This window comes from Sinohyriopsis cumingii, chromosome 11, assembly GCF_028554795.1.
Source record: "Sinohyriopsis cumingii isolate HCF-2022 chromosome 11, ASM2855479v2, whole genome shotgun sequence".
NCBI classification, from domain to species: Eukaryota; Metazoa; Mollusca; class Bivalvia; order Unionida; family Unionidae; genus Sinohyriopsis; species Sinohyriopsis cumingii.
Window position 1 is genome coordinate 90,860,617 of NC_142971.1, and position 60,737 is coordinate 90,921,353.

General features: G+C 34.2%; 1 protein-coding gene across 2 annotated transcripts; it reads right to left on the reverse strand.

The window, feature by feature from the left end:
* Positions 1 to 16,358: 16,358 nt before the first annotated feature.
* Positions 16,359 to 53,815, reverse strand: LOC149788977 (uncharacterized). 2 transcript variants are annotated; one of them, XR_016424282.1, is made up of 8 exons: positions 53,623 to 53,815; positions 50,824 to 50,928; positions 45,141 to 45,382; positions 38,508 to 38,646; positions 30,660 to 30,813; positions 25,813 to 27,647; positions 20,548 to 23,664; positions 16,359 to 20,515 (listed from the first exon to the last, which is right to left on the reverse strand). XR_016424282.1 is itself a non-coding variant. In XM_089975132.1 (7 exons), exons 2-7 carry the CDS (start codon positions 50,912 to 50,914, stop codon positions 23,384 to 23,386), a joined length of 2,742 nt encoding a protein of 913 aa, XP_089831258.1. In that variant the 5' UTR covers positions 50,915 to 50,928; positions 53,623 to 53,815; the 3' UTR covers positions 16,359 to 23,383. The 2 variants fall into 2 exon arrangements, 1 of the variants encoding a protein (XP_089831258.1); XM_089975132.1 differs by having other exon boundaries at positions 16,359 to 23,664.
* Between the last annotated feature and the right edge of the window lie 6,922 nt (positions 53,816 to 60,737).

Sequence of the window (60,737 nt, forward strand, 5' to 3'; positions counted from 1 at the left end):
CAGTTTTGTCCAGTACTTGAAGTGCTTAATACATTTTATATACTTATCATTATGATATATACAGTTACCTTGCTGTAACACAATGGTCAAGGTCCACAGAACCCAACCATGTTATAACAAACCATTTACCAAGTCAGCTGACCCAAAAAAGTGATTCATTTACCTAAAATGTGGTGAGATTGTGTGTGTGTGTTAATAAAATCGGGCAAAAAAAATATATGCTTTTGATTAAATGAAGACAAACTAGTTTGAAAAACACCTGAATATTGACAATTTACATCTGAATAGTACAATCCATAACCTGTTAAGTAATGTACATGCATATCCATGAATTTTAGTATTGATCACGTTATAAACTTCATGAATAACTCACATCCCATTAGAAAACACAAATAACACATATATATATAAAAAACTGATAATCCTCATTTTGATATGTATCTAATTGTCAATAAACAATTCACTACAGTTGATGAAAGTATCATGTGGCTATAGTTACTACATGCTAAATGTACATATACTTATATCAACCTAGATTTAGGTCAGCTGAGACATCAATCAACTTGTCGATTCTACCAAAGGGATGAGACTATTCATAAGGAAATAAAAACGTGAACAAATTAACAACTTTAACAAACATCTTTACAAGAAAACCCATCTTCAATTAACTTGACAGCCAGATATCTATTGTTTCAAAAGATTGGAAATGTAATCTGCATTTCATACTACCAGTGGTAATGAACGGAGGCATAATCTTTTTCCTGAATAAACGAAACTTTCAAGAGAAATTAAATGTGTTCCATTCACTTTGGAATCAATCAGATTTCATTATTTTTATTTAAGTTTGGTGTTGACTTTCTTTGATATTTTTGTTGTTGTTGAAAACTGTAGTTGGCTTTCTTTGAAGGGTACATGTGTTATTGTTATTCAAAAGTGTTCTCCATGGTATAGCAGTGTTAGGGACCAGCTTCGCGCTGATAAAAGAGACCGCCGTAAAGCTGAGAGGCTCTGGCTTTCCACCAGACTCACTATTCATAAGCAAATCTATATAGTCGCTAAGAAGAACATCACATATATAGTCCATGCAGCGAAATCAGCCCACTACACTACTAAGATCATGGAAAGTTCCAGCTGCAAAGAGCTTTTCGAGATTATTAACAAGCTAATGTCAAGGAACATATCAACACCACTTCCAACTACCTTCTCTCCAGTCAACCTTCCGGACATGTTTGCAAATTTCTTCCATGACAAAGTACAAACCATTAGAGATAAGCTTGACACCACAATTTCAATTGACTCGTCATCACCATACAGTTGGGATACAGAATTTCAGCGGCAACCATTAGCAGCATTTGAACCTGTCTCTGGATTTCGTACACACAATCTTGACGAAGAGTGCACCAAAGTCATGTGAACTTGATCCAATTCCAACATCACTGATGCCTGAGTGCTTAGATCCAGTATTGCCTTCACTAACTGATGTTATTAATACCTCTCTCTCATCTGGGGAATTCCCATCATTTTTCAAAACTGCCATTGTAAAGCCTCTCCTGAAGAAACCAACACTAGACCGTAACGATTTAAAGAACTACCGCCCAGTTTCTAATCTCCCATTCATTTCAAAAATCTTAGAAACAGTTGTTCTATCCCAGCTTGTATCTCATCTAAATTCAAATAGTCTTTTTAGCAATGTACAATCTGAATATCGCCCTTGCCACAGTACTGAAACTACTCTTCTAAAAGTAGTTAATGACATTCTCTCTGCATTGGATAGCAGAAAGATTACAGTCCTCACCCTCCTTGATTTGTCTGCAGCATTTGACACAATAGACCATGACATATTACTTCACCATCTCCAGCATGTATTTGGCATTCATGATACAGCCGTACTGTGGTTCAAGTCCTACTTGGTCAACAGGACACAAACTGTATCTGCAAATGGAATACACTCCAGCCCAGTTGATCTATGTTGTGGTGTTCCACAGATGTCTGTTCTTGGACCTGTTCTCAAGTGTCATAGATCATCATCCAGTGTCTCACAAATTGTACGCTGATGACACCCAATTATACAAATCTAGCCACCCAACTGAAGTTGATGCTACCATCCAAGGTGTAGAGAGGTGCATTTCTGATGTGAAATCATGGATGACTTGTAACAAGCTGCAGATGAATGATGATAAAACTGAGGCCATTCTGATCACAACACAAAGGCTTTCTCATTCACATCCTTTACCTCAAACAATAAATAACAGCAACACCAACATTAAATTCACACAATCACTACGAAACCTAGGTGTTACTCTGGACAGTACTCTCACACTGCACCAACATGTCATGAACATATGCAAGGCTGCATATCTTGAGCTGAGACACATCAGCTCAATTCACAAATATCTTTCAGTTGATGCCACTAAAACACTTGTGTGTTCATTAGTACTTTCTCAAGACTGGACTATTGTAACTCAATTCTGTCTGGTTCATCTCAATATCTACTCCAGAAACTTCAAAAAGTTCAAAACACAGCTGCTCAGATCATCCTTAGAGTACCACGCTCAGAGCACACCTCCCCGCTGCTCTGTACCCTACACTGGCTATCCATTTGATCCAGAATCAAACACAAAATTTGTTCTCTGTGCTACATTTCACTGTCGGACTCTAGTCCAACATACCTATCTGACCTCACCCATGTGTACACACCAGCAAGATACTTATGCTCCTCTTCTGACAATCGTATACTCATTATTCCCACTATGAAAACAAAGTCATATGGACAGCATTCTTTTGCATATCAGGGCCCAGCAACGTATAATGAATTGCCCACTGAACTTAGACACAAAGACAGTGATCACATTCAAGAGGGCTCTCAAAACTCACTTATTTCAACTGCAAGAACAAACTTTTGTTTCCTACCTGAAGTATTCTCAGCATGTTTTTTTATTGTTTAATGTTTTTCTAATTTCATGTTGTTTGTTTTTGTAATATTATTATGTTTCTTATCTTATAGGTGTTGTCTAATGTTGTAAAGCGCAAAGAGCTTCTAAAGATTAGGCGCTATACAAAGTCCTTATTATTATTATTGAAGTTACTGCTAAAAGACAGCTTTGGAGGACCAAACAGATGTTCATTTCTTATTGCACTGGTCACATCTAATAACTGTAGATTAATGATCGAGACTGATTTTTTTTTTTCCATTTGCTTATATTTATAAAGAACTATCAGTGCTTCAAAAGTAATCAGATTTCATTGAATTTTCAGGAAAACTTTTCTCTGGGTTTATTTTAAAAACAAAAATGGCCTTTGTAAAAAGAGAAAGCAGTGTAGCTCTTACATACATGGCTTCAAAGGGATGTAAATGCCATAGTTATGGAAATTTATAAAACAAATCAAAGCTTATTGAAAATGATGAACCACATAATCCTCCTTACTAAATAAACAGACTCACTGATGCAAACATGGCAACCATGTTGGTAAAAGACTACTGTTTGGTTTGAAACATAAACATGGTGGTAAAGAATCCCATGTAACAATCTGGTTTGAAATTACAAAACGATCAAGCAACTAACAAAGTTGTATTAATTTTTTTAATATCACTGATGCTTCAATTCATTTTGTTATTAATTTTTTTTTTTGGGGGGGGGGCAGGATACAACAATATCCCAGTATATATCAGAAAAACTGTTTTTTAATTATGTGACTAATGCTGTGTTCATTCCAGAAATAGAAAGTGGGCTAATTCCAAAAATAACCATGTCTAAAATACCCATACTTGTATCTTCTTTATTTAAGAAATTTAAAAAATATTATCTCAGGCACCTATGTTGTGGATTTGCTAATTTCTGCATTAAATATGAATTTTTCCATCATTATATTCTTCATGTAAACTGTTAGTGTCTGACTACTGTATTGTTTGGCATAATGTCCATGTCTGATAAAACAACCATATCCACAATTCAGGCTCACAACACAGTTATTTTAGTGGACAAGGAAATTGTTACCATAGGAAACCATAATTTAGTCTGACCCAACGACAAGTGAATATTTACTGCAGAAATTAGATTCTGGACAAAATAAACTAATATTCATTTTCAATCTCTCCTGTTGTAAGCTTTTCATACTTGAATCTGACTTCTTTATGCCTTAAGAAAGATGACCTCAGTTTGGTCTTAACACTTAAGTCTACATTTTTCCTCGCTGTGCACAACATATTCAAAACATATTCCTGTCAGCCAACATGAATATTCTTATGCTTGTCTGATGAGTGCAACATATTCAGAAAGCCTTGGATCCAAATAAATCAGTCTAAAATCAACCATAACAATGTTTTATCTTTACTTTGTGGGTCTTTCTTAAGTACTATGGAAGGAATTTTGTTGTGCCACTGGACTCGACTATAACAAGCTAATGAAGCAACTCAGGGTTGTAAAGAAGATATAAAGTTGTAACTGCTATCTCAATATGTAATCATGATTTCTTTCATGAAAGTCCTGTATCAAAAAAAAAAGTATCTTCTCACTGCAAATTATTTAAATTCACAACTTATCACACCCACCCCTTCCTTAATTGAAGGCTTAAGTTCCCCTTGTACATTTTTCTGGTTGGGTAAAAATTAAATACTGCGATACGATAGTGCAGTGAACATCACGTGTATTGCCCACCGACGTGGGGAAACTAGCAGATGAAAGATATTCCCGTTATAGTAACACAAAGAATGTATTAGTCCTTGTTAGAGCATCCTGATCAAAGATGATAAAAAAAAAATCCAGACTCCCGGCTGTGTTCTGTGTACGAAATATGTTTGAACAGAACGAAACACTGCCCATATCCATACAGAAGACCTCTCTTTCTACCTGTCCCAAATGTGTTTCTGACAATTAAATACCTCTTTAAACTAGATCGGTAACGTTTCTCCTTTGTGACTGTTAGGCTTTTGGTCCGATGTATTCCTGGACTTGTGATGGCCGACTTTGACGTCAGTATTTATAGTGTACTATTGGATGCTAAATATGGAAATATCCCAACACGCACCTGCTATGTTCCGCGCATGCTCTGCATTATCCTTCCTCTTCCGCCCTTTTCTTCTCTAGTCTATCATCTCACTTTATCCTCTCTTTCTATCCAGTCTATTAAGTTTCTACTACACACCACTTTGATCTTATCTGATCAGTATCGATGATGCTGAAGTGATTACAAAACCTGAGCGAGCACGTTTTGTGCGATGAAGCTCTTACAGGTTGAAGTTTCAAGTTGGAAGTGATGATAAATGAACGGATATTGGAGGACAGGCCGTGGGGTCACTCAGTTCACTGATGTGGCCCGTGCAGTGCCGTTCCCTGACAAGAAATGTTTCTGATCCAACTGCTGTATATAAAGACCTTGTATTTGCCCTCTAAACAGGAAAGTTTACTTGAATAAATGTAATTTCGCCTACAATGGCGATTTTATTGACGTAAATTCGGCAGTTTTCTCCCTTTCTCAAGTTTTCCATTGTTATTGAAAAGAATTCGCACTTACGTAAACTTTTAGTCCATTGTGGCACTTTTACGAACTTTAAACAATAAATGCCCGGAGAACACCAATGCATGTTGGTCATACAATGTAGGATATCGATCCAGATGTTTGACGCATCACCTTTGCCCCCAACCCCCACCAATCGTCCATATCTGGGTACAAACCTGCATGCCAGCCAATTTCATGGCAGGCTGGGGCAAAAGTTCGTGGCCAGTGGGATATTTAGACCTATCTGTTAAATCTAGATTTTTTGTCTATTTTAAGATTATAAAATAAAGACTGAAAAGAAAAAAACGAATTGTTGAATATCAGTCATTAGGCTGGGTGATAATGACTAGTTTAATCTGTAATTACTACGTGTTTGTGACTGAAGACTTGAGCATTTGTAATTTCCAATGGTAATGTGGCGGTATTTGCATGCCTGGAAACCACCAAAGGCTAAGGGGCCCCGAGTGGTCAAAAGCGCTGTCCATTACGGATCACTGCCATCTCGCATCTGTCTGTGTGGGTTCAAGTCTCGGATTCAGCCAATGTGAGAAAGCTTGCCAGTAGCTTCTTGTGGGTCGGTGGTTCTTTCCGGGTTTTTCCTCCACCATTAATACTGGCCGCCATGTATAGCCTATTGTTTGCTGAAAAATGGCATTAAACCCAACAACAACAAAACCAAAGGCAAACTCCTCCTTCCCGCACAAAAAAAAACAAACAAAAAAAATGCCCAAGGAAAAGAGAACTATTCAAAAGGAATATGAGACCAAAAGAAAATGATGAGTTACAGAAATGTAATGTAGAAATAAGAAATAGGATGCATGCTTAGACTGCTGTTTTTAAGCTCAATATTGCAAATGATATCCGAGACTTGAGGATGGTGAATTTTCATGCAAATCTCAAAATGCACCATAAATTCCATAATTCATTTCATGCATGAATAATTTCAGCACCATCTCTATCAATATACACTACTTGTTTAATATATCCTAAAGAAGAGTGGCCTGGTTTGGAGTTGTGGAAGAGTTTTATTCTAGACACTGGTCAAAGCAGTAATGGGAGCGACCATGTGCCAGAGATAAACAGACATGGTCTGTTTATTAGACAGATTGTATCACAAACATTCATTAAGTAAAATATTAAATTAGTTGCAACAAAATCAGATGCAAATGATGTTTGAATTGGGTAAATTTCAAGATGCAGATGTAAACGCTTGCTTAGCTCTAGACAAGGATATCATTCCTGATGCTGAGCTGAAGGAACTTATTCAGCTGCATTTGGATGATGTATGTTATTCAGGTCCAGCAATCCTCTGGTAGAATTCCTCTTTCATGAGCAGCTTTACATTGGATACAACATCGACATTGGATGATTGATGACAAGTCAGTGGATGAGGATCCTGATTCTTTTTCATACTGTAATTCACACTGGTCAATAATGGTTAGATTATGATATCCAGCCTCTACATGGAGCAGGACAATAAGCATCATTGTCAGTAGATGGTGGCCATGTTATGCTGAATTTAATAAAATGTAATAAATTCAACATACAATATAAATATCTTATTTTTTTTTTTTATATTCCATGTTTCATTATATAAACTGTATTAAGTGTGGATATCCATGTGTATTTAATTTGCCATCAAGTTATTGACTATATTTTGTCTTCTTAAAATGTGAAATATGGGACCTGTTGGTTCTGGGCAGGGCCAGTAGCTATTTCAGGTTACTGGTGCAGTGGGTTTGAATGATTTGGGAAGTGTCACAAACTGGTTGCCTTAAATTTTTCTTTCATGCATAAGTCATCCTTTTCAGGCCTTAAATCTGTATACTTATAAAAGATACACACACTTTCCGGGGTGTCCCCTTTTATTGAAAGTTCAAATTGATAACCCAAATACGATATACAGGTATATATGACACATGCAGTTTACAAATCTTATTGGGTGTGGGTTCAGTATTTTCTAAAATATGCAAACTTGGAGTGACTGAGTAGGTACGTGCAGGAGAGGCATTTACCGATCTTGCTGACGGGGTCCTACTGATGGTAGCTAAAGAGTCTAACTTGCCCTTTTGATGGAAACTGGCATGTTAACCCACCACAGCTCTATTTCAAAGCCGCTTAAGATGGAGGGTGCATTATGGACCTATTATACGTGCCCAAGAGTCAATATGGCTGACACGGTGACAATCCTGAAAATCTTGCTATCGCTACTCCTGAATGGATCACTAAAAGACTTGTAATGTCTAGTTGGCCTTAAGTGAAAGTAGTGATGATCTGATGGCAGCCATCTTGAAAATCTTTTAGCTTCAGAACTGGTATCAACATGGGTGTCTTTACCAAAATACTTGCAATGTTTAGTTGGTCCTAAATGAAAAGTGCCAATCCGACATACAGTGTGGTTGAAATGGCAGCCATTTTGAAAATCTTGTCACCTCTGATGAACAGAAAGTCACACTGGCACTGGGTTTTCATCACAAGACTTCTTTGATGTTTAGTTGCTGCTAAATGAAAATGGTGCTGATATCCAAGATATAAACCGGCAGCCATGTTGAAAATCATTGCTACTGCTCTTAAGTGGGAAGTCAGTATCAACATGGGGATTTACAACAGAATAGTTATAGCTACTTGATGCTGATCATACCAAAGACTGATAAAAATGGTACTGACAGCTGCCTTGATTGGCACTCAGTATTAAGAGATGAGTGTTAGGACTGGTCTTTCTGGTATCAGGATAATGTGACAGGGTGGGAGATGATGCTACATGTCTATGGCAAAATGCCTCAGTGCTAGTCTTTCATTATAAACTGCCACACTGTATATACTGTAGCGATATGACTAAAATTGTTAAAGTTACAAATTTATTTTTGTGTGAAAATGTTTGGTCATGAATAAAAATGGTGGCAGTCTGACTTTGAATGTGGCTACCGAGGAAGTGTATCTAGCTTGTCCTACATGAAAATGATGCAGATCTAACATCCAGTATTTTATCTCATTAATTCTTTAGTGATTAGAGAGAAACTGAATTTATTTGTTCCCTTGATCTCATGAATCCCAGTGTGTTTGTTTCATTTTATGTGTCCCATGCCATTTGTACCAGAATTGTCAAAGGCACTATACATAAATTAAATATACATAGCTATTAATTTTTTTAATTATTTAAAGAGAAACCTTTCCATAACATTTTGAAAAAATTTAAATACTTACAGGAAGTTTTAAAAAATATATGTACTCTACAAAATATAACCAAATTTTTCTGAATGCTTTCTGGCATGAGTGCATATAAGTATACAAACTGAATCAAACATGGCTGCTGGCATTAAAAATGGAATAACCTTTAACATTTTGTAAAATACCACTTAACAGGCATTGATCACATTGTGCAGAATATATAATGTCTTGAATGCTTTTCACAGTTGTACAAATAATGCTGTTCCATCACCCAAAATGGCTGCATTAGTAAAATGAGAAAAATGTTTACACAGCTGTATATGAAAAAAAATGCTGAACAGAATTAGATCAACTTGGACATAAAGTACCTTTTCAGTACTGGAAAATGATGTGCCATCAAATTTGGTTAAGTAAGAAAAACTAAAGAAACCTTTAAATATGTTTTCATCACGGACATATTCAACAGCACTGGAAGACATTAAAGCATAATTCTGACCCAGATTTCTTACAGTAAAGCAAGGGATATGACTAATGATAACCATGTAAATTCACATGTCGGGTTCAAATACAGTTCTTCCTTTTGCAGAAAATTGTTTACAGTTCTACTTTAAAGAAAGCTGTAATATGTTGCTAACATCAGAACCAAAAGAAACAGAAACATCCCCTACATTATCGTTTGGGGGGGTATTAAATACAGTACAATGTCGGTGAAATGATCACTTGTTTTTAAGCGTTCTTTCTTATGGCAGATCAGCATCAGTTGAACAAATCTGAAAGGATTGATGCCTTGTTGCTTATGGATTAAATTCTGTTTAGTAGCTTTCAAAAAAGTATTTTAAAGGTTTTTATATTTTTAGTAATGGCTTCCATATTTGATAGAGCATCAACATTTTTAACTTGAAAGAACTTAATGAAAGCATATGCTCTGTGACATTTTGTCAAATTCTATTCAATAGTTTTGGAGAAGACTTAAGTTATTGAAAGTTTTTTCTATGTTTAATAATGGCAGTCATATTGTATGGTAGACTGGCTTCATTCAGAATCTTTTTTGACAGCTCTGAAGGCAGATGTACACTGTACATCTTTGTACAAAATTGAAGTGTTTTCATACCTGGTTACTTTCTATCACATTTGGACAAATTCATAGCTGAAGGATTTTTGTGACCGTGTTTACAAAGTTCTTGGATTTCCAAGCATAAATGTAGGTTAACCATGTGTCATTACTTGTCCAATGCTCCCCCACCCACCACCAATACCAACATACCTAGCTGTGCTGGGCTAATATATAGTTCTTATATTATCTTGATGGTTTGGATTGGGTGTTGTGTACAAATATATTTAACACACCTTGCATGAATAAACATTTTCAGTCTTTGAATTTTGAGACTAAATAAATGGTGTATTTAGCTATTGACAGTAATATTTTGGTAATTAGTGATCTAGCCACATAGAAGCAAAAAAGCTTGGGCTTCCACCTATTTTCACAATAGGCTATAGCATATGGCTCTGCAACCATTTCCTGTTTATCACTCTTGTGGCTTTACTTTCAATAAGATATTTATGAAATTTAGTATGTGAATATTGAACAAGGTTAATTACAAGCGACATTTGCATATAGTAGTGAGACATTCTGTCAACAGATTTTACCACTGTAGAAGCTGTATTTTGGATAAGATTTGCTTATAGTACTGAGACATTCTGTCAACAGATTTTACCACTGTAGAGGCTGTATTTTGGATAAGATTGGATGACATTTGCTTATAGCAGTGAGACATTCTGTCAACAGATTTTACCACTGTAGAGGCTGTATTTTGGATAAGATTTGCTTATAGTACTGAGACATTCTGTCAACAGATTTTACCACTGTAGAGGCTGTATTTTGGATAAGATTTTATAACATCTGCTTATAGTACTGTGACATTCATTCAACAGATTTTACCACTGTAGAGGCTGTATTTTGGATAAGATTTGATGACATTTGCTTATAGTACTGAGACATTCTGTCAAAAGAATTTACCACTGTAGAGGCTGTATTTTGTTAAGATTTGATAACATTTGCTTATAGTACTGAGACATTCTGTCAACAGATTTGACCACTGTAGAGGCTGTATTTTGGATAAGATTTGATGACATTTGCTTATAGTATTGAGATGTTCTGTCAACAGATTTTAGCACTGTAGAGGCTGTATTTTGAATAAGATTTGATGACATTTGCTTATAGTACTGAGACATTCTGTCAACAGATTTGACCACTGTAGAGGCTGTATTTTGGATCAGATTTGATGACATTTGCTTATAGTACTGAGATGTTCTGTCAATAGATTTGACCACTGTAGAGGCTGTATTTTGGATAAGATTGGATGACATTTGCTTATAGTACTGAGACATTCTGTCAACAGATTTCACCAATGTAGAGCCTGTATTTTGGATAAGATTTGATGACATTTGCTTATAGTACTGAGACATTATGTCAAAAGATTTGACCACTGTAGAGGCTGTATTTTGGATAAGATTTGATGACATTTGCTTATAGTACTGAGATGTTCTGTCAACAGATTTGACCACTGTAGAGGCTGTAATTTGGATAAGATTTGATGACATTTGCTTATAGTACTGAGACATTCTGTCAACAGATTTGACCACTGTAGAGGCTGTATTTTTGGATAAGATTTGATGACATTTGCTTATAGTACTGAGATATTCTGTCAATAGATTTGACCACTGTAGAGGCTGTATTTTGGATAAGATTTTATGACATTGCTTATAGTAGTGAGACATTCTGTCAACAGATTTGACCACTGTAGAGGCTGTATTTTGGATAAGATTTGATGACATTTGCTTATAGTACTGAGACATTCTGTCAAAAGAATTTACCACTGTAGAGGCTGTATTTTGTTAAGATTTGATAACATTTGCTTATAGTACTGAGGCATTCTGTCAACAGATTTGACCACTGTAGAGGCTGTATTTTGGATAAGATTTGATGACATTTGCTTATAGTACTGAGATGTTCTGTCAACAGATTTGACCACTGTAAAGGCTGTATTTTGGATAAGATTTGATGACATTTGCTTATAGTACTGAGACATTCTGTCAACAGATTTGACCACTGTAGAGCCTGTATTTTGGATAAGATTTGATGACATTTGCTTATAGTACTGAGACATTCTGTCAACAGATTTGACCACTGTAGAGGCTGTATTTTGGATAAGATTTGATGACATTTGCTTATAGTACTGAGATATTCTGTCAATAGATTTTACCACTGTAGAGGCTGTATTTTGGATAAGATTTGATGACATTTGCTTATAGTACTGAGACATTCTGTCAACAGATTTGACCACTGTAGAGGCTGTATTTTGGATCAGATTTGATGACATTTGCTTATAGTACTGAGATGTTCTGTCAATAGATTTGACCACTGTAGAGGCTGTATTTTGGATAAGATTTGATGACATTTGCTTATAGTACTGAGACATTCTGTCAACAGATTTCACCAATGTAGAGCCTGTATTTTGGATAAGATTTGATGACATTTGCTTATAGTACTGAGACATTATGTCAAAAGATTTGACCACTGTAGAGGCTGTATTTTGGATAAGATTTGATGACATTTGCTTATAGTACTGAGATGTTCTGTCAACAGATTTGACCACTGTAGAGGCTGTAATTTGGATAAGATTTGATGACATTTGCTTATAGTACTGAGACATTCTGTCAACAGATTTGACCACTGTAGAGGCTGTATTTTGGATAAGATTTGATGACATTTGCTTATAGTACTGAGATATTCTGTCAATAGATTTGACCACTGTAGAGGCTGTATTTTGGATAAGATTTTATGACATTGCTTATAGTAGTGAGACATTCTGTCAATAGATTTGACCACTGTAGAGGCTGTATTTTGGATAAAATTTGATGACATTTGCTTATAGTAGTGAGACATTCTGTCAACAGATTTGACCACTGTAGAGGCTGTATTTTGGATAAGATTTGATGAAACTTCATATTTAAGCCTATATCATAATAAATCTCTTTTGTATTTGATTATGACGAACATCTGCTTATTAATGAAGGATTTTAGTGTGAGCTAAGTCAGTGATATCGTTTCCACTTTGGACTTCTTATCAAATAATCCTATTAAGATACATTTATTCACTAAATTCTCGTATAAAAAGCTTTATGCATGGTTTGAAATCTAGCAATGTTGCATTAATACTGGCCGCCATGTATAGCCTATCGTGTACTGAAAAATGGCATTAAACCAACCACAACAACAACAACAACTTAGTAGATTATAATCCATGACCATTTGGGAAGGAAGTTGAATTTGAAAAGCCTTGCTGACTTTGTTGTTGTTGTTGTTGTTGTGGGGTTTAACGCCATTTTTCAGCACACGATAGGCTATGTATGGCGGCCAGTATTAATGGTGGAGGAAGAACCCGGGAAGAACCACCGACCCACGAGAAGCTCCTGGCAAGCTTTCTCACATACCCACACTGGTCGAATCCGAGACTCGAACCCACGTAGACAGGTGAGATGGCAGTGATCCGTAACGGAGAGCGCTTTAGACCACTCGGCCACTCGGGGGCCCCCTTGCTGACTTTGTCATATCATCCAATTATTTTTCTAATCAAACATGCATCAGAATGCTGTTTAGCTAGAACAACAAATTCCACGATAGGACTGAATATTATCCAGATATTGAAAATTGGCATTTGATTGGTTCTTTTAAAAAATGTCACTGTACTAAATATAACCAAATAATGAAAGCCTGTATAGTATTAAACATAAATAGAAGGAAAAATCAAACACATGAGACTGGGGAAATATATCTTAATCAATACATGTACTTAGTTAAATTGTTATAAGGAATATTAATTATATTATTACCTAAGCATACATGTGTGAGTTACTTAAAAAAATTTTAAAAGTATTTAGGTAACATTGTATACAATATTAAATCTATGGAGTATTTGATGTGTTCTAACTTCAGTTTACTGTGTAAATATGTACATATGCTTTAACACATTGATAATTTTATTTTTTCCTGTTAATGTGGTTTGAGAGTTAATGCTACAAAGACAAAAATGGTGATTTTCAGAAATGGCAATAAATAATAGGATTGTGAAAAATGCTTTTACTCAGGGGAAGGAATGAGTAATTTTGTTTTAGTTTAGTTACTTGGTAAATGTTTTTCATTACAATTTATCCTTCTTGAAGAATCAAAATGTTTTAGTAAGTAATTGTCTGATAGCAATAAATTTAGTGCTATATGATGTTTCAAAGCACATGTATAATTTTCTATGAAAATATTATGGCAATTTGTCAATTGATCTGTTGGTTATGGCTGTGAGGTGTCATGTTTTAATGTTGTAAAATTTCCATAAGTTTTGTATAAAAAAATTATGGTAGAAAATATATGTTCACTCTGATGTTGTTGTTATTGTAGGGTTTAATGCCATTTTTCAGCACACGATAGGCTATACATGGCGGCCAGTATTAATGGTGGAGGAAGAACCAGAGAAAACCCCCGGAAAGAACCACCAACCCACGAGAAGCTACTGGCAAGCTCACTCTGATGTTAATAATACTGCAATGGGGGGGGGGGGTAGTTATCCATTACTTCTCAGTAGATTAGGTTCATATTATAGTTTATGGATATCATATTTAAAAACTGCATTTTATATTAATATGTTGCTATGTAATGTAGGAAAATGCTTTAGTACTTTTAATGTTAAAAATGCATTATATATTAATGGTTCTGTTTATGTTTGGGAATTTTTTATTTGTTATAAAGAATTTGTTATCAAATTTTGAAAAAATTATTATTTTTCATATAAAAGTTTATGTGAGATGTTGTGTATACTTGGTGTAACTTGTTGAAAATATCATACAATTATGAGATATTATGAGTTGAAAAGAAATAAGAGTGTGATTTGGATTTGTAACATAGCTTTAAAACATTTTCAGTCATATGGCTACGATGTCTGCAGTGTGGCAGTTTATAGTGATGTCTAGCACTGGGGCATCATGCCACATACATGTAGCATGATCTCCCACCCAGCCATATTATCCTGACACCAGGCCAACCAGTCCTAACACTAACCTCTCAATGATGAGTGCCTAGCAAGGCAGCTATTAGTACCATTTTTATAAGTCTTTGGTATGACTTGGCTGGGATTCGAACCTGCGACCTCCCACATTTAAGATGGACGCTCTAACCACTAGGCCACTGGAGCAATGAAAATAAGAGACTAATGTCAATATTTCATGGCTTAATAAAACAAGGAACAAAACACAAGCCCATAATTGATTTATTGTTTCCTTGCCATAATTTAAAAAATATCCCCACCTAATTTTGTATAGTGAAGCTGAAGTCACTGTGACAAATCTAATTTGTAGTATTACTGCTGAGTGCGTGTAACTTGTGAGCAATAAAAATGAATGTCTTTTTTTGAAAGAAATATTATAATGCATAATACCGTATAACACTGTTTGCTTGAGTAGGATAAATGAGTAAGGTTCCATAACGAGGACTAAAATATAGAAAATGTGTAGAAACATTGTGCTTCTGTCACTTGAAAGAGTATCATTTTGATTTAGCCTTGATTTTGAAGATTATATGTATGTAAATAAGTGCATAAAAGTTTACAAGTTGTATGCAATTAATAAAATATCTTCATATGTAAATGAATGTGGACCGGGCTTCAGGTCAGTACTAAAAGCATTAATACATCTAAATATTGTGGTGTTCTTTCATAGCTTTTTATATGACTGATTCCAAATGTTAGGACATTTTTTTACTGGATATATTATCCCTTAAGGAAAATAATTTGTACAATATTTCATTTTAGGAATGCTTACCAAAATTATAATTCTGAACACTTTCTGATGATTGATTAATAAAAGATTTTTCCATCTTGCCAAAATTTGAGCTACTTTTAAACAGATAAATTCTAAAACCATATAGGGAAGGTTCAAAATGATACTTTGACAGAATCACTGAAATTGTAATTGATTAATTGGTCTTTCAATGAAGGTGACCAGTGCACAATAAAATTACTTATTCTGAATCAGTGTTCTTGTTTAATTTTGTTATAAAATATCAAACGTAACAAAATTTATAACTGCTGAATTTGTATGTGGTCTACAAGTTGAAAAGTATAATCTCTTGTAACATGAACATCCTTGATTTTAACTAAAGTCAGCAATGAATATGTGCATGAACACATGTATCCATATACACAATGATGCAGTTACTGGTAACTATTAGACACTGATGCAGTTATTGGTAACCATGGTGATATGCTTTAAGATGATGTGTCATATATATATACATGAAAACACAAATCCATATATACACTAGTTATTGGCAACCATGGTTACAAGCTTTATGATGATGTGTCATCAGCATGCATGAACACATTTCCATATACACACTGATGCAATTATTGGTAACCATGGTGACAAGCTGCAAGATGATGTCATACAAATTCATGAATACATATATGTGTCTGTGTGTGTAGATATATATATATATATATATATATATATATATATATACACATACATACAAATACAGTAATTGTTGATACTGAATATTGTATTTCTAAACTAAACTTTGTGTGTTGTCAGTCTCACAAAATCTTCCTGCATTATTGAATTGCGAAAAAGAAAGACAAAATATAAAGTTCCAGAAAAAATGTTTTGCTTTATTTGCATAATTAAAAAATACCTCTATGAAAATAAAAATAAGTGAACAAGAGATGAAGTTTACCAGGTCTGCAATGGTGGGCATAAAAAAAGAGTGAAACAAATTCACCCCGTTATTTTATGAAGATATACAGTATACCAGATTGAATGTGCTGATATTTTTACAGTGACTGGTATCATGATGAGAAATGTATGAAAATGCTATAAAGTATGTACATGCAAACACCCAAAGGTTGTTAAAATGCAACTTAAAATCACATCATAATATTGTTTAAAAGCAACAAAATAAATTGCATCATAATATCTGTGCCACTGAACTGGTTGATAAAAGCTGTCATAGGTGTAATATTTTCTAAGAAATTATGTTTTTGTTGTTGCTATAAACATACAGGACAAAATACCTCAAAGTAAATATGAAGTGAAAGTTTTAAATGAAAAAATGAAAAGAGTTGGTTTTCAGATTTAACAATTACATAGTTTTCTAAGTTTCTATCAGCAACAACCCAAGTTACACACACACACACATATATATATATCTGTGTGTGTGTGCTTACTTCAACAGGAAAGCAGGATCATGAAGTATAAAATGTATTACTAATTTCCTGTTTAATTAACAATGTACTTTATATTATATAAAGTCGGGAACCCCTGCACGTTGTCAATGGAGCCAACACTTGTCACTGGATGTGAAGGTCTCTTGTCTTTTGAAAGGTTCAGTTTGGATTTTACCCCCTGTTTGCCTTTTGTTGTTTTTGTTATGTTTTTTGTGATACTTCTACTTACTTGGCACAATATGGCTAATCCCGTACTAATGTATCATTAAACCCTTCATTTCTCTTGCAGCTCTTAAGTCTAGGAAGATTTTTTTCTTAGTGGTATTTTCGAAAGGTGGATATTTTAGCATGAATAATATCTGTAGAAGTTTACTTTCCACCTCACTAGGCAAAATAAAGAAATTCCAGTAAGCAACAGACAATTTTTTCTGGATATTTCAAGCCATATTACATCCGAAATCCATTCTTAACCAGGCTATGAGTGATAATAAGTGGAATTCAATCTTTTTTAGATGAAGTCTTTAAAATCACTATAGAAGTTTTCATTTTCATTCTGAACTAGATATGTTACTATAATCAAATGTTTTTTTGTTAAAATATTTCAAATATATAAATAAACCTTACAAACTTTAATCCCAAATAAAAAAACTGCAATGTAGAACAAATTTATTATAGAAGAAAAAAGCCATAAATGCAGGTTGCACACAAATTGGCTATAAGTTACTCTGGAGGGCCTTAAACACTGTAACTTACAAAGATAATGGGCCATAATTAGACAAATAGGAGGTCAAAGTGGGCTTGATTTGCTCACTTGGCTTACATGACCTTACGACTGACCATTTCACTAAACAGTCTTATGAGAACACTTCCTATGTCAATTACCTCCACACCTTCATATCATCTTAATTTGAAAAATTTGGCAATAGTTTAATTAAGATTCTTTCCAAAGACATAATTAAGACATTTACCTTTTGCTCATCACTAATTCAACCAAGATCTTGATATAAACCTAGGGGTATTTTTATTCCCACTATGAAAACAAAGTCATATGGACAGCGTTCTTTTGCATACCAAGGCCCAGCAACGTGGAATGAATTGCCCACTGAACTTAGACACAAAGACACAGTGATCACATTCAAGAGGGCTCTCAAAACTCACTTATTTTGACTGCAAGAACAAACTTAAAGACCTAATAATGTTTCCTACCTGAAATATTCTCAGCATGTTTTTAATTTTTTAATGTTTTTCTAATTTCATGGTGTTTGTTTTTGTAATAATATTATTATATGTTTTTTATCTTATAGGTGTTGTATAATGTTGTAAAGCGCTTAGAGCTTCTAAAGATTAGGCGCTATACAAAGTCCTCATTATTATTATTATTATTATTATTATTTATCAAGTTTTGTCAGAAGTGGATGACAACTATAGTCTTTAGAAAGGTAATAAGCTCCACCAATCAAATGTAAGATCACTTCATTAACATGCACAGATCTCACTTTTTACAGAACCTGTCTAAGACCATGACAATATCAGTTTATTCATCATGCTTTAGCAAAGTCTGATTCAAATCTGGTCTTAAGACATGTAACAACCTCAGCCACTCAGATACCTTAAAAAAAACATACTTCAATCTTGCTAATATTTAAACTCATTCAGCATGTTAATGGTCTAAGTTTATTTTACAAATTGATCTAAATCTATCTTCAGAAACAGTTGTTATAGTGTCGACAAGCTCAGCCAATCAGATGCCGGACAACTTATTAATATGCATGGGTTTTGCTCACAATTGTATTCATCTCAGATCATGGCAACACAAGACATTGTAACCAAGACTGAAAAAAATTCAATAAAAATACAGTCTCAAGAGCAGCAAAAAGCTTGGTCCATCCAAAATATTATCACATTATTAACATGTGAGGATCTCCAATTTGTCTGGAATCATGATTATATAAATATATATTTCAAGTCTGATTTAAACTGGGCCAGAAATATAGCCTACAACCCAAGTGGTAATAAGCTCAGTCAATCAGATGCAAAATCTCTTCATTAAGATGTGTAAATATCAATCATTATGTAATTCATAAATTTGTATTCTAAGTTTGATCTAAACTTGGCCAGAAATATAGCCTACAACCTGAGTGATATTAAACTCAGCAAAATCACCCCATTATTATGCATGAATGTCATTTGTTGTGAAATTCATGAGATATTTATGAGATGGCCAATTTAGAAAGTTTTATCAAAACTAAGAAAATTACACATCTTTTATCTCTGGGAGCAAAGCCATTGTATCCAAATCTTATTTTGACAGCCATATTGATTGTTTGATATCAGTACTACTGTATATACTCATAAGTCCAACTGCAAACTGCACAGACAGACCCAGATCTACTGTTGCATAATGTGCTGGCAGATCTGGGTCTGCGCAGTTTATTAGGAGTAATCAGTAGAACAAACAACATTGACCCTGGTCTGCAGACACATTTTGCTATTTTGCAGATCAAGTACTTTGTTGTCTGCAGTTTGACCTGACTAATAAGCAAGTACATATGGTACATTCGAATACCAGATATTAGCAAATCAATATGCTGACATTAAATTTCACAGGATTTGTAATGTTTTTTCCTTACGTATCCTGCAAAGACAAACATTACTGATACATCTTATGGCATCTGTTCTAGGCAGATGGTCCTACTTTACCAAATGTCCATTACAGCTGTCAAATAATTTTGTGGAGGCTTGTAATTTTGTGCCTGGAGATGAATATATGGGATCATCATATTTAACATCACAATAACATTATGCTGATTGCTACAAAAATAAATAAAAAAATTGAGACAAATCAACTTAGAGCAACATCTGATGTGATGGAAAATCTGTATTAATAAATGACAGTACAATGTTCTGCAGAAAGGAGTCCCAGAAATATACAAAACACAAAAATATTTGTAACTTTAATCTCCATTTTAAGCCCTGATTTCTCTGTCATTCAAAAGAATAAGAACAGAGTGATTTATTAATGCATAAAACATGTTTTGTTAAAAGTATAAAATTTGGTTTCAGTTTCATTTCATTTTTAAAAAGTAAAGTTCAAAAGGTCTTAAAATATAAGATGAAGTAGTCTGTTATAATAAAACAACAGTCGTGACATAGTGCAAACAACAAAGAGCCTGGTCTGCTGTAGCATAATACACCTGCAGATCAGGGTTTATGTTGTTTGTTCTACTGATTACTCCTAACAAACTGCACAGATCCAGATCTGCTGGTGCATTATGCAATGGCAGATCTAGGTCTGTGCAATCTACAGTTGGATTCATCTTATTAGCAAATATATACGGTACATTGGAACACTATGAGATAATAACAATAACAGTCTGTGAATATGTGCAAGATCAATATCTGATGTCTATGTACATCTGCATAAATTGTTAAAATAATGCTAAATAATGAATATTCACCTAAACAATATACACACTTAATGAATACTTACCTAAAGAATATACAAACATAATGAATACCAACCTAAAAATATACAAATATAATGAATACCTACTTAAAGAATACACAAACATAATGAATACCTACCTAAAGAATAAACAAACATAATGAATACCTACCTAAAGAATATACAAACATAATGAATACCTACCTAAAGAATATACAAACATAATGAAGATCTTTTAATACATATCTATATTATGCAACTTTTGACAATAATGAAGACAAAAATTTGTAACTTGACAAAATTAAGTTAAAAATTTAGGAACAAATATGAGTACCATAAATGGTACACTATATGTCTGCCCTGTGTTTAATTCTATATTGGCATGATTTAATTTATAGATTTACCAATGGGTTTCAATGACCTTGACCTTGTTTGAAACAAAGTTTACTGTGCAGAAACCATTATTTTTTATTACATTTGTCTTGACTGTCACCCTGACTGACTTTAGACCTTTTGACCCCAAAACCGTTAGGTGTTTTATATTACTAAATTTACAAACCATCTACACAGTTTGGTCAAGGAACTTACTCTAGAACAAAAAGTGTTCTGCAAAATTCCTTTTTCTTCAAGTCACACCTGATCTTTGACCTTTTGAATCAAAAATCAAAACAGGCCGCTTTCATACCTTAAACGAAATCTATTCACAGGGTCAGGATATATGATATAGAACAAAAGTTATAAATAAATAAAAATATTTTATTCTTTCATTCAGTGACCTTTATTTTGACCTTTTGGCCACCAAACCTGTAGATTCTTTTGTTATTGAAGATGTTGGCCATCCACAAACTTTCATGAAAGTAAATGGTCAAGAACGGTCAAGACCTGAAATTTATGAGCAGAAACTGTTTTTAATTTACCAAGTAGTAACCATGATCCAAAAATCAAAAGGTTTGTTCCTTCGCTCAGATTCAATCCATTCATAAAGTTTTATCTGAATCTGTGATGAAAAGCCAATATTTTTCAGTCACAATTGCCATGGTCAATCATCAACTTTTGATCCCAAAATCATTATTGACTCTTCTTAAACACCAACAAAAGCTATCTGCAGTACTGTGCTTGGTAACATCAGATGGTGGAGAACTTATTATTGTGGAAATAAAGGTTTTAAAAATATGGATGTATGCACATGTGGAGAAACATCATAACATGAAATAAAAATAGTTACTAGGCAATGATAGATAAATTCTTAGCAAATTTTAAACATATTAAGACCACTTCTATTGACATAATTTGACTTTCTTAAACATAGGAATGAAATATAATACACAAATTTATAATTAGATATTTCTGTCATGTGTGAAAAACTATCTGTCTTGTCTATATGTTTGGACACATTATGTATCTAATGAATGTGATGCCAATTAATAACTAAAGAGACATTAAAATGAGGGTCTGTTTGTCATTCACAAGGTAAAATGGGGGGGGGGTGTTCTGATTTTATGACAAACTGCTGCTTGCCCTGTAAAGATAACCCACTTGTGAAGGGAATGGAGATTCTCTAAATAAAATAAATACAATTACAGGGACATTTTCTAAACTGGGTTCTCTGCAACCTAGCCTCCCATATAGATCACCATAATAGTCTGATACCAAGAAGACCTTTGAAAAGCTAACTGAACCTCCATCAACTGACCACCTCCATAAAATGGGAAAAATGTCCAGGTCCCAACAATGTCCAGTTTAGAGGAGTTTTACTATATTTATTTACTGGCAACAACAACAAAAAAATGGAATTAAAATTAAAATTAGTTTCATTAAATTATTTTCATAATAATATATATTTGGGATCATATTATTAATCTGATAAATATATTAAAGAAAAGGCTGAATGATGAGATACAAGATAATCAAATTTCTCAATACCGAATCCCTAGTTTCCCATTCCTACTGACAAGCCTGCATACAAAATAATGTACATGGTATACAGTCCAAGTGATTTTAGAGTAACAAAGCACACAGTCTCTTTTGGTAACACAATGAAATCTGGCTAGGTGACAAACATTACAAGGCCAAGAAATTTTATCTGACTTTCAAAATTTATAGCCACACTCTAATCCTTTGAAAAGGACAGGTTACCTGTGCAATAAAGACAAATTTTGTGGTTATTTGTGTCCTTCATTGACAGGTTTCACTTTAATATTATAACGCAGCAAATGTTCAGAAGCATATAGATAAATATATTTTCATATAAATATGCTGAAACCTATCTAAACGGGACAGTTCTGTCCTGAATCAGCAGTTACCCTTTTCAGTACTTCTTCCTTACATGGCCTTTCAAAACAGGTGTCTAACATAGGGTGGGTTTGACATATATTGTGACCAGGAACAAAGAATTTCACATACTATACAACAATTATGATTCTAAAAATAAGGTATATCTGGTATTTTATTTATTGAAAAGACCCATTTCAATGTTCAATTATGATTATAAAAATAATACAAAAAACCAATTTCATTGTTCAATCAGCTCATTTATATACTACTGTATGCAGTTTACAATATTTTTTCAAAACTACTGTAAAATGTCCATAATGAAGAAAGGATGCATCAACTGTATGAATATATACCTATATACATATAAATATTAAACATTACTGCCATAGAAATGATTCAGTTGTCATCCAACACTTAAAATGTTTGCAGATAGTTTCTATGGCATAAAATGTTCCTGTCCTGTAACACGCTATATATATTCACTTATAAGACCGGTCCATCTGCACAGACCCAGATCTGCCATCCCATAATGCACTGGCTGGTCTGGGTTTAGGAGTAATGATTGCAACAAATAACACAGACCCTAATCTGATTATGCAATGGTAGGTTAGGGTATATGTTTGCAGTTAAAGTATATATATAGTGTGAAATGTTAATTTGTGCAGCATATAGTCATGTTTATGCTTTGCATACAAAAATGTGGTCTAATTTATGCAATCCAAAATAGACCCTATGCTTCAGAAGAAGAAGTGTAAATTTTGTCCCTTATTGCCTGGTTTCTTCTGGGTGCATCATGAATTACAGGGCTGTAATCTCCTTGTGAGGGCCTTGGGGCACCTATGTTGGTGTAAAAAGGAGCATTAGTCCGTTCGGGCGTCTCCGATGCATACATAACTTGAGGAATGTAAGCACTAGGCCCTGATGAACCCTTTGACGGTGTCATGAATGATGGCTCTCCACCACCTTCTCTTTGTAACTGTGCTGCTGTCTGGAAGGACAGCTGATGCAAATCTGAAAGAAATTTAAAATGGTGCTTTATTGCAAAACCAAAACTGTACAATTTGTCTCAGAATATTTCCTATCCCTATCTACATGACCAATACACAAATATTGATTCATTTGAAAGCCTTTTTGAAATATTTCACGCAGATAAAAACGACCAAACGATAAATTCCAATTCTGGGGTATTCATGGACATTGTATATGTGGTCACTGCATTATAGCAGGGAAAAAAATCACTTAAAAAAAACACTTGTGTTTGTAAAGAATGTATACCCCAACTTTAGATGCTAAATTAGACTTGTATTTGTAAGACATGTCTCCAGTGCAAGTACTGCAGACAAAAAATTCAAATTCAAACATATATACCAAATATCATTTGTCTAAACATACATACCAAAGATCAATTGTTTAAGTACACACACCAAATATCATTTGTCAACCTCAATGTGCATACAAATATGCATAAAAAATATAATTTGTCTAAAAATACATATCGAACGTCATTTGTCAAACATGCATACCAAATATTTGTCTAAACATGTATCCAAATATCATTTGTCTAAAAATACACATCAAATGTCATTTGTCAAACATGCATACCAAATATTTGTCTAAACATGTATCCAAATATCATTTTCTAAAAATACATATGTCTACCTCATGTGGTTTTTGCTGAGATGACTGAAAATTTGATCAGGTCATTACATATAAATCAACTCATGGGTACCAAATACCTCAAGTGATATTTGCATGGTTGTTTCAAATAGCTTTTGTTAAAACAATGTCAAAGTCAGAAAGCAACGAAAACAAACAATCTGTAAACAACTGAATAACTGCCTTACAAGACTAAAATCAAATCAGTTTGTCTACTTCATTATGCCACCTTCTGCTACCCAAGTAGTGGCACAAAATCCACCAATAAGAATGTATTATACAGTAGTGGCATAAAATCCACCAATAAGAATGTATTATACAGTAGAGGCATAAAATCCACCAATAAGAGTGTATTATACAGTAGAGGCATAAAATCCACCAATAAGAATATATTATACAGTAGTGGCATAAAATCCACCAATAAGAATGTATTGTACAGTAGAGGCATAAAATCCACCAATAAGAATGTATTATACAGTAGAGGCATAATATCCACCAATAAGAATGTATTATACAGTAGAGGCATAATATCCACCAATAAGAATGTATTATACAGTAGAGGCATAAAATCCACCAATAAGAATGCATTATACAGTAGAGGCATAAAATCCACCAATAAAAATGTATTATACAGTAGTGGCATAAAATCCACCAATAAGAATGTATTATACAGTAGAGGCATAAAATCCACCAATAAAAATGTATTATACAGTAGAGGCATAAAATCCACCAATAAGAATGTATTATACAGTAGAGGCATAAAATCCACCAATAAGAATGTATTTTGCATTTATTTTCTAAATTCTCTAAACATATTAGACTCAGTTTAAATGCACTGCAGTTTTCTTGCACACACAAACAGTTCAAAATGAAACATACTGGTATTGACTGATCATGTATCTTCTGGACCAACCATCACCAAAGCATCATTCTAGAACAATGTATGCATACCAATAAAAGCATTTTTTTCTTAAATGTAATAAGACCTGACAGTTACTGTAATGAAAGGTTAAAGATATGTCAAGTTAGTCAAGCTTTAGTATTTAAGCAAGATTTAATTCAGTTTCAATAAAACATGGGTTTTTATCCTCACCAATAATATAAAACACAAGATGTATCTTCTATAATGGTCTAAATAATAATGTATAGTATGATTATGAATGGGACACTTAATTCCCCATTATATTTTGACTGATAGAATGGAATACTACTTCCACAAGACTTGCAAATTTAACTACCCTTTCAGTACATTTTTTTTCTCATAGTTTCAGTTAATCAACTTTTAGTGTTTATTGTTCATAAAATGTGTTTTCAATAACAGCGGCCCTTTTGTGTTGTTATGGAAGAGGCATTTTTATTACCTTTTCGGCACAGACAGAATTTGATAGAAAATTAGGGACTGAATGCAAGGTTTAATTAATTCTGTACTAGAGCAGCTATAAACCATATGGCCAGTTTAGATTTTCAGAACCAGTGATTATAAGAGTGAGAGAGAGGACTTACTTGGATTGGGAGCATTAGGCAAGTCATCCTTTGTACTCTGCATTGTGACTCGTGTGATGGTTTTACGAGTAATCTGGGGTCCTCCTGGCTCAGGTATGGGGTCTGTTGGATCCGGTTTTGAATCTGTCCAAATCACCTGTGAGGTCTTCATCCCTGTTCGTGGATCCTCACCATACCGGATAATTGAAGACCCTGGTGGGGGCACCTGGGGGTCATCAAGGATTGTCCCTGCAGGTACAAGTGAAGAATGGTTCATAGCATCTGGTCCTCCTCTACCATGTGATTTTGACCTAGATTTATTATGTTTATGCCCATGTGGCACCCCTGGCTGTTGCTGAGAGTAATAGGGTGTTGAGGTATATCCGGGCATTCCTGGATGACTCACATCACCTCCTGGAGTTCCATAAGGATAATCAGAATACTGATTTCCCCTGTTCTCAAGAGCATCCTCACTAGGTTCAGATGAATTCTGTGTGGACATTGTGAATGCCAGTTTTTGCCCAGCTGGAGTTGCCTGTACAAACCAGGCAGCCTGCCCTGCTTGTTGATAAGGACCCATATTTGGGGGCATGCCAGGTGGGTAGCCTGCCATGGGGGGAAACCTTGAGTCATAACCTGGGGGATATCCAGCTTGTCCCTGGCGGGAAGGATAATAATGCTCCATGAGAGAGCTGTCTGTAGCAAATATTGGAGCATATGCCTCTGGGGGAAAAGCAGGCTCACTTTCCATTCCATGGAATTGGGATTTGGATTTTTTGCTGGTTTGCTCTGATGGCTCAGGCTTAGTGTCTTTCCTAGATTTGTTATCTGCGTGTGACTTGCTTCTCTTTTTCTTTGATCTTGGCGAGACTTCAATATCAGACTCAGATTTATCCATATTGGATGCTTCCTTCTTTGGCTTGTCAGCATTTGAACTTGGTTCATTTAGCTTTTCTGAGATGTTTGATTCACTCTTTATCTCATAAGGTTCTATTTTCATGCTTCCTACATCTGAAAAATCAATTTTGCTGAATTCATCTTTTGATGGCTGAGTTGGAGTAGAATCAGACTGGTTTCCTGATTCTTTTGGACCACCTGGGTCATTAGACTGTGCATCTTTGTTCATCCTCTTCATACTGTTCCTTCTGATAGCTTCTTTAAGTTCAGCTCCAAAATCAACTGGTTTTTTTGATGGTGTGGTTGGACTTTTTTCAGATGTAACATCTCCTGATGACAAAGTTTTCACATGATCATAGTCATACATGTAGCCCTCAGCATCAGGATTTTCAAAGAACCCTGATGAAGGCCTGATTTTGTCCTTTTCTCCATCTTTTTTCCCTTGTGAAGCTGAGCGTCCTCTCAGATTATTACTGTATGCATCCTTCTTGCCATTTAAGCCTTCCTCACCACGTTCAAGATTCTCATAGTCTCTATTATTGAGATTTTCTGCTGAATAAGCAGGTGGCTTCTGATTACCATGACCTTGTGTCCTTGCTCGTGACCTTGCTGGGGAATTAGACAATCGTGCTACATTGTCCCTCTGAAAATTGTTTTCTTGTCTTGGTTCATCTTTCTTGAAATATGTCTTTGTCTGAACATTTTCTGCACTGAGAGATCGCAACAGGTTATTTTTATCTTTTTTAGCACTTGCATTTGAGTCAGTCAGTGCATTCCAAAAGTGTGGATCATCAACATCAAAGTTACTTTTGCTGGCTCCAGTAGTGTTGCTCAGTTTGTCAACACTGCCAAAGTCAGATGATGCCAAACCATTTGTGTACATCTTGTTAACAGATTCAAATCCTCCACTATGACTGATTGTCAGAGGTTCCTTGTGTTTATTGCCCCAATCTGTAGACCTGAACATAAAAAAATATGCATACTAAAGTAACTGCAACAGTCATCACAAATTCCTATACTTTTTACTATATTCCATATTTAAACACAGCATCCTCACAACCAGTACATGCCCTCACCCCAAGACACTGCAGACCCAGGAGTTACACTGCAAAAAGTAACTATCTTCCTGCTATGGCAACATCTATTAAGTTTTATTAGAAAATATTTGAAAGTGTCATTTACATTGAGGCAGTGATGTAGTAATGGATGGATGGAGGGAGGGAGGCTATCACAATATTCCTGATAACAGATATAGGACGGTCTAGATAATACAAGTACTAAATTCCTAAAATTCTTATCTCAGTTGATTGCATTTTCACTTATCTATATGTCCAACTGAAGTATTTCCACACAGATAAAACTGGAAAAAGTAAATCCAATAAATAAGCAGGGAGATCTTTCTGATATGAAATATACCTATATCAGTTTTATCATCACTTTCAAAGATATTCGAAAGACATGTTTGTAATGAATTTAGAAACCACCTATAATCATTTAATTTGCTACATTCACGACAATCAGGCTTCCATGAAGGACATTCATGCCAGACTACACTAACTAGAATGGTAGATGATTGGTTAACATCAATAGATCAAGGTAACCTTGTAGGCACAGTGTTTCTTGACCTTACAAAGGCTTTTGATCTTGTAAATCACACAATCCTGCAGGAAAAGCTCAGCATATATCAAGTAAACCATGAAAGCTTAACTTGGTTTCAAACCTATCTTGAAGACAACAAGTTTCTATCTTAAATAAACTTTCAGATGAAAAACTGACAAAGCCAGGTGTTCCACAAGGACCAGTTCTTGGACCATTACTCTTTCTGCTGTACATCAATGATTTACCATATCACACTGATCTATCCACCACCAACATGTTCACAGAGGACATGACATTATGTAACATTGGATCAACTGGCCATCAGATTAGCACTAAATTAAATAAAGAATGTGTAAAAATAAATAACTGGTGTGAACACAATGGTATGAAGATAAATGCAGCCAAATCAAAAGCCATGATCATGGGTAGTTGAGCAAGAGTAAAAGTTGAGAAACATTATTTCAAAGTAATGATAAAAAGAACTGATAAACAACAGTGTGAAAATGAAACACTACTTGGCATGATGATCTACAATATCATGTGCTGGAAAAAATCAAACTGATAAGGCCATTCAAAAAGTTAACTCACTGAACAGAATAAAATCTTACCTCCCTCAAGAACTGAGAAAGATATTTTACAATGCACATACCATGCCACACATTGAATACTGTTGTTCTACCTGGGTAATAGTGGTACAGAAAATCAGGAAAGATTACTGAAATTTCAAAAAAAGAGCAGCTAGAGTTATTCCTGATACTGGTAGAGATACACCAATAAATTTTGTTAAAACCCTAAAGTGGCTTCCATTTCAGCAGAGAACTCATTTTCGAAAGGGTTTACTTGTCTATAAATCCTTACCTGGTTTGGCTTCTGTTTATTTTAAATGTAACTTTAAAAAATTTTAAAAATGTACATATGTATGAACTAAGAGCCATCTCAAACAACAAGTTATATTTACCTGAACCAAATTAGAGTTTAATAAGAATCGTTTTCCTTTTTCTGGAGCTTAACTATGGAATTCCATACCAACTTGTACAAAGTCAGTTGACTCATGCCAGGCATTCAAATAGCTTCTTAGTCAACGTCTACAGAAACAATCATTTGTATGATTTTGTTTGATTCAGTACTAGTACATTTTACATCGTCATGTACTCACCAGTGTACACATGTTCATTACTACTATTTGTATGAATCCTGTATGTACTGATCCTTAAAGACTTGTGCATATTTTATTGTAACAGTAGATCAACTTGTCTAGTTTTTAAAAGTATTTGTTGTCAAAAGACAACTGATCTAGTAAAAGCTGTGTTTTATATTTACAATGTACTGAGAATATGTTTTCTTTTGTATGGAAAATGTAACAATATATATGACTTTTTATTAAAAGTTGTGAATTTGACAATTCCGATTGAAATTTCTGGGTAATAATTGCTGGTTTTTTTATGATAAAAAGTGTTATATCATAGTTTCATAAAACCAGTTTGGTTCAGGATTTTCTTTATGCAGAAATTATTAGCAAATTCATTGGAATATTTAGAAAAACAGAATCCACACCTTCCAGCATTTATAATCATGGTGCAAGTTAGCAAGGAAGAGGTGTACAGTGAATTAATTCACTTGTACGAGTTCATTTCTTTCCTGTTATGCAGAAAAGTCATTATTTGTAGTACCTATATTATCCTCAACAGAACTGGGTTTCTTTTTTCTTCACCAGGGTTTATATTTTTTATCAAGTCTTAAAATTCATGATCTGCAGAAACCATAAGGTCCAAGAAAATTGTCATGTTATGTATTAGAGTAAATTCGCATTAACTGTGCCCAAATGAGGCATCACCAACATTTCTTGTAGCTTACTTGTTAAAGTTGCAAAATTCATGATGCTATTAGAAATTTCTGGGCACTAATTGACATTTTTGATGATAAAAAGAGCGTTATATCAAAGTTTCATATGAAAGTTTAGATCACGATTTTCTTCCTGGACAGAAAGTAGTAGCCAATCGTTTTAGTTGTTTAGACAACAATGGGATCCATCCCCCCTGTGGATGCGAGTTATCGAAGAATATGTATACTATAAATTCATTTAATTTTAAGAGATTAATTTTTATTGTTGTGTATAAAATGCCATTATTTTTAGTACTTACATTTTCGTTGCAGGAACTGGGTTTCTATTTCTTCAATAAGATTGATATGTTTCATAGTCTTAAAATTCATTATCTATAGACACCAATATATCCAAGAAAATTGTCAACCTATGAATTAGAGCAAATTCACATTAACTGTACCCAACTGTAGCATAAACAACTTTTCTTGTAGCTTAGTAGTGGTGATTTTACCAAATTCTTGTACATTGTAGCTGTGTTATCTGAACTCACCCTTTAGTAACACAAGGAAGTTTTCCCCTCTTGTAGCACCATCCCAGCAAAATAGCAAAAGCTACCAAAATCAGGATCCCAAACACAATACCCACAATGGCCCCAGCGCTGATCCTCTGTGACCCAATGTAGTCTGGAGGAGCATCAGGATCCCCTGAAGAACAAAAAAAAAAAAAATAGTTATTGAAAGTCACAAAATCATCAAGCAATATATTTTCTCCAAAATTTAACATGAAAATTACAAATTCATGGTACAAAGTATTTGTAATGACTAAATGTTAGTCAACTTTTTTTCATACAAATTTATAATGACTCTAAAATGTCTGTTAAAGAATGTCTGAAGTAGATGCCAAATTTTGCCATGGAATGTTTGATTATTCAGCACACCATATTTTGCAAGATTCTCTATTTTACATCTTGTTGTCTTTCAGCTTGGTATTTACCTCTACATGTATTTTTTAAATTAATTCCTCTCTTTCTAATAGATTTGTTTTAAAAGCTAATATTTCATTCTACGTCAAATCTGAAGCTTGTTTTGTTTTTATAACACAATGCGAACAAGATTCCCTCAATAATGGACTAAGGTTCTACAGAGTCCCTCAATAATGGACTGATGTTCTACTGAGTCCCTTAATAATGGGATAATGTTTTACTACCTGAAAAGAATTACCGGGAATCCAAGACTGTTTCTTCTTCTCACTGCCAAGTACTGAAACCTCTAATATTCTTAAGAAACTCAAACATACTAAAATGCAAAACTATTAGGTTAACATGGTCACAAGATACCTCTATGTGCAGTACAGAATTATTTATCATGGCCAATGACCTTGAATCTGGTATCATGGATAGATGATCTGTGAATTTTTCTCAGAAGATACATCCACTGACCAAGTGACCAAGTTTTCTTTAATCTTCAGGCAAGATTGTTTGGAGAAAAACACAAAGTTATCTTGGTGACATCATTCAAGGTATTCTTCAAATATATTCCACAAACTGAAAACAATCAACCTTTGACTTAAACTCAATATCTGTGCTTTCAACTTGTTCTTTTGAATACAATAAAAACTAAGACCGGTCAAACTTCACTTCAAATCTTCATGTTTGTAAGACCTATGAGATCAAAATTAAAGCAATGACCTCTGACCTGAGACCAACTTCTACTAGATCGAGTTTTCAAAGCTCCACAAAAGTGTTTGAGGTTAGATGCACTATTTTTATTACCCAGAACTGCTTAAAGATATACAACCTAAGTAAAAACGAATGAAATTATATATTTCTTTTTTCAGTTCATAATTACTTATTTAGACAATTAATTATGATTCATGCTCTTACTGAAGCCGAAATCAGGCTAGTATCGGAAATTATGTAACAAAAAATAGCGATTCTTCATTATTGTCTGGCAGACAGAAACTCGCTGTTTGCCATGCCTATATTCATGTAACCTCTTAGTTGACCTCACCGAAGATTAAGAATTTTATCCATGCGCAAACACGTGTTTACAAAAAAAATGGCAGAAGCAACTAGATCAAAAGTTGGTAGAAAGCGAAAACTTATGGATTCTGAAAGGAAAAAGAATAAAAAAGCTCTCTGGACAAATTATGGCAACACACGCATATGTATTGGTGACCAGCATGAACAATGGAATAAAATAAAGTCCACTTTGAGCCTGAAAACTAATCCAAAGGTCGCCAAATTCTTGCTGGATGGGTGAGTCAATTTTGCAATGAACACAGAACAGCCAATTTTTGATACCGTCATTTATTTCTGTATAGTTAATTCTTTATCAGATCTTTTAAATTAACATATTTTATATAAACTGACATCATTCCATTTATCTTGTAATAAAATGTTACAGCCCTGCATCTATATCGCTGGACAGGCATGTAAAACATAACATGTACTGCTGCTATTTTTTAGGCTGCCAATGGGGAATTAAGGATCATCTTCATTTTCGCAGCAACCATAAAACTTTATTTAGAAGCAAGCAGTCACTACTGGTTTTTTATATGATATAAATGGTGATGATAATGCAATACAGTTGAGAACATTTTATGCATACAATTATTTGTAAAGTATATAGAATTATTATATCTAATGAAACATTTATTTTTCCTGGGTATATTAGTTATGAATTGAATGGCAGTGCATGGAAAACGGCTAGAAATTCACCAGAAACAGAGAGGAATGTCACAGAAGACATGGCCACAACTTCTACACCTGGCCAACAGTTCATTGGATACCGATTCCTGCTTTGTCTCATATAACCACATCAGAATCAGATATGGCAGATGTGTAAGTATTACTACATTTTATTTAAATTTTATGTGTATTTACTTCTTTAAAAATGTTTTGGTAGATGCATAACTAAGAAATTTATTTATTACATGGAAATTTATCATTCTATATTAGTGAAATATTTTGCAGTTGGTAAAGATTGTACATTTTTTAAAAATATGGTATGTTATTTTCTTTTCTTGTGCCTTACATTTATTTAGACTATGAATTTGAATAATATTTTTGCTGTAAATTATTTGCTGGCATTTGTAAACATAAATTACAAAGAACATGAATCATTTGGGAAAAAAGAGTGCATAAGTAGCTAAAGCAGAAGTTAGAAAAGTTCCTTGCGTAATTTTTTTGCAAATGATATTTGCTTTATAAATGAATGCTCCTCATCATGCAGTGGGTATTTTAGTTATAGGGCCTCCTTGACTAAATGAGTCACCCTCTGTAAATAAAATATTATTATTATTATTATTTGTTGAAGCATTGTATCTCATTCCCATCATAATAACCATGATAAATGATAATGCTTTGTTCATGTTGAATGATAGAAAAACTGTAAAGGTTTCCAAGTTCAACATTAGTATTTACAAATTTAAAATTTTATTTTTAGGAATTCAGCCACGAGTTTAAGAATTTCAGGAGAAGGAAAGTGTTATGATGGAAAGTGTAACAATTTTATCAACCCATTTGAGTAAGTATGCTACCAATAATAATTGTGATACATAAAAGGATAGTATTTGTGTAAGTAATGTGTAAGTAATGTAATACATGCATGATATATGTAACTAAACTAAAACCAATGGTGTGTGTGTGTGTGTATATATATATATATATATATATATATATATATATATATATATATATATATATATATATCAGTGGATGGTATTTGTTATGAATGAGAAAGTTTCTCCCACAAAAGCTGTCTTCTTTTCTCTGTTTGAACATACAAATTACAAATGTGTAATTACAACATATCTTAAATATAGTACAGATACATACAGTAAAACCTTGAATTGCGAGAATAATTCGTTCCTAAAACGTGTTTGTAATCCAAAGCACTCGTATATCAAAGCAAATTTCCCCATACAAAATAATGGAAACTCAGATGATTCATTCCACAACCCAAAAATATTCATATAAAAATGATTAATAAAAAATACCTTTTTATATTTTTATTATTTAAATTTAACCGTGGCTGGTGTGAGGGAGACGAGAGTGAGAGGAGAGGAGGCAGAGGAGGTTTATTGTGTAGGATGACTTTCACTGTCACTAACGGAATCACTGCTATCTGTTGGCTCACTGGAATCGTTTTCTTTTTGTGCGAGTTTAACAAAGAACCTATCCAATGACACTTGCTTTTGCTTCCTTTTAAGGATATTGCGGAAATGTAACATTGCATTGTCGTTAAACAGATTCATCACTCGCACTGCTACAGCCTTATTCGGGTGGTGCTTTTCTACAAAATTTTGCACTGTTTCCCACATTTTACACATCTCTTCGTATTGCAAGACCTCACTCATTTATCAAGTTAAAATTTATTAAAAACTGTTGCTTGTCTTAAATTTATCCAGTAGTATAATACCAATAAATGGTCTCCTCAAAGTTGCTTTTTAAAACATAGCCATACATATAATCATTCTTTAGCAGATAGGTAGTTAATAAAATGTTTAACAAAACTTGTTCATGCAAAATAAAAATTGCATAATACAAAAGAAATGCTTTATACAAGTTAAAATAAAATCACGAGTTCCTAAGAAAGAGAATCCTACCAAGAAATTAATATCTGAAATCAGGTAATACATCTCTAATATATTTAATGTACATGTACAAGAATTCAATTAAAAATTTAAGATGTATGCCTAATAACACAATTTCTCACCCATGTGACCAAGAAATCTAGCCATTTTGCTCATGTTGCTTTTCTTATCTCAGCCTGGCTGTCTACTTTTAAAAAGAAAAACCCTTGATGTCTTCTGCTTTGCTGGATGGAGTATATATATATATAAAAACTTCGCTCATAAAGCAACTTAGTTTCTCCAACTTTGTTAACACACCATATAAAATATTTTGAGACAGACACACATACATATACAAGAGGTTGATTCATTTGGTAGAACTCCAGACCCACAGGCAATAGATGTCACTGGTTAAAACAAACCAAATTCTCTCAAGAACTACTGCAAAGTCAGCAACAACCAGAAATGTATTATGTCAAACTTGACTCTCTTCCTGTTACCCCTTCTAACAGACTCCCTTCTTCTAATACCTCTTCTTGTTCTAACATCTCTTATTTGATGTTGGTCTGGGCTATTAGTGATGTCCGAGATAATGATGTCCGAGATAATGATTCACTTACAGTGTTATCTAAAACCTAGAAGTAAATCATATGTGATAAAAGACTGAAAAATCACAAGCTTTTCAATTGTAATATGGGGGGGGGGGCTTTTATTATTAATTTTTAGTTGAACTTGTCAAAGCTAATACTTTTATCACATAACAATGTACCATATGTTTCTTACTGACACAGACATGAAATGGATATTTATTTAGAATGGAGCTTGCCCACAACATATTATTAATATTATTATTATTACTGAAGCGTAAAAACAAATGCGCAAATCACATTGAGTATCGGATACGTGAGCCTGAGGTGGTTATGGAAATGTACAAGACAATCAACTTCATTCTGAGCCAAAGAGGCAACTTTAGCAAGATCTTTTAATAGCAATTACAATGATACGAATTATCATATTTTTAGTTAGTTTATCTTGCAACGTAACACACAATCTCACAAATACGACAAGTAATACGGAATGGGAATTTCAAGAATTGCCCCTTAAAGGAACCCCTTATTGTCATGATACTCCATCATATTGCCTTTTTTGCCTACTTCTTGTAATTTATTATATACAATGAGAAATCTATAAGCAATATATTTATTGCACATGACTATAAAGAACTAAGGAGAGGGACAGACGAAGAAATATGAAGAATAAGGCAATAATTACATCAAAACAGAAACATGCTTACCTCGACTTCCATATTTGTTGATGCGTGTCACGTGACACTGCGACTTCAGGGGATATCAGTAAATTCCGTTTCCGCATAATTAATTAGCAATCCATATATACGTGACTAGAAAATCATTACATTTTCATTGATTAACTGACTGTTGTACAATTTATGAAGCTGAATGATGTGTAATTACTCATTATTTGTACTATACTTTTCATAATATCAAGCATTTGCAAGAACAGAAAAAGTCAAAAATCTTTTAGGTTGTATGCCTTTAACCCTTTACCTCATGCAAGCGTCTTTGGACGCCTCTACTCCATTCGCATGGAAGCGCCTTTTGACGCCTCTAAAAGATTCACATGGAAGCGCCTTTTGACGCCTGCTGTAAACATCAGCCATTCTGAGCTGGTTTTTATAGTGCCACCTTCAGGGAAAACCCCCCATTAGATACTACATTAATTTCTGCAAATGACAATCACGTCAGATCATGTGGTCACTATTCATGCACTGGTCAATATCTGCTATTTAAAATAACTGGGTCGTAATCTCCACTCTCCAAAATGGCGGCCGCAGATTTCATTCAGTATGTACAAAGTTTTCACAATTAGAATTACAACCATGAAAGATTCAATAAATTAGGTAAAGTCTCTGATATTGATGTAGGCAGCAATTAGTTTTTATAAATTATCAAATTTAGATGACTTAGTGATGTAGACGCAGACGAAAAACACGTAAATTTCGAGTATGGGAAATGACAGCTACGGTTGGTCACGCGGCCTCACTGACATGACGGTGAACGAGTTCTCTCTCTAATTTAAAGCACATAAAAAATTCTTCCATGAGAAATAATTACACAGCTATAACAATCGGACTTTACTCTTAAATTTTTCCACATATAATAGATGTGTACCAAAAATGTAAAATGGTTAAAACTGCTGTTAAACGTAACATCACTATATTGCTTAACAATTCACAGGCAGGCCTATGCGTATGCTGTCGACTAGGCAACAGGTGTTCTATTTATAGTGTGCTGCACTTTGTCACTATGCTCTATGAGGTAAAGGGTTAAAATTTGCAAGGTGTTAATGAAAGCTTCCTGTTAATGCCACCATTCCTGCAAGAATATTAGTGATAACAAGAGTTTTGTTATCACTCATGTGCCATATTATAGTCTGATGAATACCATTTTCATTGGCACTACCATGAAGTTTGTACTACTATAAGGTCTGGTTAAAATTCAATTTTGATATGACCATCCATCCATTTTGGAGGATGTATCAGCATCATTTTAAACAACGATGAATTGGAAAATAGTAGTAATATTCCACAACTAGGTTAATTGATAAAAATCAAACAAGCTATTACAGCTAAAAACCTAAGTCCAAACCCTTCACTTAAACTCAGTTTCAGTGAAATCAACTTGTTCTTTGGAACGCAGCTAAATACACAGACTGGTCAAACATCACTTCCAATATCTATGTTTGTAAACATGAAGAACAAAAATGTAAGCAATGACCTCTGACTAGACCCCAAGGTTACCAGTTCTAGCTTTCAAAACTCTGCAACAGTGTCGAAATGTTGGTCAGAAGCACCATTTTTATCATCTAGAACTGCTTAAAAATTACAAGCAATGTTTTAATGAAAGCCTCCTATTAATGCCCCTATTCATTCAAGAATATTAATGATAACTAGATTTTTGGTATCGCTCTTGTGCCCTGTTAAAAATACCATTTTCATTATAACTACCTTCATTCTCCTACAGTCTTCAGATAAAATTCAATTATGATATGACAATCCATTTATGAGAAACAGTCATATAAAGATTTTGGGGATACCCATCATTGCATCATCATCGTTTTAAACAAATGATGTATTGCGAGGGAATAATTTTATAAAGCACGAGTAAATCAAATGGAATTGTGCTTTACTGGCCAAAAAGAACTTCCATGAATCCATAGTGCATTTAATATATCTTGTAACTCTGCGTTCAGCCATTGTATATGAGGAGTTAATTAAAGCTAATGATGTGGCATCCTTACCTGTAACTTGTTTATTCAAGAAATTCAAACACAAATCAATATCACAGGCACTTGTGGATTAATAAAACTTCTGCAATAAATATTCACTTTTCCAACAAGCTTTTCTACAATTACTTTGTCTGCTAAAATAACCAGGTCACAGCTATTTTAGTTGACAGCCAATCTGTTGCAAAATGTTATATAACCTGCCTTGACAATGCCTGAAAGTAGATAATGATGGAATGGTGAATATTTGCCTGAAGAGTGAATATCTATTGCTGAAATTATAAAACTATAACCCGAATGCCTGTAACCCAAATGCCTATGATCATTATCACCCTCCATGTTGAAAGCCTTCCTTACTCTTCATGTTCAAGTAATCATTGCCATGTTGAATTTATTTAAGTCAACATTCTTTCCTCTCTGCATGCTACAGTGGAAATAAATGCAATTGTGTATTTTCTTCTTAACAGTTTCTATCACTGATCATGGACCATGCACTTTTGATTCAATATAATATACTCACTGAAAAGTTGTATTTCTAGCTGAAAGTTGTTTCCAAACTGATAATCAATTGCTGTGCGAGTCAGACGTAGAGTGATCACAGCATCATTGGAGTAATATGTCCCTGTGGACGCAGCAGACGTGCCACATCCAAGTGTACGCTACAAGTAAAAGAGTTTGCTTTACATATCTTTGAATACGTGTAATATGTTTCAGAATCATTTCTATAAATAAGAAAAGGCAATTTTATATGCTACTTATATATATATATATATATATATATATATATATATATATATATATATATATATATATATATATAAAGCAAATAAAGATAGCAAAATCTCTAATTCTGCATTATATAAAACTGTCAACAGAGACTGATCGATCTATCAATGAATAATTATTTTACAACCTTAATATGTGGTCACCTGACATTGGCAATGAAGTACAAAAGACATATTTCGTCCAATTTTCAAGTAAAACAGGGGCTATAACTCAATAACATCTCTTGTAAAATAAAAGTAGAAACCAAGAAGTTCTTCAAAGAGAATGATGCTCTACTGTCCAAAGATTTACAGGAATTTAAGATAAGACCAATTCTTCTTTTTAACTGTTGAGTATTTGAAATCACCTCGATCCTATTCTTGACAGATACTAGCCACTGTGGTACTGATGTTGGATGTAAGTAGGACACCTTTTTCATTAAGAACACCATCAGAAGACTTTCGGTGCATACCTCATGTTGACTTGAGAATTAGAAACTAAATATTCAATATGTTTATTGTGGCAGCCATATTTGAAATCTGATTGACTCCATTTTCATTCAAAACCAACTAGATATAACAATTAGTCTTCTGGTTAAAAATATGAGCAATATCAAGATTTTTATGATGGCTGCCACAGTGGCCATACTGGATGTCAGACCAGCAACATTTTTATTTAATACTAACTAAACACCATATGAAGTCTCCTGGTGAAAACCCAATGTTATTATTTTCCATCTGGGAGGAGCAGCAATACAAATTTTCTATAATTAGATATAGATAATAGACTGCCACAATTTTTATCTAACACAAAACAGACATCATAAGAAGTCTTTTGGCAAAAAACCCATGCTGATATAACTTTCTGCTCAGGAGTAGTGCTAACAAGATTTTTAAGATGGCCACTGTGGTGCAGGATCTTTTTAGAACCAATTAGATGTTATATTAAGTCTTGGATGTCACCGGCACCATTTTCACTTAGCATGAACCAGACATCATTAAAAGTCTTTAAGTAAAAACTATAGCTGTCAAAATTTTAGGAAACTTCTAACTGGTACTCGTTGATCCTAATGATTAGTTACCAGAGTACTCGATTAAAAGGAAATTGTATTAAATGTGAACCTGAACTGCTTAGTTGTTGGTTCACACATGCCAACCACCAAGAGAGGTATAAGCCTAATTATTGCTAATGTAAGTGGCAAAAAAGCATAATCTGAGCATAAATTAGCAATCTATATATTACATTCCATAATTACTGAAAACTGTGTGAAAAACATACATTTATTCTTGCTACTTTTCTGGATCTGCAGATAAATTTTTTGTCACAAGTCAGCTAAATCCATGTGGATTTGTAGTTAATACAAGAGTACAGACACAAAAGAAACTGATAAATTATTTATGCATAACACTCACTTTAACTAGTCTACAAGTCTACAGTAACTGTCGCAAATAGTTGTAAGTCCACAAATGACTATTGTATTACATCACTGTTGAATTCTTATTTCAGTATTTTTAAAGTACTATTGATTCATCCTTATCTGGATGCAACATTCTTTTAAGTAAAACAAAATCCCTCTCCTCGAACATTTTTAAAGTCATATAACATCCATCAATCACTCTGATAAAACCGGTTTATTACGATCCATGGCACAAATTTATTTTCAATTTAGACTGTCTGCTACATATGTGGTATCAAAATGATAGAATGAATCTGCAACACATGGTTTCAGTCAAGAAACCTGTCTGTTTTCTTGTAACTGTTTCATGTACATACTACCAACAGAAAATAATGAAATTAGAAGGAAGTCTAATGATAAACACAGGGGCTTGTATTGTTTCCAATTTAACGATCAGTCATATATGTACTATATAATAATACAAAAATAAGTTTGTAAATAGGTGCAGAATCTGAACTTGGAAACTTTTTATTTTAAGGGGTACCCAGTTGTCCATTTTATTACCTAGGTTATTACCAACCGACAAGTACTCAAATACCTAGGTTATTACCAACGGGCAAGTACCCGAGTACCTAGGTACCCATTGGATTCTTTAGTAAACTTTGCATGTTGATATGACCTGTGGGTATGTGAGAAAGCTTGCCAGTAGCATCTTGTGAGTCAGTGGTTCTTCCCAGTGTTTTCCAAGGTTCTTCCTCCACCAGTTATAATGGCTGCTATGTATAGCCTATCTTGTGCTGAACAATGGCATTAAATCCCATGACAACAACAATCAGGATACCATGGTAGCCTTACTCGATGTCTGATGAGTACCATTATTCACTTATGAAAACTAAACATCATAAAAAGTCTTTTAGCAAAAATCAAATTCAGGAGAAGTCATGATGACAAGATTTTCAAGCTGGCAGCCTACACTGGATGTCTGATGAGCACAATTTTCAATCAGGATCAACCAGACATCATAAGAAGACTTTTTGAAAAAACTCATCTTGATATGACTCTCTGTGCAGAAGAAGCAGTGATGTACAAGATTTTCAAGATGGCAGCTAGTGTGTTGGATACATTGCATGTCTATGGGACACCATTTTCATTTAATGCTAACCTGACATCATATAAAGTCTTTTAGTGAATATCATCAGTTGATATGACCATCATTTAAACAGTACATGTAGCAACAACATAATTTTCAACATGGCCGCTGTGTTGGCAATATTGTTTGTCCGAGGGCACAATTTTTCTTTAGGCAACTAGATCTTAGTATGAATGTGTTTGTAATATGTTGTGGCAATCCCCCTAGTAATTTATAAGTAGTAACGACAACAAGCTTGTTCTAATGGACAATGGATGGACACCTGAAAGACAACTGATAAAAAGGCCAACAACATAAGTCCTTCTGTCTATGACCAGCAGAGTTAATATTAAACTGGATAAAAATCTGTGGATAACAATGTTATGATATATGAGTAAATCTCACACCCAATTCAAACTGCCAGTTGTGGCATCATAGAATTTCCAACATTTATATAATGACCAAAAAATGACGATTGAATATGTCTCCATTAACTGTACAGTCTAGACTGATTCATATAATGAAATATATTCCCAATGAATTTAAACAAAAGGGTTCATTCTGAATCAGAACACACCTGGGCCTTTCTGCCAATGATCTGAAAACCAGTCTGGAAATACATGTTGCCATCAATTCATATACATATGCCCTGCATCTTGTTTACTAAATAATATCATGTCTGCTTCACACACCATCAGTTCATATACATATGCCCTGCATCTTGTTTACTAAATAACATCATATCTGCATCACACACCTCTGATGTTATGTGTTTAGGCAGTAACACAAGAAAGAGTGAAAACAATTAGCTTTGAAAAATACAATAATTTATTCCCCTGGAAAAAAAATTTCAAACTGAAAAATATGAATTTACAGTTTCAAGAATCAAATCCAAAAATAATCCATGAATACAATTTTAGATGACGTATGCTGTAACCTGTAGTGTGTTGAAGTCTACAGTTCCTTGTAGAAACAAGAAATATCACTCTGGTTTTGGAAATCCAAATAAATTTTTGCATGAGATGTTTTTTTTTCAAAATTTTTGTATGAGCACACATATATCTCCAAGAAAAAATGGATTAATCCTTAGGAATCCATATAATTTGAAATAACTCCAAATGACACAACAGTCACTTCCCAGTGTAAGAGCCCAACTGAGAATATTTCTCAAAAACAAAGACATTTCTTATTCTAAAATGCAGTTTAGAAAATCCCCATGTTGCAAAATTGAGGGGGGGGGCACGTGATTATGTTTATATCATGTATGCCTAACATGACCCTGACGAAAACCAATAATTTTACTCTAAGAAATAAAATAAAAAAATTGTTTACATCTTAAACCTCATAGTCCCATCATGACCTCGACAAAAACCAATCATTTTATTTCAATACTTATGCAGCTGCTATTAATTTTGAATCAAAGTCAGGATCTAGGTCAACATTTGATGTTTATTAAAATGAACAGTCAAGGTCAAACTATTTTCTGGAAAAGGTATGAGTTCCCAGCAAACATTATTTTGACAAATAATGAAATTTTAAAAAATTAACAGATTTTTAAACTTAAACAATTATATATCAGATATACATAACACCATTAATGCATGTACATATGCGCTGCATCTTATTTACCAAACAACATCATGTCTACATCACACACCATCAATGCATATACATATGCCCTACATCTTGCTTTCCAAATAACATCTTGCATAGTAAATAACATAATGTCTACATCACACACCATCAATGCATATACATATGCCCTACATCTTGCTTTCCAAATAACATCTTGCATAGTAAATAACATTATGTCTACATCACACACCATCAATGCATACATATGCCCTACATCTTGCTTTCCAAATAACATCTTGCATAGTAAATAACATTATGTCTGCATCACACACCATCAATGCATATACATATGCCCTACATCTTGCTTTCCAAATAACATCTTGCATAGTAAATATCATTATGTCTGCATCACACAACATCAATGCATATACATATGCCCTACATCTTGCTTTCCAAATAACATCTTGCGTAGTAAATAACACCATGTCTATGTCACACAGCATCATAGCATCCATACAGGTGACTCCACTGTGATAACTTATTCTTGACTAAAGCATTCTGAGGTTTCTTGATTCGAGCTTGAACTCGCCTAGAGAACTTTTTATTTATACTGAACGTGTACAAATAATTGGATAAAGGTATAATTGTGACAAAGTGATATGTTGCCAAGCATACTTTGATATGCGACCAAGTTCTCCACCATTTTATGATGATTTCCTTCTTTAACTCTATATCACTCTATCGAAGTATTTCCAAAATGGAAATTGGTAGAAAAGGTACAAAGGTGTTCCAATTGGGATTTGATGTGTTCTGCCTACAATCTTCATTATGATCATGTGATACGTTCTTTTGCTAATGAAGGTGAGAACAAAACCCTAGTATATCAGGGTACAAAGCATAAGAAATATGCTAATATTAGAAAGTTTCAGTCAATATGACTTTCAAAAAACAGAATCTAACATTGCTGATGTCTCTGATGGCAGCCAAAAATTAATTCTGTTAATAATTTTTTAAAACTCATTTTTATTTATGATGTCACAATAAAGAGTTATGATACAAAGAGAATCTGGATTATTGCCACAGTACAGTACAGTGTTGCAACGCAAGAATCAAGGTATTTACTGTACAATTTTACTAAGGACCACTTACAATATTGCATCATTGCATTTACCAATTCAAAAGACCACTTACAATACTGCATCAGTGCATTTACCATTTCTAAAGACCACTTACAATATTGCATCATTGTATATACCATATAGTATTGCTAAGGACCACTTATAATATTGCATCAATGCATTTAGCATTTCTAAAGACCACTTACAAAATTGCATCATTTTATTTACCATTTCTAAAGACCACTTTCAATATAGCACCATTGTATATACCATATAGTATTGCTAAGGACCACTTACATTATTGCTAAGGACCACTTACAATATTGCATCATTGTATATACCATTTCTAAAGACCAATATTGCACCATTGCAATTACCATTTCTAAAAGCCACTTACAATATTGCATCATTGTATATACCATTTCTGAAGACCACTTACAATACCGCATCATTGTATATACCATATAGTATTGCTAAAGACCACTTACATTATTGCTAAGGACCACTTACAATATTGCATCATTGTATATACCATTTCTAAAGACCAATATTGCACCATTGCAATTACCATTTCTAAAAGCCACTTACAATATTGCATCATTGTATATACCATTTCTAAAGACCACTTACAATACTGCATCATTGTATATACCATATAGTATTGCTAAAGACCACTTACATTATTGCTAAGGACCACTTACAATATTGCATCATTGTATATACCACATAGTATTGCTAAGGACCACTTATAATACTGCATCAGTGCATTTACCATTTCTAAAGGCCACTTACAATATTGCATCATTGTATATACCATACAGTATTCCTAAGGACCACTTACAATATTGCATCATTGTATATACCATACAGTATTGCTAAGGACCACTTACAATACTGCATTATTATATATACCATTTCTAAAGACCACTTACAATAGTGCATTATTGTATATACCATACAGTATTGCTAAGGACCACTTACAATATTGCATCATTGTATATACCATATAGTATTCCTAAGGACCACTTACAATATTGCATCATTGTATATGCCATACAGTATTGCTAAGGACCACTTACAATACTGCATCATTGTATATACCATTTCTAAAGGCCACTTACAATATTGCATCATTGTATATACCATATAGTATTCTGAAGGACCACTTACAATATTGCTTCCAATTCCTCTCCCATTATAAATGTACAGTTTCATGCCACAATCCACAAAAGATGCAGCCTTGACCATGATGCTGAATTTGTAGTGACTCTCTTGGTAAGGAGATTCAATTGTTATTGTACACTCCGTTGGTGGATTAGCTACCTCCCCTATTTCTTTATATGGTACCACTATCACTGGTTGGTCCCCAATTTGGGTTGTCTGCCCACAGTAGACAGGGCTATTGAGAACATCTGAAATACACAAAAGGTTCAAATATGGTCAAAGACTTAAATACTTACAACAGCATTGGATGAACTGAATATTACTAACTTTAAAGGCCCAAGTGATGAAAAAGCTTAATCAGTTAAATATTTTCAGTAGGAGTTACACTTTTAGACTTTTTTTTACATTGATATAGATACGTCTTTATTTGGTACAGTATGTTCTTCAAGTCCACATGGCATGTATTGCAGTACAATTTCTGAATGTAATGTTGAGATTGTTTTATGCTATATTTGATGGCAGATCGGTATCATCTGTACATTTGACGGTATTCAGGAGATGTTGTTTCCCCCAAATCTCACAAAATTCTGTATTGCAGTTTAAGAGAAGACATCATGTAAAATATTTCCTATTGTTTGGTAACAATGTCCGCATCTGATGGCAGGTCATCAGTTTTGGTAAAAATGAAAGTCCTTCAAGCAGTATGCTTTCTGCTATATTAATATCTTTTCAGCAAGTTTGCAAAGGAATCATTTTAAGGTTTAACTATTTTTAGTAATGGTGGCCAAAGCTCACAGAGAAGTGGCACAATATTTGGTGGAGGTCTTTATATCTGACCATGATGCTATCTGTCATAATATAACAAAATTTGTTCTGTGATTTTAACATTTAAATGTTTTTCTATTTTCAGTAATGATGTGCCATATTAAATGGTGAATCAGCATTTATAGCAACTTAAAAGGTCATCATACCAGTGTTTTCTGTCAAGTTTTGGTCAAATTTTATTTGCTAGTTTTGGAGAAGTTGTTTAAATTTCTATCTAAATTTAGTAACACTGGCCATATTTGAAAGTGGATCATGCATTTGTTTTTATAAAGCTGAAATGGATTGGCATTTTTATTTTGTAATTTGGAAAGGTTTTTCAGTCTGGATGCTTTCTGTCAAATCTGACCCAGTTCTGTTCAGCAGTTTTGAGAAGAAGCCGTTTAAAGGTTTTCTATTTTTTAGTAATGTTGGCCATATTTGATGACAGACTGGTATCATTGTAACAAGCCAGAGTTACAAGTGAAATTATGTTTTAAAATTTGAGAGTTTTTATTAAAAAAATTCAAGGTTTTAAGATTTTTTTTAAAGTTCAAGACGTCACCAAGCAATTACAAGAATATCTCCATGGTGATCATACATTTATTTAAAATCTGATAAAGTATGCTTTAAGTCTGTTCTTAAAAAAACGAAAATAAAGATCAAGTGAAAATTAATAAATTAAAGAACAATTACTGCAAGTTCTAAGAAATTCTTGACTGCTAGGCTAGCCTAATGAGAATCCATGTGAATAAAAGCATACTTAATTGGGCTGGGGAAGCCATTCATAATTTTTTCAAATTTGTTGGTTTTTATTTTTAGGTTTCCTTCAGTTTTTAGGCTTTTAATGGTTTCTAAGGTCAAAATTTTAGATTTTCATTGATTTGTTAGATCAGCTTCTAACCGTGACAAACTTCCAAAGCCTTTGGTTAAAATTAGCCAAGTTTTTTTTTACAAGAAGATGGAAATAGGAAGTGTTTGCTGACAATGGACGTGTTTTTCTAAATTTTTTAACAACAACCATATATGAAATGGCAGATTATCATCATTTATACAAACATTTGAATACAAATCCTTGAAAGGTTTTTCTTTTTTTGTAACATGGCCATATATAATGTTTCGTATCTGCAGCATTTATACAAACATTTGAATAGAAATCCTTCAAAGGTTTATCTATTTTTGTAACATGGCCATATATAATGTTTTGCATCTGCAGCATTTATACAAATCTGACAAGCTTTATGTCAGGATAATCTGTGGCAAGATTGGTTGAAACTGCTATGGAATTTTTTAAAATGATGTTGAAAACAGCGATTGTTGACAGACACTGGACAATGCTCGACACACCTGGCCTTATGGCAAGGTGAGCTAAAATGCTAACACACCATCTAGTAGGTTAAGTGACAAATTAAACTGATTTATTATATTAAAAACTTCTACAAATATCAACAAGATGTTGATAAAGATATGACAATGATCATAATCATCACCATAATCATCATAATCATTCTTTATTTTTCCAACTGAAATCTATTATTATGCAAACTTAGTTGTAAAATAACTTTGTTTCTGCAATTGATACATGTATTACTGAGTCTGCAATAAAATAAAGAGTCAGTATTTCTGAACATCAATTTCTCATTTAAAAGCAAAAGTCTTGTCTTTTTTAACTTATGTTTCACATATAAACCTAACATGTAATTTCTATCAATAATGCCTTGCATATCATCCCAAATTTCTAAGCAAAGCATTTATTGTGGTCATAAAATCTATCTCAAATGCACTTGTATCAATTACTGTTTACTCCATATTTTAAACTCTTTCCTGTTCTTACTGTGATCTCCCTGGGTTCTTCCTCCACCAGTTATATTGGCCTCCATGTACAGCCCATCTTGCACATAGAAATGGTGTTAAACCCAAAACAACAGCAACAATAATACTGAAGATTTTGATACAAAATAAAAATGTATAGTGCTTTTGACAATTATTCTGTTTGGTACTTGTGTAAATACGCTTTTAACATCATAAGAAGTTATTGAAAATCCTCTCTACAGAAAAAATACAAAAATGACTAGCTATCAACAATACCCGCAATGGCAGATGGGGATTTCTGTTTTGCATTTTTTATTATTTTCAATAATTTGGTGAAGCTGGTGTTGGAAACAGGTCGGAAATTAATGGGAACCATGAAATCTCCTGTTTAGAAAGAGCGTAAAAAGTATCATTTGATACAGATGAGAATTTCTAAATGTGTGTATACTTGCTATGTATGTACATTTGTGTGTATGCCAGTGCTAAGTCATTAATAAATACCACAGACAAAGCTAGTATAATTTCTACTACACAAGTATGAAACTGACACCTGTCAATCATTATGTGTTTATGGCATCGGTGTGCCACAGGATTGCTAAGTGTGCCTACTCTCAGGCTGGCCTCATCTTCAATATCCAAGGGTTATATGGAATAAAGTGAATTGACAATCATTAGCTGTCAAAGATGGGTTGGCCTGGATAGGTTTCAAACCTGCCACTGATATGACTCTAAAGTAATGAATACGCTATGACATGGAGGAGAAAATATAGTGCAAATATACTAATCATTCTGATGTATCCCCATCAATAATTTCAGTGTTTTATTTGAAACAAAGCTTGGTAAATCTAAACGTAATCATGTTAAAGACATACAGGATGTCATAAACAAATGGTTGAAATTAGAAATATCCCTTAAGCTTTAAAATTTGGTTGCAGCAACCTAGTTCGGTAGATCTGAGTTGCTCTCCTTAAGATGCATGCAAATACTGGTCTTTATTTGTGCTTGTAGAGGCAGCTCCAGTGGCCTAGTAGTTAGAGCATCAGCTTCGGATGCAGGAGGTGGCAGGCTATAACCCCGGCCAAATCATACCAACAACTTATAAAAATGGTACTAACAGCTGCCTCACTAGGCGCTCAGTATTAAGAGGCTAGTGTTAGTATTGGTCGGCCTGGTGTCAGGATAATGTGATTGGGTGGGACATCATGCTATATGTCTGCGGCATGATGCCCCAGTACTAGACATCACTATAAGCTGTCACACTGTAGACATCATAGCAATATGACTGAAAAATTGTAAAAGCTACATACAAAAATTCAAATCACACACACACACACAGGGTGCTTGTAGAGTTCTTAAGAGAGTGTAATGAACAAATATGTGAAAATACATGTAACTTATGTGAAAATTTAAGGTCACAGTTACCTAGTGTTGGTATGGCTGACATATAATCTCACTGAGAGATATAAACTGTGTAGATATTAATTTTTATAAGTGAACTAGATCCAAGTTAACTGAAATAGTTAGGAATGGATAGCTGAGAATAAAAAAGTCACTGAAGCAGGATCTACTCTTAGGAATGCTGAGTTACTATTTCTAATGGGCATTAACATTACTAATTTTTCACAAGGTTAAATAGGATTCAAGACCTGTGGGCATAGAGAAACAAACAGTGAAAAATACAAAAGTCACTCAAGCGAGCTATGACAGCTCATCTGGTAGAGCATCCAACTCATAATCCAAAGGTCACAGGTTTGATACCTGTCCAGGCCAACCCAGACTGGTTGCTTTGGCATGTCCTTGGGAAAGGTACTTAGATTCCATTTTCTCAGCATGATATAGCCAACAATGTATTAAAAGTGCCATTAAAATCAACACAAAATAGAAGTTTGTAATTTAGGTCACAGTGACATAAGTTGATATAGTTGTGTTACTCTGCCTGAGATGCATCCACATAACAATTTTCTTGTGTAGGTACATTATACACTCACAAATATTGAGAGTGCAAGGACATCAGAGTTGAAAATATGTCACAAAAGTATGAAAATCAGTCTGCAATGGCCTAAATTTGGTCTGACTGAATTACTCATCCTTATATGCATGCACATATCAACCACTTTTGAGGAATGTGGGTGAAATAGATTCCAAGATATTAGGGGTATAATGAAGAAAATACAAAAGTCACACAAGCATACAAATTTAAGTACAGTTGAGTTACCCAGTCAATGAGGCATCCACATACCAATTTTTATGAGTTTAGAACCAAGATACTGAGGATGTATTGAACAAATAGCAGAAAATAATAGTCACTGAAGCATGAAAGGGTACAGTGACCTAGTTTTGTACAGCGCATAGGAAGGCGACCTAGGACCCTAAGATCCATAGCCATGTTGAGCAAGCCTAGTAGGCGAAGAAACTCCCATGCAGATAGAATTCCTTGTAAGCAAAGGTGTAACCATAGTTCATATTTCAATGGCCAATCTCGAGGGAGATTAAATATGTTGCCTGTGTATTGAACTCCAGACCTTGATGAACAGATTGTTGAGATGGTTCTAATTGAAGTCCTGATTGATAACAAGGGATTTCATTTATTGTTAAATCTAACTGATGTTTCTGCAGGATGTTGCCCAGGTAACCTGATGTTGTCCCCACAGAAATGGTCTGGACATGCACCATTACTCGATTCATCAGACTTTGATGCCCCAGGGGCCAATGCTGAACCCCAGTGGTAGTGCCCTGAACCGGTTATATGATGTTGTAGACAAATCCAAAAAAACTCTTGTTCAAAACTAAGTCTCTCCAATATTTTGATTTTCTGGAATTTGATCAATGTGAAATGCAGTTTTCATAAAGCAAAATCTGAAATAGTTCTGCAAATCCAGAACTGGTATCTTTGCAAATGTATAAACAAACAAACAAATGTGCAAAATGACATATCCCCAATGAACTTCAATGGCAATGGGATAAGAAGAAGAAATTAAGGCTGGACTTTACAATGCAAAATGATTAAAGTCTAAATTCCAAGACAGAAAAAGTGTTTAGATTTTCCTAGCACTTATAATGAAGAAAATGATCTTACATGGAGATGGTAACACTAGCCCCCATATGAAAGGATATTGTCCAACACCGCAAATGACCAGGACAGCTACAACAGCATACATCCTGCCCATTATGGTCTTTAGTTCTGAAATGGAAAATGTACCTATAAATTCAATTTGCTGAATCAGACATGAATTTTAAATCAACTAAAATATAATTGTATCAATGAAAAACTTCATGTTACCTGATTAAAACTGTTTTTTATCTAAGAATATAATAATTTTTAAAATTTCCATATTTAATTGTAGCCAGTGAAACTGCAATGATTTGCCATTATAAATTCCCATATGTTTTTACTGCACATTCCAAAATCCCTTTGTATCCTTCTAACTTAACAACAACGTTTGTAAATTTTCACCCAGTAATTCTGGAAATTAGATATGTACAATCGGACAAATGGATGACATCACAATATCCTCCGGTGCTTTGTAAGAACCACTTGTTAGATGAACGGTATGATTACAAAATAAATTATTCATCCATTCCCATACATTTGACCACCACATTCTAGTAGTACATTAGTCTTAATAATTCTACATAGTATGAAAATACCTGCCTCCTAATGCTTCCCTCTTACTTGTCCTTCCAGTGCACAAAATATTTTTTTTCCACAGTCGTCAATATGTGAACAGGTAAAATTATAATAACTAATGGAAAAGCTCCACATAAAGTATGAGACAAATGGATTTCTTACCCAAACTTTTTAATTAATCTGTTGTTTTTTTTGTGACATTTATCAGGTACTTTTGATGTACAATTATTATCAACATTTCATCATACAAAATCATTTTTTTGTATAAAGTGGGTCTTAATGACACCGTTAATACATCATTTTCTATATCATTATATAAAATCATTTTCTGTATAAAATGGGTCTTAATGACATCATTAGCACATTATTTTCTATATCATCATATAAAATCATTTTTTGTATAAAATGGGTCTTAATGACACCGTTAACACATTATTTTCTATATCATCATATAAAATCATTTTTTGTATAAAGTGGGTCTTAATGACACCGTTAATACATCATTTTCTATATCATTATATAAAATCATTTTCTGTATAAAATGGGTCTTAATGACACCATTAACACATTATTTTCTATATCATCATATAAAATCATTTTTTGTATAAAATGGGTCTTAATGACATCGTTAGCACATTATTTTCTATATCATCATATAAAATCATTTTTTGTATAAAGTGGGTCTTAATGACACCGTTAACACATTATTTTCTATATCATTATATAAAATCATTCTTTCTATAAAGTGGGTCTTAATGACACCGTTAACACATTATTTTCTATATCATCATATAAAATCATTTTTTGTATAAAGTGGGTCTTAATGACACCGTTAACACATTATTTTCTATATCATCATATAAAATCATTTTTGTATAAAGTGGGTCTTAATGACACCGTTAACACATGACTGGCTATATCATGCTGAGTAAACAGGAGCTAAGTGACTTTCCCAAGGACATTCCAAGGCAACCAACCTGGACTGCCTTCGGTGGGTATCGAACCCACTGCCCTTGTCTAATGCTCTGCTATATGAGCTACCATCATTCAAATGAAAAACAGACATGCAAAACTTGATCTGGTAGTTATCAATTTCATTAGATGTACTGTAACCTGATAAATCTTCAAATGAAGTGGTTATAAAGTCACCATTATAACTGATCAGTTATCCATTATTTGTTTCAGATCAGCTGGGTAAATGTACTCAATGATTTATAACAAATTCAGTTTGGAGACAAGCCATAACATTGCACATGTCTTATGTTTACACTATCAAAAGGTCAGGTGGAGACTGTTGTGAAATATCTCATAGGAATAAAAAAGGTATCTTGATATTTCTCCATTATGCACACCTAGCTATATCAATGAATCTTGTAAACTAGATATTTCTAAATTTTACATACCTAGTAATACCAATGAATCTTGTAAAAAAGATATTTCTACATTTAACACACCTAGCAATATCAATGAATCTTGTAAACCATGTAAACACTCAACATATCTTTAGCAATATAGTGACTGAAAATTTTAGTAACTCTTAAACCGTTGAAGGAGCTGCATAACACAAGCATTGTCTCCCTAATTACCAGGTCAATTACCCAATTCTGATTGTAAAATGTGTCAACTAGACCAAGCTTGAAATATTTCTGAAACTAATGAAAAATTTCCTTCTTTACCTGTCTATATCTCCCTCGAATGAAGAAATCTCCATGAATTCCACACATATGAAGGCTACCAGGTAAGTTTTATATAAAGGAATATAGCACACAAACTAAATTTAAACCAGACACATGTTATTTAGATATCTAAACTTTATGACAATTCAAATTTAAAGATCACCTCATCATGAGATAAAATAACAGAAGATGAAATAACAACTCTGTGTGTGTGTGTGTGCTTTATATGCCCGTCATCACAATACTGGCTAAATGATGCTAATTAAAAGATCAATTTTAACAATGTAATCATAAAGAACTACAAAACTAAAACAAATAAAAAAAACAATAGAAGCAACTGTTCTCAAATCTTCTCACAGTGAAGATATAATAGTTAAACATAAACGCGAGCTTAATTATCAAAATGGGCAAGAGAAAAATCGAATATTCATACAAAATCACCAATTAGTACTAACGAGCAAACACAACGGTAAGAAGAATGTGGGATACAAAACACGGGGTTTATTATCCTTTCAATCTTGCATACTTCAATGACAATAATGATCTGAACATTATTTAAACCAAAACTTACATGTTATTTCCTGTTAATTTTACATCGAACACCTGTAATTTACGATATATCAGATCTATTTGACAAAGGTACAAATCTAATCTAGATCGTTAGAGTATGGTTTGTACTGTCACTAAGATCGAAATCCAAAAGAGACGGAAGCCATCTTTGCTTGTATATTTTATATGACCTACTTGAATTTGTTGTGACCTAAATGGCGTACACCTGGAAAGACGAAAGTAAGGGATAAGTCATACGATTGCAAGGATTGCTTCCCCTTGGTTTCTTCTAGTTGGAACCAATTATAGCTTACCTGGGTAACCTTGGACTAAGTGAAAACCAAATCATCATCAAAAAACAAGTTGAACAAAGAAATAAAAAAGTTTGGAAAAAGGAATGTAAATGTCAGTACGAAATCTCGTTTAATCGAATATCCTCGCCATTCAAACTTTTGCCTGCCATTTATTAATAATAACAATATAATAGGCCTAATAATATCTACAACAACACTAACAAGAGGAGGCTCGCATGTGGCATGACAGAGGCGTAGCTGGAGGGGGGGGGGGGACAGGGGGTACATATGTCCCCGGGCGCCAAGGTACAGGGGCGCCAAAATGAGGCTTACAACGTTACATTATAAGAAGTAAACAAGGGTAATATTCAAAAATGTGATTAAACGGGGAGGGGGCTGGGGCGCCAATATTATAGTTCGTCCCCGGGCGCAAAATATCATAGCTACGCCTCTGTGGCATGATGTGCGCATATATAAAACCAACCTTTTCTTTTTAAACAATTCCGATTATATTTTATTGAAAAATACACCTGGGAGCAAAGTTACGTTACACTGAAATTTTGGAGAAATCAACTTGTTTGACATCGAGTTCGTTGCTCCATCAATATAACAATTTTGCACAAAGCAGCGGGGAGGGTGAACAGACCAATTTTGGAGCAAGTCTTCCTTAAAAATAAAGCTTCATACGAAGAAAAAAAAAGAAAATACAAGGTCAATAACGGCAAACCGAAGCCTCTAACCGACCGATATTTTATCTAATTGGGTTAGCTCATTTTGTTACTTTATCTTTGTCGTTCGTGTTTTCAAATTTATATGCGTGTTCGTTTACCCACCCAGACACTCATTGTTGGTCGCACCCTCACTGCTGCTGTTTCTTAACCAAACATTTCGTCAAGACCTACGCGATATCGCGTCAGAGGATCATGTAAATTTATCGTGATAAATCCTTGTGGGGTAGCTTGTGCTTTTAAAAACAAGTTTCTGAACTTAATCATATCCATACTCCCTAAACAACAAGTCGGATTAATGTTTCGCAGAGTATGTGTATCGACTCCATTAAACACAACTACAATATTGCAGTTATCTCTGATCACTTTAGGTGTTTGTGTATATCGCCGAGTAACATAAATCACGCCTGTACTTTTGTGTCTGCCTCGAGAAAATATCCGAGCTGGATTTGATTGTGCAGCATTACATCATCGTATACTACGACATTATTAATAAATCCATCGAGGTCATCCACAGATGGGGTATCATCAATATAGGTGATACAATCAAAAATATCATTGCCGTCATCGTCCAACGATTTGGCATTTTCATTAAAATCTTTAAGCACATCTAAATATAACTTATCCCACTTGAGCCATCTCATTATCAGATTAAGTAATAATTGCGTCTAACCAGACCCAGATGGGCCTATGATAATTGCTCTGATAGAATTTGGTAGCACTTGGTGATTTTGACTGGCTCTTGATTTCGTGTCGCTGCAAATCAATGATATCCATGTTGTACAAATATGATAAATACTATGAATTTATATTGTGTTTGATGCAGAGCATCCACCACCACCAGTGGACTAACAATAATAATAACAAAACATAAAAAGCCTGCCCTTACAGGTAAGTGTGCAAAATATGGTACAAGCAAATACAAATTTATCTCCCTAACACAGTCGGGACACAACGTGTCTGGTGGTGCTATCGCTGTTTCACTGGGAAACTTACCAGGTGCTTCATGGGCTAAGTATCCAGGAGAAAAACATCATCCAGGCTATAATTATTGTGGTCCTGGAACCGACTTGATATCTGACTTGACGAGCGAGATAAACCAAGACCCGGAGAGTATCCAATAAATGCGATCTATCAAGCATATCACGTTCATGATGTAGCGTATAAAAATAAGGATTTACAACAATGACATATTGCAGATGTGAAGTTGATTCACTCGTTAAATTCCATAAAATACAAATCTCTCTGAGAAAAACTTGTGTATTCCTTTCATATTTTTCCTTGAACCTTTTTGTATAAATCAGCTGAATCATCGTCATTATCATCATCTCATTGTCGTTATCTCTTTATGTTGCTATTACTACTACTACTTGTTCTTTTCTTTTTATTCCATTCTTCCTTGACTGGTCCTGGCTGGTTTAAAGTCACGCGCTCTTGCAACGTCAACTTGGCTATAACATCGAATTCAAGCTTTCTGCTCGAGCCCAGTTCTTCAAGCGTTGAAATATTATTCTTATATTTCATATAGGGTATAATTGGTCCTACAATATGTCAGTATTGAATTTTTCAGCAAATTATATTGGAAACAATTTGTTTTATTCTTGTGATGCAAATATGTATCATTTCAATAAAGATTGTGCTTTTTATGTCGGAATTGTAAAATCCATCGCATTGCATAACACATTGTTCTTATATTTTAAGTCAGCAAATTTAGATTCAGTAACATTAGTACAAGGTGTGTTGAACAAGCAAATTCCTTGCTGCTGACGGTATCACGCCTTTCATTGCAAAAAGCTGTTGCAGCAGATTTATATGTCATGACGTATAGAAAGCCATTGAACAGACAGTAGAAAGTGTTGTGGATCCTTTGAGTTCTAGCGGAAGCTAAATGGTGTACAGTCACAAATTATAAGGGGAGCAAGCATAAAAACACGTCCTTATTTGATCTCGAGGGTACATCCCAAATCGCGTATAAGAGAGATACAGCTTTGCTAGACCAGTCATTTTCGCCAAAACTCACGGAGTCCACCTTTCTTAAAGGTACGAATCTGTCTGTATTTGTAAGATTTTCTATAGGGTATCGGGATTCTTTTTATACTGTTTTTAAATGTTAAGGTGATGTGTTTGGGGTAGCAGTTCAATCTGAGATCGACACGTTTGCAACAGTTTTGTACTCTTTTAATATTCTTTTATTATTCTTAATTTTAATGTAAAGGAAACTTCAATTGTGTTAAGAATTTACATTTACTTGTAATCATAGTATTGATTATTGTAAATGACGAGTTCACTAATAATTGATTTATATATAAAAATATTCGCTAAGTAATATAACATAATATTTTGGTATTTTAGGTTAAATTCAATAAAATTATTTTTAACAAAATGATTGTTGTATTAGCCTCAAATCTGGATCTTTTACACACTTTGGCTATCGTTAATTTATTCGATATATAATTATTTACATTATATTCTAAAAGAAAGAAACTACAGAATTGTATAAAATTTGTAAGCTTGGATCAATATTGTAACTATATTTCTAATATCTAAATTATAAGTTTATGTAGATGTAGCTCTATATCTAGAATGTGATTTACTATATCAATTACTTTCCATAAGGACAGATCCACACAAGGACTCATGGAGTCTACCTTTCTTAAAGGGATCCCAGGCCTCTCTCTCTCTCCCAGCCTTCCCCAGTGATGTAGATCTACACTGTAAAGGGTGACACCTTTTTAGGGAGCGTGAACTCTCTCACTCTCCCTAACCATGTGTGAAAGACACAAACTTTTATAATCATAAATATATAATGATGGGGGCAAATGACATTTCTTAAAAAGTTAGAAAATCCTTTACATAAGAATCAGCTTAATAATCGTTATTATCATCGTCTCATTGTCCATATCTTTTCTTTCTTCTTCTTCTTCTTCTTCTTCTGCTGCTGCTACTACTACTACTATTACTTGTTCTTTTCTTTTATTCCATTCTTCCTTTTCTGATTACATGACCGGACTGGTCCCAGCTCGTTTAAAGACATGAGCTCTTGCTACGTCAACTGTACTATTTAAGCTTTATCCTTGAGCCCAGTCCTTAAAGCGTCGAGGCATAACTTTATATAATTCATGTACCGTGTAATTTGTCATGCAACATATTACAGTGATACACGATTTGATCGTTACAAAACATTTACATAAGCACGTGGAAAATAAGTTGACCCGTCGTACTCAAGCTTAAGTATATACTCTTTCCTCGTACTTTGGGAACGTCTACAAGCAGCACACTCTGCTTTTTCCTAAACAACAACAATAACATCATTATCATGAACAACAACAACCATAATAATAATAATAATAATAACGGCTAGTAATGCAACTACGAAAGCCTGCTATAGCAAATACCCCCAGTGTTGATGCTTGTTACAGCCCATAACAACCCCGTGTACAAAGTTAGCACATGGGTTTAATGAATACCAAATCTGGTTAACTTCCATCAAGGCGATAAAGAGAAAAAGATACATTAATAATAAAAATTATGGAATAGTATGTATTTACAGTACAAATATGGAATTTCATGTTTATTGAATACAATCATGGAATTTCATTTTTATCCAATAAAATTATGGCCTAGCTTTCATGGACTTCCAAAATATAACAATAATGGTCAAATGCAGTAAACTCAGTGCTAACAAAGTGAGGTGACAAGGCACGTGCGCGTGCAAGTAGTCTTTAGATCAAAACGATCATTAGGCATCTTAATCTCCTTTATCTGTTAAGTTCTAACATCTAACCGGGAAGCTGTCTGTCTTTCATCTAATAAAGGAAGCCGACACAACACTTCAAAAGGCCCAAGCAGACATATACAGATTATCTTTGTGATAGTTCAAAACGTTTAAAAAGGGCTCAACTTAAAACTAGACGAGGGGAGTATGTCCTATCTTTAATTTTGTTGGAAGGAGGGGATTGTGTGTGTGTGTGTGTGTGTGTGTGTGTGTGTGTGTCTTTGTATGTATTTGAGTTTTAAAGCAGCTTTAGGAAATTTTAAGTCATATCGCTACGATGTATTCAGTGTGAAATTTTATAGTGATGTCTAGCACTGGGGAATCATGCGATAGGCATATAGCATGATGTCCAACCCAGTCACATTCTCCTGACACTAGACCGACCAGATAAACCTGAGCGCGAAACGAAGCAGCTGTTAGTACCATTTTTATAAGTCTTTGATATGACTCGGCTGGCGTTCAAACCCGTGACCTTCCACATCAGAGGCGGACGCTCTAATCATTAGGCCACTGGAGCGGGCTTATAGTATTATATGTATATTTGATTAATATGTAAAAGGGAAGGAAGCGTTATTGTATAAATCTTTCCTTTACTTGATAAGGGGAGGTGTTCCATTAAGATAATTGAGTTTCAGGAAAATTTATTATTACTACTTAGGTCAGGTGGGGATGTATATAACTTTGAGATCAACAAGCTTATTCATTCCTCCATTAAGTTCGGTAACTCGAATTATTTACTGTTGCGTTCACATTTGGACAAAACCATTATTTTGGAATTATTCTGAATTCATTCAAGAATATTCTGAATTATATCATTATGATACATCAAGGCTGTATGTACATCGGCACATTCAAGATTGTTGGTACATCAGCACATTCAAGATTGAAATTCATTCAGAACACGACGTGCATTCTTTTGAAAGCTAATATTTTGGACTTCTGCAAGAACATTTAGGACTTTTTGGATTTAATTCATAATACTGAATGTTCTTACTTCTATTATTTGTGTACAGTGTCCTTAGGAGAGATACGGGAGAACCGATAACGAATACTTGGCCAGAGAAGAGCATTTACGGATTTGGTCAATTTTGTTCAGATAAAGACGTACCCTAGGCTGGTTTGGAAATTCATCCCAGCATATACAAAGTACTGAGAAAGGATGAAATCCTACTTCTATAGGTTTGGGATAAGAACGGGACTTGTCACAACCAATCAGAAGAGGGATATGTCATTTAGAAGCGAGGTCTTGCATCAACCACTCGTCAAAATAGTGGAGGATTGGAAGCTATGATGACCTCACGTGCGCTGCTGAAACTACCCCCATAATCCGGGTTAAAGCCATGGGGGTGCACGCGTGGCTTAACGAAGAGTTTGTAATTGAAAAGAAAAAGTTTCTGATGAAGACAAAATCTGAGGTAATTCCTTCGTAGACGGAAAATGGGGTTGTAAAGTTATGCATCCAGAATGCCTTATGGCATTCCTGACCGGAGTGGTAGTCTCTGTTCTTAAAGCACTCCTCTGCAGAAATTTGTTTAAGGCAGAAACGCCGATTATGAGCCAAATTGATTTTTTGCACACTTCCTCTGCCTCGAGCACATGGCTCGGTAGCTGCGAAAGAGTTGAAGGGGAACAGGGAGCTAGAACCACTGACAACAGCACCTCCAAGAATTCATTTGGGCCCAGCATGGTGGAGATGACGCCATCATCTTCAGCCCATTCATGAAGCGAGAAAGAACCACCCTTCCCAGTATTTCTCCGAAGAGGGAGAAAGCAAAATTTGGTTGTCTGCATTCTGAAGTCGCTCATAGGGAGTGATTAGACTAACCCTACGTGTGGACTTTCTAGGCAAAAAGTATTGATGAGCCCATCTATATTATCTAGGGAGTGAGTGGCAGCGTCTCCTTTTTGTTGGCCCTTGTAGATTAATCAGTTCCATGACTTACCTCAAACCAAGAGAGGTACGTCCTGATTACTGGGGTGGAGGGAAGAAGACTCACTTCCCAGTAATGGAGGTCTCCCCATTCCCTTGGGGCTCAAAGGGAACATAGGGATGGGATGCAAATCAGATCCCCCTCCCTGTTGGTGTCCATATTCCCATCTAGATCAAATTGTAACAAATGAATGGGAAAGGGTATCAACCCAATCGTTACTTCAAGACAGATAAACAAAAAGCAGTGACCAGTCTATGAAGCCTGGTGTCTGGTGGATGACCAGTGACTAGTAACCAGTGAGCTGCACCCAATGACTGGCAACTGATCAAAGACCAGTCTGGTAATAATTATCTGATGGTTGAGCCTACATTAGATTTATCCGACTGAGATCGCTCTTCTTCCCTCTCAGG

Bases quoted from the DNA above. Each gene is read 5' to 3' on its own strand.
- LOC149788977 (XM_089975132.1), bottom strand. From the start codon at position 50,914: ATGGGCAGGATGTATGCTGTTGTAGCTGTCCTGGTCATTTGCGGTGTT. The intron at 45,383-50,823 runs GTAAGATCATTT...TGTGTATTTCAG, and splicing joins GCTAGTGTTACCATCTCCAT to ATGTTCTCAATAGCCCTGTC. The intron at 30,814-38,507 runs GTGAGTATATTA...TTTGTTCTTCAG, and splicing joins GCTAGAAATACAACTTTTCA to GGGATCCTGATGCTCCTCCA.